The following is a 72,089-nucleotide window of genomic DNA, read 5'->3' as shown; positions in this document are numbered from 1 at the left end:
GTGTGCGGGGATCGCTGGTCGGCGCGGACTCATGTGGGCCGAAGGGCTTGTTTCCATGGTGTATCTCTAAACTAAACTAAACTAAACTAAACTAAATGATTTATGCTTGGAAACTGGGAATGTAGGTGAGGTACTAAACGAGTGCTTTGCATCTGTATTCACAATGGAAAAGGACATGAAGGCCAGTGAGATGGGTGTGGAGAATACTAATATGCACGGGTAGAGTGAGATCAAGAAGGAGGTCACGTTGGGGCTCTTGATGAGCATTAAGGTGGATAACTCCACAGGGCCTGATGAAAGCCAAGTCACGCTATTGAGAGAGACAAGAGAGGTGTTTGCAGGGGCCTTGATGAAGATCTTTGCATCTTCTCTTGCCACAGGCGAGGTCCCATACGACTGGAGAATAACTAATGGTATTCCTTTGTTTACGGTGGGAGGAAGAGAAAATCCGGGAATTATAGGCCAGTGAGCCTCTTGTCAGTGGTATGGAGGTTATTGGAACGGTTTCTTCAGGATTGGATTGGCGTCCACATGGAAGGGTATGGGCTAATTAGAAACAATCCACATGGCTTTGTACAGGGCAGTTCGTGTTTTACTCATTTGATCGAGTTTTTAGAGGAGACTAGACCAAGTAGGACCTGTTGGGTCCCGTCCCCTCAACGCACAGTTGCGGGAGGCCTATGGCATCACACACACACACTAACCACCCCCCACACACACAGGGAGGGTTGAGAGGGGGGTGAGGGGGGAGGGGGGGAGAGGAGGGGAGGGGGGAAGGGATGGGGAGGGAGGTGGAGGGAGAGGGGAGAGGGGGAAGGTGGAGGGGGGTAGGGGAGGAGGGCACACGGGGGAAGGGGAGAAGGGGGAGAGAGAGGAGGGGGAAGAGAGGGGAGAAAGGGAGGAGAGAGAGAAGGGGAGAGGGGGGAAATGGGGAAGAGAGAGGTGTAGAGGGGGGAGGGAGGGAGAGTAGAGAGGTTAGTGGAGGGGGTAGACGAGGGGGGAGAGAGGAATGGGGAGAGAGGGGGAGGGAGGAGAGGGGAGGAGGGGGAGGGGAGGGGGAGAGGGGTTATATGGAGGGGGAGGGAGGTGGAGGGGTGGAGAGAGAGGAGGGGGGGAGAGGGTGGAAGGGGGAGAGAGAGGAGGAGGGGAGAGGGAATTAGAGGGGGTAGAGAGGGAGGGGGGAGGAGAGGGGGGAGAGGAGGAGGGGGGGGGAGAGGAGGGGGAGAGAGAGGAGAGTGGGGGAGAGGAGGAGCGTGGGGAAAGGAGGAGGGGAGCCAGGCTGGCAAGCAGGCTGCAAGCGGGCTGCGAGCGAGTGGGCTGCGGGGCCCACGGTGAGTGGGCGGCGGAGACTCGCGGACGATCTGAGGACGGTCAAAAGCAGTGGAGGGCTGGCCGATCGTGGCTTCGGCGAGGGGAAGCCCACCCACCCACGTGACAGACGATCAGGCGGGGGATACGGAGAGGAGGTCATCCCCGTAACAGCCAGAGATCGCCAGGTGGGATCGGGATAACCAGCGAGGGAAAGGCGTCACGATTCCCCGAGTCCCTGCGATCGACGGAGGAATTGCAGGTCTCCATAGACGACCTCTCCCAGAGGGAGTAATGGCTGCCAGGGCCACATTCTCACCGTGCTGTCCGCACCCGCGCGGCGATAACCACCGCCACCGCCATGTTCTAGAACTTCAAGGAGCCCAGCAGAACGCGCAGCACGACCTGAGCAGCAGTTTAAAAACGCTTAGTGACAAATTTATAGAAGTGAAAGTTAAGAAGCCAAGAAGTACAGATGACAGAACAGGGGTGACATCACTCGCAGCGCAAGCAGAGGCAGGCAGTCAGATCCATTGTGTCATCATCAGCGAGACCATCTCGTTTATTTTCTAGGTTATTTGAGATTTGTGAACATTTTCATAAATAACTCGAGAAATATTACATGACATTTTCAGATAAGGCGATTTTTGACATCGTGGCGTAAATCTCTATCGGAATATATAAAAATGTCACAGTTAGCGCGTCGTGTTTTCGAGGAGATGTAAAATGCACACGAACATCACACAAATAAATACACATCCAAGATCAGAGGTTATTAAGTATAAAGATGAAGAAGGTGGTGGATGTTGTCTACATGGATTTTAGTAAGCCATTTGATAAGGACCCTTATGGTAGGCTTACAAAAGATAAAGTGCATGGGATTAACAGTGACTTGATCATATGGGTTCAGAACTGGCTTACTGATAGAAGTTGTGGTGGGATATTGTGCTTGGCGGTCTGTGATCCATGGAGTCCTGTTTGGATCTGTGCTGGGACCTTTGTTGTCTGTGTTATATATATAAATGGCCTGAACATAAATGTAGATGGGTTGATTAGTAAGTTTGCAGATGATACCAAGATCGTTGGAGATGGGGACTGTGAGGAAGGCTTTTAGAGTATACAGGGGGATATAGATAAACCACAGAAATGGGCAGAGAAATGGCAAATGGAGTTTAATCCCAGCAAGAGTGAGGGGTTGCACTTTGGGAGGTCGAATGTAAGGGGAAGTTATACAGTTATTGGCAAGATCCTGAACAGCAATGATGTGCAGAAGGAGGTTGAGGTCCAGATCCATAACTTCCTGAAAGTGGCAACACAAGTAGACAGAGTGGTAAAGAATTTTTAAGAAGGAACTGCAGATGCTGGAAAATCGAAGGTAGACAAAAATGCTGGAGAAACTCAGCAGGTGAGGCAGCATCTATGGAGCAAAGGAAATAGGCAACGTTTCAGGTCGAGACCCTTCTTCAGAGTGGTAAAGAAAGCTTGCTTTCATTGGTCGGGGTATTGAGTATAAGAGGCTGGACGTCGTGACGCAGCTCTATAGGACTTTCGGCCGCATATGGAGTATTGCATACAGTTCTGGTCGCCCCATTACAGCAAGGATGTGGAGCTTTGGAGAGGGTGCAGAAGAGATTTACCGGAATGAGGCCTGGACTAGAGGATATTAGCTACCTGGAGAGGTTGGACAAACCTGGATTGTTTTCTCTGGACTGCTGAAGAGTTTCCAAATGACGGATCCCAACCCAGGTGACTATTTGTGTGCTCGCCACAGAAGCAGATCTACAAACTCATATTACAATCGCTCCACACCCTTAAATCTCCAGTCCTACAGCAACATTTCTTACTTTGACTACGCACTAAATGTTATTCCCTTAACATGTATCTAGACACTGTAAATGGCTTGTTTGTAATCATGTATTGTCATTCTGTCTACTAGTTAGCAGGCAACAAAAGCTTTTTTACTGTACCTCAGTACACGTGACAATAAACTGAACTAACTATAGATTGAAGGGTGACCTGATTTATCAATGGCCCCAAACTAAGGCCATGCCCAGACAATGGAAAATATTGGGCGGTGAAGTTACTTACATGACCAGGATACTTAGACTCATTACATTTCACACTTTATGTCCTATTGATGTGTTTATGAAAGTCTTTCTCTGAGCACCAGCCGACTGATTTACATCGGTGAGACCAAGCGTAGGTTGGGCGATCGTTTCGCCGAACACCTCCGCTCAGTCCGCAATAACCTACCTGACCTCCCGGTGGCTCAGCACTTCAACTCCCCCTCCCATTCCCAATCCGACCTCTCTGTCCTGGGTCTCCTCCATTGCCAGAGTGAGCAACAGCGGAAATTGGAGGAACAGCACCTCATATTCCGTCTGGGGACCTTGCGTCCTTATGGCATTAACATTGAATTCTCCCAATTTGGCTAGCCCTTGCTGTCTCCTCCCCTTCCTTAACCCTCTAGCTGTCTCCTCCCACCCTCCCATCCGCCCGCCCTCGGGCTCTTCCTCCTCCTCCCCTTTTCCTTCTTTCTTTCCCCCCCCCACCCCCCATCAGTCTGAAGAAGGGTTTCGGCCCGAAACGTCGCCTATTTCCTTCGCTCCATAGATGCTGCTGCACCCGCTGAGTTTCCCCAGCAATTTTGTGTGCCTACCGACAACAGGTACATGTTGGCCACAGGAGGGCAGTAGATGCACACCATACACAGATTCCTCCGCGCAGATCTCAACAATGGAAAGATACAGTTGGGCATCGGCAGGCTGTATGTGTGTGTTCACCCTGTCCCAGTGCCTGCACATTGGCTGCTATAAGCAGTAACTGCAAAGCAACTGTCTTCAACATGTTACAGAACTTTGTTTTTTTTTAATTTTTTCGCGTCAATTTTAGAATAGAAAGGATCCTTTTGTTAAAAAGGTAACTTATTTCCGATTTTGATTTGTTTAAGAAAGAACTGCAGATGCTGGAAGAATCGAAGGTAGACAAAAACGCTGGAGAAACTCAGCGGGTGAGGCAGCATCTATGGTGCGAAGGAATAGGTGATGTTTCGGGTCGAGACCCTAAACGTCACCTATTCCTTCGCTCCATAGATGCTGCCTCACCCGCTGAGTTTCTCCAGCATTTTTGTCTACCTTTGATTTTGATTAGTTTACATTCATCTCCACCAGGGTGCCATGAAATTCCTTGTTTACATGTAGCTCAAACAGTATATATACAACAATAAATACACACGAGTGCTAAAACCACTGTGAGCGCGCAGTATACAGACAACACTCTGTTTTCTATTAGTTAGCTAGTTCTGAATCCACATGACCAGGTTAGTGTGCATGTTAGGCATTTCCCCCCCCCTGGTGAATGCTATGTACTTACTTCTCTGTTTCTATCCCAAGTACAGGCCTCGTGGCTGTGAGTCTGGAATCGAGGGGTTAAAGGCTCCTGTACCCGATTGGCCCAGCTGCATCAGGTGACGGGTGACTCATCTGGAGTATAAAGACCAGAGCTTCCCAGAATTCCCTCTCTTCGTCGTAGACTCTGACTGAAGCAGTCTGTTGGTGGGGGCCGAGGCAGCCTGACCACATGGCATAGAACTTTGTGTATTTTCACCATTCCTTGTTGATAGATATTGTATTGGGACGGATAAGGGCTGACCTTAGAGTTTACATGTATTTTGGTTTCAGGGTTGTATCTCTTTGGGCAAGTTTTGGAATCTCCGGTTCAACGGCCCATGGTGTGGTTGGCTGGAGCACTGTTAAATTGTTTGTCGGTTTATCCATATCCCTGACTGGGTTGTTTATATCAGGTTTGAGTTTTGTGTTCAAATGAATTATTAAAACTGTTTTTGAACCTGAACCTGGTTTTTGACTTGTGTTACGTGGCTCTGAAGTACTTGCATTCGGGAGTCGTAACAAAATGGGGGCTCGTCCGAAGTTTTGAGGACCCTAGACGTTTTTAGGGGGTATTTTTGGTAGGCTTCTGGACTGGGGAAGTCTGTGTGTTGAGAGGGAATTTTTTCTTCCCTGTTTGTGGTAGCATTAGTGCCCAGGTTTTAGCTGGTGTTTTGGGGCTACTTTAGAAATGGAATTTAAGGTGAAAGAATTTGTTGAGGCTCCTAGTCGGGAGTTGTTTGATAGATGTACGAAGGAGCATTTGATTTTGCTGGCTGAGAACTATGCCGTGACTATTGACAAGCATTCAAAGAAACACTCCATTAAATCGGAGTTGTGGGCTGCGTTGGTGGAGGCTGGGGTTTTGCCTGGTGGTGCAGACAGTCCCCCACCTTCTGTTCAGCCAGTTCAGAACATGGAGGCCATCATTAAACTGAAGGAGATGGAGCTTGAGTCACAGAGAATTGCCTCTTTGTTAAAAGAGAAAGAGCTCATGCATGTTCTTGAAATGAAACGGCTTGAGCTTGAGGAGGAAACCAAAAGGGCTGAATTTCAGCTGCGGGCAAAAGAGATAGATAATTCCCGGGTTTCTTCTAGGGAACGGGAGTTTGATATGAGCAAGAACATCCGCCTGGTTCCCCCATTTCGTGAGGAGGATGTGGACAAGTATTTCACAGTGTTTGAACGGGTGGCTTTGTCCTTGAAGTGGCCTAGGGACGTGTGGACCTTGCTATTGCAGTGTGTCTTTGTGGGTAAAGCACGGGAGGTGTACTCGTCTTTATCTGTTGAAAGCAGTCTGGACTATGAGTGTGTGAAGTCTACAGTACTAAGGGCTTATGAATTAGTTCCAGAGGCGTACCGGCAGAAGTTCCGGCGCTTTAGGAAGTTTGATAGTCAGACTTATGTGGAGTTTGCTAGGGAGAAGGAGGCACTTTTTGACTGGTGGTGCGCTTCTCAAGGAGTGAAGGATTTTGAGCTACTGCGGGCCTTGATAATTATGGAAGACTTTAAGAACTGTCTCCCTGAGAGGGTTACTACTTACCTTAATGAGCAGAAGGTGAATGAGGTGTCTAAGGCTGCGGTATTGGCAGATGAGTATGTATTGACTCATAAATCTGATTTTGTTGGGCGATCCTATAGTTTTGGTGCACGGCCGGTTGATCGTGGTGGTGTCGCCGGTGGCAGTGTCAAGGCTGTTTCTGTGCCTGCAAATGGCAGCACGTTGATACAGGGGGATGTCAGAGCTGATAGGGTTAACGGAAATGTAAGGACTGATGAAGGTCCTGTGTGCTACTATTGTAGAAGGAGAGGGCACATGTTAAAGTCGTGTCCCGTTCTGAAGCAGAAAAATGCAAAGCCTGTGGCTTTGGTGGGTGCACAGAAGGCACCTGTCGTACCTGAGGTGCCTGAGTCTGATGAGTGTAGGAATTATTCTGCGTTCATCATGAATGGTTTTGTTTCTCTAGAGGATGGGGGTGATAGAGTTCCAGTATCCATCTTGCGTGATACTGGTGCTACTCAGTCCTTTATATTGGATGATGTACTGCCGTTTTCTGGGGAATCATCGGTTGGGTCAAGTGTCCCAGTGGTAGGATTCGGGATGGATGACATGTTAGTGCCTTTGCATACCGTGCGTCTCGAGTCCGAGTTGGTTTCAGGCCGGGTAACTGTTGGGTTACGGCCGTGTTTTCCCGTTGGGGGAGTTTCTGTGATTTTGGGGAATGACTTGGCAGGAGGTAGAGTTTTAGTCACTCCTGAGGTGACGGCTGTTCCGATGGTGCAGAGTCCTGATAGATTGGCTATGCAGCATCCAAAGGTCTTCGCAGCTTGTGCTGTCACGAGGGCTATGGCTAAGAGCCAGGCGAAGTTTGAGGATGTGGTGGACCTGAGTGAGAGCATTTTTGGGGATCAGGATGATAGATCCTGTGTTGTGAAGGGTGTTTCTCCATCTCAGGATGGGATAGTGTCTGAAAATGTGCCGGTGTCACTGTCACGTGACCGGCTGGTTGAGGAGCAAAAGAGTGATCCAGGTTTATCTGATCTGTGCGACTGCGCGGTGCCTGAGGGGGATATGGATTCCACAACAAAGGGGTATTTTCTAAGGGATGGCTTACTGATGCGAAAGTGGTCTCCCTTGGATATATCTGGGCATGATCATTGGAGCGTGGTTGATCAGATTGTGATGCCTCGTCGGTATAGGGACGAGATACTCTGTTTGGCTCATGATGGTCCTCTGGGTGGACATTTGAGGGTCCTGAAGGAAAAATGGTTGCAGGAGGATACAAAACGTAGTGTTTTAGACCACGTTTGTACTTTTCGCTCTAGATTGAGGAGGGCATGCGAACTGGCAATGGGTAATCTTGCCTCTGCTCAGTCTAGGATGAAGGACTGGTTCGACAGGAAGGCTTCTAGTAGGAATTTTTCTCCGGGTGACAAGGTCCTGGTGTTGTTGCCTATTCCTGGTTCCAGTCTGCCGGCTCGGTATAGCGGTCCCTATCAGGTGGTTAAGAAGGTTGGTGAGAGGGATTACGTTATTGGTACCCCTGATCGGAGGCGTAAGACTCAGCTCTGTCATGTTAACATGATGAAAAAGTACCATGAGCAGGAGCCTGTGGAGGTTGATGGGTCGGAGCTAAGTCCTTCTAAGCATGTTTTGGCTGCAGTGGTGCTGCCCCCTGACACGGGTGGTGATGTGGGGGAGGCACGGTTGTCTGTGGCAGTAACGCAGGGAAAGCTGAGTAACTCTGAGGCTTTGGAGACGCTTCCCTTGCGGTTGTCTCATTTGACTGGCATATCCGTGGCTAGGATGATGTATTGGCTGATGCATTGTCGCGCCAGTGATGTCTGTTACTGAATAGTTGCTGAAATTTGGTGGTGTTTTTTTTAGTTCATTTTCAGAAACTTATTCAGTATCTTTGGGTGGGGGTGTTAGGCATTTCCCCCCCCCTGGTGAATGCTATGTACTTACTTCTCTGTTTCTATCCCAAGTACAGGCCTCGTGGCTGTGAGTCTGGAATCGAGGGGTTAAAGGCTCCTGTACCCGATTGGCCCAGCTGCGTCAGGTGACGGGTGACTCATCTGGAGTATAAAGACCAGAGCTTCCCAGAATTCCCTCTCTTCGTCGTAGACTCTGACTGAAGCAGTCTGTTGGTGGGGGCCGAGGCAGCCTGACCACATGGCATAGAACTTTGTGTATTTTCACCATTCCTTGTTGATAGATATTGTATTGGGACGGATAAGGGCTGACCTTAGAGTTTACATGTATTTTGGTTTCAGGGTTGTATCTCTTTGGGCAAGTTTTGGAATCTCCGGTTCGACGGCCCATGGTGTGGTTGGCTGGAGCACTGTTAAATTGTTTGTCGGTTTATCCATATCCCTGACTGGGTTGTTTATATCAGGTTTGAGTTTTGTGTTCAAATGAATTATTAAAACTGTTTTTGAACCTGAACCTGGTTTTTGACTTGTGTTACGTGGCTCTGAAGTACTTGCATTCGGGAGTCGTAACAGTGCATCATAATGTTCAACATCAGCCGACCATGGGGGACTTGATCAAATGTCTCGCTGAATCCATGTAAACACCATCCACCGCCCTACCCTCATTAATCACCTTCATCCTCTCCTCAAAATCTCCATCAGGTTAGTAAGAAACGCATTGAAATAGAAAGGTACTGTGACATCTGTGGAGAGAGAAAAGTGGTGCTCTATGAAATCGTTAAGCCCCTATCCCACTGTACGAGGTAATTCAAGAGTTCTCCCGAGTTTTCCTCTGATTCGAACCCGGAGAATGTCCGTAGCGGGTCCGTAGGAGCTCGTGGATGTCTCGTAGCGGCTCGTACGAGTAAAAAGTAACAATTTTTTTCATCCACGAATATTTTTTTGCTCATGGACATTTTTTTGTAGGGATGAAAAAACGTCACGAGTTAACGGATGTCCCAAGTACCTACCGTTAGCATTACGAGCCGCTACGGGACATCCGCGAACTCCTACGGACCCTCTACGGGCATTCTCCGAGTTCGGATCGGGGGAAAACTCGGGAGAACTCTTGAATTACCTCGTACAGTGGGACAGGGGCTTAAATTGCAATGTGGAGTCCAGAGAAGACAGAAGATCGTGTGTTTTCTCTTATTCTTATTCTGGGCATCGCTGGAGAATTGGAAGGTGGTGCCATGATCGGTGGTGAAGGCAGATATAATAGTGGCATTTAGGAGATGTGCAAAGCAATCAACTCATCCATGGAGGCACAAGACACTACATATGCTGGAATCCTCAGTAAAAAGCAAAGTTCTGGATAAACTCAGTGGGTCAGGCAGCATCTGAGCAGGAATGGGCGGACCACGTTTCGATCGGGACCCTTCTTCAGATTCCTAATCCATGTTCGGTCTCTTCAAAGTAACGGAGGCCACATGTTGAGCACCAAACACAGTGCAGGTGAATTGCCACTTACCTGGAAGGTGAGAACAGAAGTGCAGGAAATAGCAGAGAGATGAACAAAAGATGTGTCAGACGTAAGGGAGGAGAAGTCTCTGGTGTGGCAAGTCTCGACAGATCATTTAGACTCATCTGTTTTGCTTGAAGCTGTAAATAAACTGAGTTGTGAGTCACACTGTAACTTGTCTTGACTTTCTGAAATAAAGGGATGAATTTCAAAAGCCTATTGGTGGTTTTAGCATTTCAACAATTATTAAATCACTGTTAGTCCAATGGTAGAGGACGAGAGGGGGGAGGGGAGGGGGGGGGGGGGGGGGGGGGGCATGTTGTCTTCTTTCAGTATACATTTTACTATGAATGAGTTAAACCACTTGATTTATGTATGTTTCACAAAGGCACCAGATTTGATACAAAAACTATTTGGATACATATCCAGCACATTTCAAATGTAACTTGCACGTTTACAATTTCACTGCATTACAGGCCTGAAACTAGGCTGTCGCCACATGGTCGCGGGGTGACGCAGGGTGACGCCTGTATTGTTTAAGAATAAGGAGTAAGACATTTAGAACGGAGACGAGGAAACACTTTTTCTCACAGAGAGATGTGAGTCTGTGGAATTCTCTGCCTCAGAGTTGCGGTGGAGGCAGGGCTGGATTTAAAGATGAAGAGAGGCCCTAAGCTGTTCCACTTGTGAGGCCCCTACCAATCCCCCACCCCCACGACTAGAGGAAGATGGTCTACCAAATTGGCACCGATTTGCAGCCGAGGGTGGCCAATGAGATAAAGGGCTGGAAAGCTGTGCTTATTTATTTATTTATTTATTTATTTATTTAATGCCAGTGCTAGTGTCGAGTTATCGGCTTAAAACACTATTATTCTGAAATGGAGGGGAAGGAAAATTACTGGAGGGTTGTTTAGAGACTACAGTGCGTTGTGACAGCATATGTAAGAAAGGCCTATGACAGTGTCAAAAATATTATACACCTTGCAGGGCTCGCACAATTTGTTTTCTCTGTGACCAGCTGGGCAACTTTGGCAGCTTTCAAGTTGCCAAATGACAGATTAGGTAGTCATTTAAGACGGCTTGCATGACGCCTGCGATAATGTGCTCGGACGAAGTGCGTAGTTACCAGTCGGAATTATGCTCAATGAAGCATTCACATATTATTTCTGCCTCAAATAAAGTCACAACCTTAATATATTCACCAATCAAGACATGATATATACCACAATGACATGCAGCAAAATTATAATACAGTATCGAGGACCCAAGCAGTCTTTCCAGGTGTGGCAGAGGTTCACCTGCACCTCCTCCAACCTCATTTATTGCATCCGCTGCTATAGGTGTCAGCTGCTCTACATTGGTGAGACCAATTGTAGGCTTGGCGATCGCTTCGCCCAACACCTCCGCTCGGTCCGCAATAACCAACCTGATCTCCCGGTGGCTCAGCACTTCAACTCCCCCGCCCATTCCGAATCCGACCTTTCTGTCCTGGGCCTCTTCCATGGCCAGAGTGAGGCCCAACATAAATTGGAGGAGTAGCACCACTTATTTAGCTTGAGCAGTTTACACCACAATGGTATGAACATTGACTTCTTCAATTTCAGGTAGTCCCTGCTTTCTCCTCCCCTTCCCAGCTCTCCCTCAGCCCACTTTCTCTGCCTCTTCCTTTCTTCTTCCCCCCACCCCGCCCTCACATCAGTCTGAAGAAGGGTCTCAACCCGAAATGTCACCTATTTCATTCGCTCCATAGATGCTGCCTCACCCGCTGAGTTTCTGCAGCATTTTTGTCTACCCATTCACACAAGTTCTGTTATCCCACTTTCCTCACCCACTCCCTACACATTAGGGGCAATTTTACAGAGACAAGTTAACCTACAAAGCCAATGCGTCTTTGGGATGTGGGAGGAAACCCACACGCTTGCAGGGAGAATGTGCAAATTCAACACAGACAGTGCCCGAGGATAGTATCGAACACAGATCTCTGGCGTGTGAGGCAGCAAGTCTACCAGTTGTGCCACTATAATTTGTTTTCCAACACACAAAGAATTATAAGTTGATAACTTTGGTTACTAAAAAAATGAAAATATCCATTTTCAGTTTTAAATCTACAAGTGACGCTATGTTCCCCTTTACAGCTACTGTATGTTTTAATTAAGTTCAAGACTATGGGGCAGTACATTGGCCATAAAGTTGCTGCCTAAAGGTGCCTGAGACCCGGAATTGATCCTGAATATGGGTGCTGTCTGTATAGAGTTTGCTCCTTTTCCCTTTGATCGCATGGGTTTTCTCCGGGTGCTCTTGTTTCCTTCCACATTCCAAAGGTGTGCAGGAATCTATTTCAGACCCAACACAAAACATAATATTTTCCTTTTGTCCAGAGATTCTGTCTTACCTGTTGAGTTACTCCAGCTTTTTGTGTCTATCTTCAGTTTAAACCAGCATCTGCAGTTCCTCCCTACACACACGATACTATACGTTAGAACTTTTTTAATCCCAGGAGAGAAATTGTGTGTGTGGGTATATATATTCTGCACACACACGCACGCACGCACACACACACACACACAGAGTTATATATTCATATATAAATATACACTGTTTATAACATTGTTTACAGAGTACTATATTTACATATTCTGTTGTGCTACTGCAAGTAAGAATTTCATTGTTCTAACTGGGACGTGAGAGAATAAAACACTCTTGACTCTTGACTTACTCCGCTAATGTGTGGGATAGAACTAGTGTACGGGTGATAGGTGGTCGGCGTGGACTCGGTGGGCCGAAGGGCCTGTTTCCACGCTGTATCTTTAAATTAAACTAAAAACACTAAAACCAGAGGGAGTCTAAAGATGGGTCTCTACCCGAAACATCACCCAATTTCTTCTATCCAGAGTTGCTGGCTGCTCCATGGAGTTCCCCCGCACAATTAAAGCATGGAATAGTATTCACCCAACCATAGTTACCCAACCAGACGCAACTAAATTTAAGGTAGCTCTTTTTTCCCCAACGCGTTTCTTACTAACCTGGTGGAGATTTTTTTGCTTAAGTCCAAGTCAAGAGTCAAGAGAGTTTTATTGTCATTTGTCACAGATAGGACAATGAAATTCTTGCTTTCTGCAGCACAACAGAATATGTAAACATAACACAGAACAGGAGATAAAAGTTCAGTGTGTTTATATACCATATACCATAGACCATATATATATACAATAAATAAACAGATAAAATGCAATAGGCTGTTATTGTTCAGCCCTCCATCATCTCCAGTTTAAATTCCATTTAGAATATTTATGGAGGACCAGGAAACCAGAAGCAAGAGTTACTCCAGGGAGTTACTCCAGATCCAGGGTCAGGGAGTGATTCTGCGCTGGTTTTCAGCGGTTGTGACAAGGCAGTGTCCGGACAGCAATGGTGGCCAGATCTCCCACAATTCAAAGCGAGGGAGAAAGTGCCCAGCGCCGACCAGTTGCCATGGCAGTGCGCATGCGCTGGGCAGCCGATGATGTGCTGGCCATGGTTAAGCGCATGTGAAGGGAGAGGATGTGCTGGCCGTAGCAGTGCGCAATGTGCAGGGCAGAAGAGGAGCGAGCGGAGAGCGGAGACCCGGACACGGATACGGATGGCAGGCGGAGACGGAGAGTGACAGAGAGAGAGAGAGAGAGAGAGATAGAGAGGGGGGCTCGCCCAGAGTTGAACGGCAAGTGTTCTGCCTTGGCCGGAGGCCCCCTAGATTTCAAGGCCCTAGGCTTCAGCCTATGAAGCCTAGTGGTAAATCCGGCTCTGCGAGGCCCCCCTAGATCTCGAGGCCCTAAGCTTAAGCTTGTCAAGCTTATACGTAAATCCGGCCCTGTGTGCAGCCGAGCGTGGCCAATGAGATAAGGGCTGGAAAGCTATGCTTTTTATTTATTGCCAGTGCTAGTGTCAGGTTATCGGCTTAAAACACTATTATTCTGAAATGGAGGGTAAGGAAAATTACTGAAGTGTTGTTTAGAGACTACAGTGCATTGTGACAGCATATGTAAGAAAGGCCTATGACAGTGTCAAAAATATTATATACCAGGCCTGTACGAAGCTTTTCAAAAAGGGGGGTGGCATGGCAGGATTACAAAAAAATTATGTGAAATAAGTGCACACAGTGCATATCACAAGCTCGAAGCTCAAAGACCCTTGCAGCCGTGGTCCAGGGCCCAATTAAGGGCCCTGGAAGCTCTGGGGTTTTAGATGCTCTCTGGTGCATTCTGAACCTCATGGAGCATTTTTGCACCAAATTTATGACCAATATTTCAGAAATAATTTCGGTTGAGTCCAGAGTAATGAGTGGTTGGAATGGGATGATTGGGGTCATTGTTGTATACCTTTAAAAAAATCAAGAATTGAAGCTGTCCTTGTTTTAATAATCAGGTTGTACTGTAAAATGTTATGTAAAATGTTATAAAGGAGCATGCAAACACTGCAAATAAAATACTGCAAGTTTTTGCAGTAAATAAAATCTTTTTTTAGAAAATGTTTTGTGTATTGATTTGATTGCCTGTTACTGTTCGACTGTGTTAGTGTGTGCACATTAAAAATATGATGCAAAATGATAGTCGCAAACTATGGAATTCATATTTTTCAGTAATGTTATCAAGGACAAGAAACCAGTTCCAATTGTTTGATAATGTTCATATGGAGGAGAAAATATAATTGCTCTAAAACCTATCACTTACCTGGAGTAGACACGAGGCATCAAGGTGATTGTGTGGAGTGCAAATGGAGATCTGAACCCGCCCGGGCCCACTGCGCATGAGCGGAGAGACAGCGTCATTTTGCATCGCTACTGCGTTACCGGCGTCCCCCAACTGCGCAGGCGCGGATGGTCGCAATTTTTTCCCCCAAAATTTCCAGCGGCCGGAACCAGAATTTCGGGTAATTTCCGTCAAAGTGGAAACACTGATAGTGCTCCAATTTTTTTTCCTCGGGATTTTTTTGACTCTGGGCAAAACACACCTTGGCCAGAGGCCACCTAGATTTGAGGGTCTAGGATTCAGCCTATGAAGCCTATAGGTAAATCCAGCCCTGCCTAGGCCCCCCTAGATCTCGATGCCCTAAGCTTAAGCTTGTGAAGCTTATACGTAAATCTGGCCCTGTGCTGACCACACTACATTGCGCCGTTCTCTCTTACCCACACTCTGCCCACGATCCAGCACCTCGACCCGTATCTGAAACCCCATCCTCTCCTATCTCCTCATCACTGCGCAAATAGCTGATCCTACTCAGTACTCTGACCCTGTCACACACTCTGCGCTCTCTTCCCCGCAGTCCGACCGCACTGCAGACCCCTCTCCTCACACTCCAACACTCTCACACTATCCCCTCTCCCTCTGCCCGTCCTGCCACTCTAACCAATCAGTGACTTCAGTCCTGGTCCCCACATTCTGACCCCCTCACCCCGCTTCCCATGTTACCCCAGTCGGGAATTTAGTTTAGTTTAGTTTAGAGATACAGTGCGGAAACAGGCCCCTCGGCCCACTAAGTTTGCACCGACCAACGGTCCCTGCACATTAACACTATCCTACACTAGGGATAATTTTTTACATTTACACCAAGCCAATTAACCTGCAAACCTGTGTGTCTTTGGAGTGTGGGAGGAAACCAAAGTTCTCTGAGAAAACCCACGCAGGTCACGGGGAGAACGTACAAACTCCAGACAGACAGCACCCGTAGTCAGGATCCAACTTCAAAAGCCTCCAAAGCCTCTCTTCATCCCCACTCCCATCCACAGACCTGGAAATGATCAATAGCCATTCAATTGTACCTGAGGCACAAATAGGGTTTGCAACAAGGGGTCCATGACTGAAGGTAGACACAAAATGCTGGAGTAACTTAGTGGGTCAGGCAGCATTTCTGGATAGAAGGAATGGGTGATGTTTCAGGTCGAGTTAGGAGAGAGGGAGACACAAAGATAAGGAAGGTTAAGGTGAAAACGAAATATCAAAGGGGATGAAGCTCAAGAAAAAGTAATCATTGTCAACCAGAGGAAGTTGACAACGAAGCATCCAAAGATAAAAATGTAATTAAGAGGACAGTCAGACTGGTCGGAGAACTAGAATGGGGGAGGGATGGCGAGAGAGGGAAAGCAAGGGTTACTTGAAGTGGCTGTGGTAATGAGCCTGGGTTAAACGTGGTGATAGAGGTGGAGGGAAGGAAGAATCACAGATGGAGAGCTGCGTGAGGGATGTTGCAGAACTTGCATCAGAGAGAGGAGTCAAGAGTCAAGAGTTTAGACAAGGGCCTGTCCCACTATACGAGTTTACCCAAGAGCTCTCGCGAGTTTAAAAAAAATCAAACTCGTGGTAAGTACGTAGAATGTACGTAGCGGGTACGTCGGAGCACGGGGACTTCTCTTAGCGGCTCGTAACGCTAACGGCAGGTACTCGAGAAACGCGGTAAGCTCGTGAAGTTTTTCAACATGTTGAAAAATGTCCACGAGAGCCCCGAGTACCAACGAGCGGCTATTACCGTTAATTCTACGAGCTCGTATCGGGGAAACGCGGGAGAACTCTTGAATTACCTCGTACAGTGGGACAGGCCCTTTGTTGTCATATGTCCTCGACAGAACAATAAAATTCTTACTTGCTGCAGCACAACAGAATATGTAAATATAGTACACTGTAAACAATATAATAAATGAGAAACAAAACACATACACATGTACAAATAAATAACAAACAAACAACAATAGTGCAATAATAGTCTTATTTACTTCTCCGTGGATTGTCACCTTGTCGTGGTGGAGAAGCTTGTGTAGACCTGAGATCCTGAGAGCGATGCCGTCTGGAGCTACGCTCCATGGCGGTGAGGTCGAGGGGGAGGTCCCTGACAAAGAGCAATCCAACAAAGACCTCAATGGTGGAACAGGCGGAGGACGATGGCTGACCTTAATGGAGCGTCACAACGGCTGGGAAGGCGGATGAAGGCTGCAGCAGAAAAGGGTCTCCGGTCGTCTTGGACTCCACGCCACTGGATCCTGACCCAGATCAGTCAAGGACCGTGGGGTGGGTGTCTGTGCACCAGTCTCCCCACGTTAAACAAAGTCACGCACAGGCGTCCTCCATATAGGGAATAGCACCCTGGAGACACCCATGGTCAATCATGACCGAGGGGGGCCTAAAAAAATGTCTTATTTGAGATTGTGGTGTTTAATAGCCTGATGGCTGTGGGGAAGAAGCTGTTCCTGAACCTGGACGTTACAGTTTTCAGGCTCCTGTATCTTCTTCCCGATGGCAGGGGTGAAATGAGAGCGTGGCCAGGGTGGTGTGGGTCTGTGATGATGCTGGCTGCCTTTTTGAGGCAGTGACTCCAGTAAATCCCTTCGATGGCGGGGAGGTCAGAAGCCGTGAGAACTGAGAACCCGTGAGATCAGGGTGTTCGCACCCTGCTGTGATGTCCACCTGTTTCTCTCGTTTGCGTGCGTTAGAAGTTGTAGGGGCATCATCTTCACAGACATGGATTCATGTTTTAGAATTGAATGAGCTATTAATCAGTGATTATTTGCTGATAACTATTGAAACTTAACACATCTCCTCTTATACACAAGTGGCCAGCGTCTCGTGTGCAAGAGCATGAGATATTGTTAAGAGGTGGTATGAAATTAATAATGTTCGCACAAAGTGTTGGATCTGACTCGCAGTCTGTTTAAATTGCCTCCTGCTGTCATTAAATTTATACATACCTTCCTCATAAAGTGTATCTTTAGCCAAGTTAATGAAATTCTCTGCTATTTTCCCGGTATAATGAGGAGAGAGAATCTCTCAACTCCCTGCAGCATGCCGACTGTGGAGAGGGGCAGTGGGGAATCTATTTCTGGCTCTTAATTTACTTCTTGATTCCCTGATAATGTTTGTCCTGTAGGTGAAATATTGAAATTAACCTTCATTTCCCTCCTCTATCCGCAGATGACAGTCACAGCACCTTCCACCAACACAAAGGCCACTTTATTTCACACAAAATATATTCAGAAATGGTGAACAGCTTTCAGCAGAAATGTTCTTGTTTCATTGCTCACAGACGGCAGAGCTTGCTCCTCTTTGACTCTTGCTCCAAATGATGTGATTCTCCTTTCTTTCATCTGTTCAAAATGACTTGCAAGCACTTGTCTGTCTGCCTCCTCCCCAGCGTTAGAGCTGAGAGGACAAGTACTGGTCTCGCACCCAAAGCCCTTTGCAGGCAGCTGATTTCCTTAATGTGCCATCTTCAGACCCCCCACCCCCTGCATTGAGAAATAGTTAGAGGACAAGGTTAGACAAATCGTGAACTACAAAATCAGTCCATCATGTCAGGAAACTCAGAGTGAAATTAAGGTTCATTTTAATGTTTCCCCTGTAGGACAAACATTCGGTGTTGGACAATGCACCCATTGAGCAGGGAGTAACAGCAACAGTACTCCCACGGAGTAGGGAGTAACAGCAATAGTACTCCCAAGGAGTTGTGAGTAACAGCAACAGTACTCTAATGGACTCTTGCTCCAATGGAGTTGTGAGTAAGAGCAACAGGACTAATGGAGTTGTGAGTAAGAGCAACAGTACTAATGGAGTTGTGCGTAACAGCAATAGTAATCCCATGGAGTTGTGAGTAACAGCAACAGTACTCCCATGGAGTAGGGAGTAACAGCAATAGTATATTCATGGAATAGGAATAGGGAGTAACAGCACCAGATCAACAGTACTCCCATGGAGTGGAGAGTAACAGCAACAGTACCCCCATTGAGTAGGGAGTGACAGCAACAATACTCCCATGGAGTAGTGAGTAACAGGTCACAACATTAGATGAAAACCCCTGAGGGAGGGGTCCAGCACACTGCATCTTCTTGTGTTAATCACATTTAGCTGATGGCCTCTCACTGCTGGATCATGATGTAAAGGCTTCACAAAATGCATCACGTGAAGGTGACATTCCCTCCTCAACAATGGCTGTGCAGGTCATTAGGTCAAAAGGAATAGTAGAATTAGGCCATTCGGCCCATCAAGTCTATGCCATTCAATCATGGCTGATCTATCTCTCTCTCCTAACCCCATTCTCCTGCCTTCTCCCGTTAACCTCTGACACATCAATGTCTCTTTGTGTTTTCTTTGAGTGCCAGATGCAGCCTTTACTCTCTTGTGGTCTGAGACATCAAGTAGCCAACTCTTTGTTCCTTAATGCCTCCAGTCTGGCTGTACATTCCTTGGCAGCCTATCCAGTAATCAATGTTCTTTCTCATTACCACCCACAGGTTGTTGTGCTGCACAACCTGGCCTTGTCTTGTTTAACCCTTAACATTGCTGTAGAATTAGTAATGATCAGTAATAAATGCTCATGTTGCCATTCCTGTGCTACCCACATTGACAATTGGACAATTGGAAGATCCTCAGAAGTTACTTTCTATCCTGAGTCAGGATAGAAAGCCAATGCATTCTTTATATTCGTTCCATATTTGCACAATTACAGGTGTCAGGCCCGGCATAATTTCTCCTCAGTTGCAAGCCTTCTTGACAAAGTAGCCAAGTATTTGCACCTTACACCAAGCCACATTCCTAGTAGCTTTCCAAATTTTTAGTGGCTTATCCCATATAAAACGTGGAATCCAATGTTGCTCTGTATCATTGGATCCAGATTGAGCATAAAATATTGACTCAGCATTGAAATGTGCCTGGAAGTTGTTGAAAGCATTTACCTCGGAGCTACCTTAAAGCCTTGAGTATTATGACCTTGTCTAATATGGAGTTAGTTATTGTCCTTTGCATAAGTTGGTATAATCAGTTTAGATAGTACTTTGGCTTAGGGCTTGTGTTTCTTGGTTGAGCGCCTATACCACAAGCACTTTGTATTTAGATTGTAATTTAATGCTTCTGTAAACTTTTTTAATCTAAACCAGTGAATCTTCTTTCTCCAACAAAATATCTTCCTCCCCTTTGCTCCGAAATTCCTTTCAGTTGCTCATGTATTCTTACCTGTCGTCACTCCAGCGAGCCCATTCCGTGTGAACCCCTGATGTTATCCATTCTACCTATTCTCTCTAAGTAAATGAACTCGGATTCCTCTCCTGATCCAACACCACAGCTTCAATTCACACTGCACTTGGTTAAAAGTGTGCACTATTTATTCATGGTCACAAATTTCTTTATCCAGAGTTTTTTATTATGTGAAACCAATTACCTCGGGAGGGTTTGGTAAGGAGAGTACGGATTTAACAGGAACGTAGATAAGTATGTGAGGTTAGAATTAACAGCAAGATCTGCAAATAGGCCAAAATGAAGTAGTGTGTGAGGGGGGACTTGTAGTAAATAACAGCAGGTCTGAGTTGTGCTGAAGAGCCTATTCTCAGTGCTGCCAGTTCTGGGTGGCTCTGAAAGTCTTCATGGTGCATAAACTCTTCAAGAAAGTGAAGGTTTCAAACCTGCTATAGACACAGAATGCTGGAGTAACTCAGCGGGACAGGCAGCATCTCTGAAGAGAAGGAATGGGTGACATTTCGGGTCGAGACCCTTTATTCAGACTACAGATCTAGTTACCACTTTCTTATCTTCCTGGCTATTTGCACAATTTTGTCAAGTCAATATAGGCTGTTGTGTAGGAAGGAACTGCAGATGTTTAAGAAGGAACTGCAGATGCTGGTTTAAACCGAAGATAGACACAAAAAGCTGGAGTAACACAACGGGACTGGCAGCATCTCTGGAGAGAAGGAATGGGTGACGTTTCGGGTCGAGAAACCTTCTTCAGACTGAGAGTCAGGGGAGCCTGGTTGTTCTCTAGTTATGGCAAGGTTCTCTTTTTACTGATGCTGTAAGTTGCAAAATACATAAAATGCCTCAATATGGTAACCGTACGTACCTCTATAGAATTGGAGCCAATGGTGTTGATGAGGGGTGTTAATGTGAATATATATTCATGTCTTCCCCTGCCTGTTTATGATGGTACAGAATTGGGACTGGGCCATTACCAATGGATGGATTTGATGGGGTTGAGCTATCAGTGGCTGTTCCGTTGTTTAACATAATATCTTAATAACACAGTTATCAAGAGAAGCAATTGCTTGTCAATTTACAACGCAACTCTCGTAACTGAGAGAGAACATAGAACAGCACAGGAATGTTTGTGCCCAACATGATGCCAAGTTAAAGTGATCTCATCTGCCTGCACATGATCCATATCGTTATTCCTTACATTTCCCTCTCTAAAAGCCTCATTACCATCTGTTGACCTTCCGTTGTGAAACTGGAAGCCTTGTTCTTATGGGACAATGATGTCTGATGACTGTGGGGATAACACATGTTAACAGGACACACAATCCTGGAGTAACTTGGCGTGACAGGCAGCATCTCTGCACAGAAGGAATGGGTCGAGACATTTCTTCCGACTGAAGAACCAACAGAGAGGGCTAGAGGGAACGAGAAGCCCCGACATTGTCACAGTCACAGTCTTACAGTACGGAAACAGGCCACTCCACCCAACTCATCCATATTGAGCATGATGCCCCATCTAAGCTGGCTCATATCTCTCTAAACCTTCCCATCCATTCTCTACCTTACAGACACCAGTGCCTGAAGTGGGAACTAAATTGTTTCCTGCTCCATGGAGATAGTCGTATAAAAATGGACAAAACTGCTCATATTTGATGATTAGCCTTAACTTCCTAGAGTCATTCAATTATTTTCAATGTTACCATGTGGATGAACTTAGTGCAGGAGCGATGGCAGCAAGTGTTTGATCACTAATACCGCCCGCTAATGTGTTTGCTCCTGTGGGACACTGCATCCTTCCACCGCCATTGTGGACATTGGAAAACTTGTCCCTTTCAACATCCCTTCACAAAGACCAGAGGGAGTGTGCTTTGGAAATGTATTTCTTTGACTGTGAAGTACTTTGGGTGCCTTGAAAAGGCGGTGGAAGACCGTTTCTTTCTCACAGCACCCAACTACACCCCTCCACCAGCTCCCCATGGCCCACCAGCTGCCCACTCATGTGTCCAACACCTAGTCTTGGGTAAATTGGCAGCAGGTTCTAACAGTTGAACCAACAGCCCGGTGCGGATTCGATATGTTGGGATAAAACTGCGAGCTGGGAACTTTGGTGCTCAGATCCAACCTGCGTCCATGACACGACAGCTCCCCTCCCACCCCAGACGCACAACGGGATGTCTTTAAGAGATCAATGCAGAGGTTTTCTTCCCACTTTGGCACACCAGGCCTATGATTGGCCTTCCCATTTGTTGATGTGCTGTTGCCTGGGGAGGAACAATGGGTAAAATAGCTACTGTTATGACACAAAACAGGCAGGGCCATTGAGGTATCAACAGGAGATGGGTTTGGGTGTTTCTTTCATCCATTTTTTATGATAATGGCTGTATTGTATTACAAAGCGCGATGATAATCAGCAGTCTCGAATGTATAATCACCCCTGTCACTTCCCAGCCAGAGGTGTCATGCTATCCTGGCACCCTGCAGAGCTTTTCATTCCCTGCTATGAGCGGAGACTTGAAGAAAAAACAACAACATAAATACAATGAACGCGTCGCGGATGAGAAAGTATTTACACACTCCGCTTCCAGTCACTTAACTAACTCCTGACTCTGAATCTGGCTATGTTGCATGGCAGCCATTGGATGGGAGTGGGTATGAACTGCCCTTCCTTAAGCCTGGTCACCCCTCAATGCCCCACATGGACCAAGCAATGCTGACCACCAATGCTGGGGGCCAACGGATATCAGCTCACCCGTCCTTTGGTCCGTCACTCCTCAGCGCCCTGCATGGGCCAAGCGACACATCACCAGCACTGGGGCCAATGCTCGAACACACACTTAGCATGGCCGGGTGCTGAGAGGACCTCCTCCAGATTGTCCAAACAACTGCCTGGAAAAGAACAGTGTGAAGAAGGGTTCCGACCTGAAACGTCACCTATTGCTTTTCTCCAGCGATGCTGCCTGACTCGCTGAGTTACTCCAGTCTTTTGTGTCTATCTTTTGTTCTATAACACATCTGGCATTATTTAAACTCAGTAAACCTGTCTCTGCACCATCCAAATCTCAAGGAAATGTTCTGTTTCCATTTTCTGCGATTTTGCAATGGAAAAGTTCACGTTTCAAATTGAAGAATGTCGTGTGGCTGCTGGAAGGTCACGGTCGGCTTGCTCTTGTTTCCAGACTCCTGAAGAGTATGAAGACTAACTCTTCATTGCAGCCGTGTTGAAGGTTTGGTGACATCAACATGTGGAGCCAACTCACACATGGAGAGTCATTCAGCCTGGGTCCCCACCTTTGTCCTGCCCCTTTCTTCACTCATTCCTAGAGATCTGTGGCACAGAGACAGGCCGCTCAATACCTGTGCTGGCTTCTTGCTGGACTCATCCAAGGGTGGCCATTCTTCTGCTCGCTCTCCGTAAACCTGTGTCACTGCTGCAAATGTTGATCCATTTTCCCTCTGTAAGGTCGAGTGGCCATCTCCATAACCAGAGCTAACACATTGTGAGATTCAATGACCTGCTGAGGACCTCTGTGGACCCCATTGGGATTGGTTTATTATTATCACGTATTATCACGTATGCCAAGATACAGTGAAGCACTTGGTTTGCGTGCCATCCAGTCACATCATATGTACATGAGTACCATCAAGCCATACACAAGTACAACTGGGAGTGCAAGGAGAAAATACTAGAGTGCAGAATGTAGTGTTATGAGGTCCACAATGAGGTAGGTTGGAAGATCGATACCATGCCTGAGCTTAAGGGTGGACTGTTCCTGATAACAGCAGGGAAGAAGCTGCTTACACTGGGTGGTGACTTCAAACGGCTGGTAGCCACAGATCTCGTTGGTCATGATGATAGACACACAAAGATGGAGCAACTCAGCGGGACAGGCAGCATCTCTGGAGAAAAGGAATAGGTGACATTTCGGGTCGAGACCCTTCTTCAGACTCATTGCAGAACTCTCGTCAGAGAGAGGAGAACTTCTTCAAAGTAGGCATACCTTGAGGAGATTTCGCAGTGGAGCAGACAAAATGTGTAGGAAGGAACTGCAGACGCTGGTTTAAACCGAAGATAGACACAAAAAGCTGGAATAACGCAACGGGTCAGACAGCATCTCTGGACAAAAGGAATAGGTGACGTTTCAGGGGTTGAGACCCTTCTTCAGACTGAGTTTGTGTATCATTGGTCACGATAGATCCAGATAGATCCGGTCCATTGGGGTCTGGAAGATCGATTGATCCAGGAGACTGGAAAATCTCCAGACCTGAAAGAGGATTAAAGAGTGGCAATGTTAAAATGTTGTCCTTCATATTCAATGCAGCTTTGTGTTTCCAGCCCCAGAGATGTTGGAAGTTGCAAACAGGGGCAAGAATAGAGGGGATAAGGATAAAGAAAAGGATAAATAAACCATGTACACAATAACCCTCTGTCTGACAGAAAACCCTTCAATCCAGAACTGCTCGAAGTGAACTAGGAATAGACATTTCCAATGAAGATCATACACGTTAAATCATCAATGAGCTGGCATCACTGAGATCTACAAAGGGTTAATTTCAACATGCATTAAATGCAAGACTGAAATTGATTTTAATATATAGATGATTTTAATTGTTTTCCTTAATATCTATATTTGTGATTGTTGTATATTACCATATATCCACATTAAACTTTCAGAATGACATAATAATATACATAGGTATGTAGTAATAGATTTATGAAGTTACAATAGCAAATGGTATTGTGTAGAGAGATTGTGTACAAAGGTGAGTGAGTAGATGCTGTTTACCTAGATTTTCAGAAAGCCTTTGATAAGGTGCCACATGGGAGGCTGTTAATGGAAGATGAGATCCCATGGCATCAAAGGGCAGATACTAGCATGGATAGCAGGTTGGCTGGATGGCAGAAGGCAAAGAGTGGCAATAAAGGGGGCTTTTTCTGGTTGGCTGCCAGTGACTAGCGGAGTTCCACAGCGCTCGGTGCTGGGGCCGCTACTCTTTACGTTGATTATTAATGATTTCGATGAGGGGATTGAAGGCTTTGTGGCCAAGTTTGTGAATGATACAGAATTAGGTGGAGGGGGCAGGTAGAGAAAGCAGGGACTCTGCAGAAAGACTTTGATAGATTGGGAGAGTGGGCAGAGAAGTGGCAGATGGAATATAATGTAGCAAAGTGTGGAGTCGTGCATTTTGGTAGTAGGAATAAAGGCATAGACTATTTTCCAAATGGGGAGATAATCCAGAAATCGGAGGTGCAAAGAGACTTGGGAGTGCTGGAGGTTCCCAAAAGGTTAATCTGCAAGTCGAATCGGTAATAATGAAACAAACGCAATTCTAGCATTTATTTGATGATAGTGATCTTATGATCTTTGCGAGGAACTGCAGATGCTGGTTTCAATCAAAGACAGACACAAGTAAATTAGCGGATCAGGCAGCATCTCTAGAAAAAAGGATTAGGTGTCATTCTGGGTCGAGACCCTTCTCCAGACATTAGGGTTAGGGTTAGGGTGACCTATTGACTGTTTCCAGCATTTTCTGTTGCATTTCAGATTTCCAGCATCTGCAGTTCTTTACTCTACATTCAAACCTGTAAACTTTACATTCATCTTTTGTTTGTTGTCCCCTCATCTAAACGGGGGTCACAGGGTTTTGATTCAGCGCTTGGATTGTTCCAAGGAAAGAAACAAAGTGCTGGAGTAACTCAACGGGTCTGGCAGCATCACTGGAGAACATGGATATGTGACGTTTTGGGTTGGGACCCTTCTTCAGATCCAAGTTGAATTATTTCAACTATTTGCATAGGTCCATATTTAGAAAATGGGAAAATCAGAAGCCCTGCCCGTCGGAAACCAGCACCATTGCAGCACTGGTAAACACGTTCATCTTCTGGATTATCAACTTTTTAAATTCTTAACTCATTTTAAAATTCAGACATACATTCTCCTTTATTCAAACATGCAAACTATATCAGTAGTTTGTGAAAGTGTAAAATGTACAATTTCCTGGGCATGCATATATCAAAAGATCTTTCCTGGACCCAGCACACCGATGCAATTATAAAGAAGACACATCAGCGGCTCTATTTCCTGAGAAGATTACGGAGATTCGGCATGTCGAAGAGGATTCTCCTAAACTTCTACAGGTGCACGGTAGAGAGCATTCTGACTGGTTGCATCGTGGCCTGGATCGGCAACTTGAACGTCCAGGAGCGAAAAAGACTACAAAAAGTTGTGACCACTGCCCAGTCCATCACCTACTTTGACCTCCCCACCGTCGAAGGGATCTATCGTAGTCACTGCCTCAAAAAGGCAGCCAAAATCATCAAGGACCCACACAATCCTGGCCACACACTTATCTCACCACTGCCATCAGGAAGAAGGCACAGGAGCCTGAAAACTGTACAGGTTCAGGAACAGCATCTACCCCACAGCCACCAGGCTATTAAACACAACAAATAGGCTATGAGCTCTGAACTGCAAAAGACTATTTTATCATTTGTTATTTGCACTATATTTGTTATTTATTGAACTTTTTCTTTCCCCCCCCCCCGATATATTCAATGTTTACATAGTCACATATTCTGTTGTGCTGCAGCAAGTAAGAATTTCATTCTGGGACATATGACAATAAAACACTCTTGACTCTTCACTTGACTTGAACTCGACCCTGATCATTGTCCACTTTGCCTTAGAGTTGTGAAAATAACTCAGGATTTCTCCAACAAAAAAAAAAGGCCTCCAAGCGTGAGAAATGCTCTGTTTCTATTCCCACAGATCAGCAGTCATTTTTGTTTCATTTTCGATTTCCAGCATCAGCACTTTATTCAATTTTCACCCACATTATGTGAACTGGTAGTAAAGCAGTCTATTTCCCCCAGTAACACTGGAGCCATTAGAACTACTGCCTCAGAGCTACAGTGACCTGTGCATTTCATCCTGACCACAGGTGCTTCTGCGTTGAGTTTACACGTTCTACTTGTGATCGCATGGTTTTCTCCCAAATCCCAAAGATATGCAAGTTGCGAGATTAAATGGCCACTGTAAATTGCTCCGAGTGTGTAGATGGGTGGTGGTCTTTGGGGAGCTGGGGTAGAGTTTAATGGGAATGTTAGGAAAATTAAATGGGTTAAGGTAGTTCAGGTAGTATGATAGATGATTGGTAAAGGCTCAGTGGGCAATGTGCCTACTTCTGTGCAGGGGCGGAAAACCCGGGGGGGGGGGGGCAGAGGGGACACGTCCCCCCCCATGTTTTGAGAGGTGGGGAGACATCCCCCCCAAGTTTTTGTCATCCGGATTTTAATATCTCCGCTTTCCGCGAGACAGAGGAGGTGGGACTGCTGACCGAGGGCGCCGATTCGACGAGAGAGACGTCGGTCAGCAGGCAATGGGGGCAGGACATGATGATTCAGACTTGCTCCTCATCTGCAGCCAGGATCGATCCCGGCCGGCTCTCCGGCACTGTCCTGTCCCCACCCGAGTGCCACCCCCCACGGATGGCCAGAGAAGTCGGGAGTCAGACGCGAGTTGTACCCCAGGCCCACAGCCAGCGCAGAGAAGCAGCGTTAAACCCAGCTCACTCTGCCTGTCCCGCCAGGTTAACCTGCCTGGGCTTGCGGGAAATATGGCCAGCGTGGAGAAGCAGCGCTGGTGTCCCGTCAGCCCAGACAGGGCTGTAGGTAAACCCGGCGAGACAGGCAGAGTTGAGCTGCATTTAGCGCTGGATTGAGCCTCCGAAGTCTCGCGCATGTGTGTGTGAGTGTGCGCATGCGGGCGCCAAGAAATGGTGTCCACCCTGTCTCCCGGTCCCCTCCATATTTTGATAGCGAGTTCCGTGCCTGCTTCTGTGTGGTGTCTCTCTATGACTATGTCTATGTCCCACAGACATGGATTAGAATGTTTCCGGGGATTAAGTGCTTTACTGTGGAAAGACCGGGGAAGTTGACATGTTTCCCTTGCGACAGAGGATGGGAGGGGACCTGATAGACGTATATAACGTCATGATGGATTTAGGCAGTGCACAGAGGGGGATAGTTCGTCTTGGTGAAAGCTTCATACGACTGACAAAAGAACAAAATGTGGCACAGGGAGAAACGTCGTCAATACACAAAGTATTCAATCAGTGAACAGTGGGAACCGATTCAATTGGAACTTTCCAAAGGAGCCAGATATCGATCGATACAGGAGAATAGTTGGCTCATGTGGAGGGGAGGGAGTGGGGTGTTTGGGATGTGATCAGCTGGACTAGTTTTCATAGTATGACCATGGACACAGAGGGTTATTTACAGCTTAATCCTGTGCTCTGACCACTGTGTGGTTCTGCATGAGATCAAATAAGGGCACAGCTGGAAACTGGGCTGCTCATGGCTGGTGGTGCATTGCCATTGGAGTGATTGACATCAACCAACGCGATGACCTCTGGCCTGCAGTGCAAGGTCCACGTTAAACTGGAATCCGTCGCAACCTGGCCCCACCTCATTTGACCCCAGTTGCCAACACCTTCCAAATATGCAGGCCATGGAACGTTGCAGAATGGGACAACCTCAATAGTTGTGACTTTAGATTTTCAGCGCCTTTTATGAGCCAATGTTATAGCGGGCTTAATACATAAATTTATGTTTTTGGATACTTGGAAAAGCTGAAGATTGGTCTTAACCCGTAACGTCACCAATTCCTTCTCTCGAGAGATGCTGCCTGACCCGTTGTGTTACTCCAGCATTTTGTGTCTACGTCAAATCTTTCATGACCTCAAACATCTCCAAGTGTACAATTGGCAATGTGACACAGAGTACTGGAGTAACTCAGCGGGTCAGAACATGGATAGGTGACATTTCCGGTCGGGACCCAGCTTTAATGAGTCCACCTTTGCAACCTAGCCACTTTTGCAACATAGCAAGAGGCATACATTTGCATACACGAAGCTGAACCGTGCATAAAAGAGATTTCCGTGATATTGCTAGTGGTGTAAACATTGGCCAGAACAGTCAAGGTAACTCCCATCTTCAGTTTCAAAGCAGGATTTTCCTTGTTAGCCCAGGACCCGTTTAACCTTTCGTGCACCTCAGTGAGTGAAGTGCACCCTTTGTGCCACAGCAAAGTGTCAACCAAGAAGTCTGGGTTACTGGAGCGGAGTTCAGAAACAAAGAGCGCTCGTAGCTGAGGTGCAGGAAATAAACCACCGTCGCTGCGAGACTACTGTTCATTAATGAATTGACAGAACCCCCTGTGATCTGTCCAAAACTACAACACAGAACAAAGGCAGGATGACAAAAGAGGCAGCAGAGGAGGAAGCAGGGACCAGCTGGCAGCAAGGATGAGCTTTGAAATCCTGCGATCCCAGGATTACCATCGGAATTGTGGGGCACTGGGAGAGAATAAATTGTAATCAGGAAGAGTTCAGATTTCAGTTAAAAAAACCCCAAAGTTAACATAGGAAGGAATTAAGGAGCGAAAGGGGAGACAGAGTGTGGAAGTTTGTGATGAAACAAAGCTCATTGTCAATAGTAGCATACATATTGCTGCCAAACCACTAATGGGTTAACCTGATTTAGTTAGGCAAACTGCAATTATGTCCTTAAGGCAGATATATTAGCATACACAAAACTTCTATTATCTGACAAATCGTCTCATCAGCTCTATTTCCTCTCGTCGTCACTGCCATCCACTGCATGTCCATTCATTATCAGGAGAAAGCTGCAGGCTGCTTTGATTGGCATTGTGCATCTGCAGCTTCACTGCAGCCTCTGTGGGGAGAGATGAGCACAAGATGTTGCCATTTCCTTCCTTCCCTCTGCAAGATTATCATCAATTTTACATGCCATGTTCCCCAGCACCAGGCTTGCCTGTCTATCAACCAGAACCAAATATGACACATGTCTGCAAGTGACATCAATCAATTACTGACAGAGAGAGTTTAAAGACTCCGTTCCTGTTGACCTGTCACTCAAATGCCAAGCTGGTGTGTGATGTTAACCCTTTCATGGGTTCACTCCATCCATCTTCAAGTGAAACAAGTTTGCTTTTTATCCAGAAACGGTTAGTATTTTCTGCTGAATCTGTAACTCCGATCTAAGTGTAGGAAGGAGCCGCAGATGCTGGTTTAAACCGAAGACAGACGCAAAAAGCTGGAGTAACTCAGCTGGACGGACAGCATTCATCAAGAAACAGAATAGAAGACGTTTTGGGTCTCGACCCTTCCTCAGGCCCTGAACAAAGCTTCAGAAACGTCTCGACCCGAAACGTCACCAATTCCTTTTCTCGAGAGATGCTGCCTGACCCTGCTGAGTTACTCCAGCTTTTTGTGTCTAAATGTGATGTACGTTCTTGAAGGAACTAAGTGTTCCCTTCTTTAACTGTAGCTGCTCTTCACAGGTGGCGGTCTACCTGCTGTTGGCTTTCTAGATCAATGAATGGAGACAATGAGCATCCACAAGCTAATGGTGCATCTTGCTGCAACAGGACTCAATGAATGGTCAGGTCAAGACATCTTTCTCCATCCCTAACCTCTTTGATCTTGCCAAAAGCCTGCCAATTGATGGCAAGGAGGTTGAAACATAGAAACATAGAAACATAGAAATTAGGTGCAGGAGTAGTCCATTCGGCCCTTCGAGCCTGCACCGCCATTCAATATGATCATGGCTGATCATCCAACTCAGTATCCCGTACCTGCCTTATCTCCATACCCTCTGATCCCCTTAGCCATAAGGGCCACATCTAACTCCCTCTTAAATATAGCCAATGAACTGGCCTCAACTACCCTCTGTGGCAGAGAGTTCCAGAGATTTACCACTCTCTGTGTGAAAAAAGTTCTTCTCATCTCGGTTTTAAAGGATTTCCCCCTAGTGACCCCTTGTCCTGGACTTCCCCAACATCGGGAACAATCTTCCTGCATCTAGCCTGTCCCACCCCTTAAGAATTTTGTAAGTTTCTATAAGATCCCCTCTCAATCTCCTAAATTCTAGAGAGTATAAACCAAGTCTATCCAGTCTTTCTTCATAAGACAGTCCTGACATCCCAGGAATCAGTCTGGTGAACCTTCTCTGCACTCCCTCTATGGCAATAATGTCCTTCCTCAGATTTGGAGACCAAAACTGTACGCAATACTCCAGGTGTGGTCTCACCAAGACCCTGTACAACTGCAGTAGAACCTCCCTGCTCCTATACTCAAATCCTTTTGCTATGAAAGCTAACATACCATTCGCTTTCTTCACTGCCTGCTGCACCTGCATGCCTACTTTCAATGACTGGTGTACCATGACACCCAGGTCTCGCTGCATCTCCCCTTTTCCTAATTGGCCACCATTTAGATAATAGTCTGCTTTCCTGTCTTTGCCACCAAAATGGATAACCTCACATTTATCCACATTATACTGCATCTGCCAAACATTTGCCCACTCACCCAGCCTATCCAAGTCACCTTGCAGTCTCCTAGCATCCTCCTCACAGCTAACACTGCCCCCCAGCTTAGTGTCATCCCCAAACTTGGAGATATTGCCTTCAATTCCCTCATCCAGATCATTAATATATATTGTAAATAGCTGGGGTCCCAGCACTGAGCCTTGCTGGTACCCCACTAGTCACTGCCCTGCCATTGTGAAAAGGACCCGTTTACTCCTACTCTTTGCTTCCTGTTTGCCAGCCAGTTCTCTATCCACATCAATACTGAACCCCCAATGCTGTGTGCTTTAAGTTTGTATACTAATCTCTTATGTGGGACCTTGTCGAAAGCCTTCTGGAAGTCCAGATACACCACATCCACTGGTTCTCCCCTATCCACGCTACTAGTTACATCCTCGAAAAATTCTATAAGATTCGTCAGACATGATTTACCTTTCGTAAATCCATGCTGACTTTGTCCAATGATTTCACCACTTTCCAAATGTGCTGCTATCCCATCTTTAATAACTGACTCTAGCAGTTTCCCCACTACCGATGTTAGACTAACTGGTCTGTAATTCCCCGTTTTCTCTCTCCCTCCCTTCTTAAGTATCCTGAGAGCCGGCCTCCACCGCCCTCTGAGGCAGAGAATTCCACACTCACGACTCTCTGTGTGAAAAAGTGTTTCCTCATCTCCATTCTAAAAGGCTTACTCCTTATTCTTAAACGGAGGTGTTTCGGGCCGCGACCCTTCTTCAGACTGAGAGTCAGGGGAAAGGGAAACGAGAGAAATAGAACAGATGGATGAAAGATATGCAAAAAAGTAAGAATGATTAAGGAAACGGGCCATTGTTAGCTGTGTGCCAGGTGAAAACCAGTTACAGACAATGAGACTCAACAAGACAACTGTGAAGCTAGTACGACATGGATGGGGGAGGGATGGAGAGAGGGGAGATGCAAAGGTTACTTGAGGTTGGAGAAATTAATATTTATACCGTTGGGTTGTAATCTGCCCAAGCATCTTATTGCTGTGGGTCTCCTTGCGTGAAAGTGAAATCCTCTGCTCAAGAGTCAAGAGAGTTTTATTGTCATGTGTCCCAGATAGAACAATGACATTCTTACTTGCTGCAGCACAACGGAATATGTAAACGTAGTACACTGTAAACAATGTAATAAACGAGAAAAAAAGTTCAGTGTGTGTACATACACACACGTACACATACACACATGCACACATACACACACGCACACATACACACATGCACACATACACACACGCACACATACACACACGCACACATACACACACATACACACATGCACACATACACATACACACACACATACACACACACATACATACACATACATACACATACACACACGCACACATACACACACGCACACATACACACACACGCATACACATACACACTTATACATACACACATACACACACGCATACACACACACACATATACACACACACATACACATACACACACACATACACACACGCACACACAGACACACGCACATATACACACACGCACACATACACGTAAAAAACAATCAAACAATAATAGTGCAATAATAACAATAATAGTTTAATGTAGTTCAGAGCTTATTTGAGGTTGTAGTGTTTAATAGCCTAATGGCTGTAGGGAAGAAGCTGTTCCTGAACCTGGACGCTACAGTTTTCAGATTCCTGCACCTTTTCCCGATGGCAGGGGTGAAATGAATGTGTGGCCAGGGTGGTGTGGGTCTCTGATGATGCTGGCTGCCTTTTTGAGGCAGCGACTCCGGTAAATCCCTTCGATGGTGAGAATGTCAGAGCCAGTGATGGACTGGCCAGTGTTCACCACTTTTTGCAGTCTTCTTCACTCCTGGATGTTCAAGTTGCCGAACCAGGCCGTGATGCAATCAGTCAATATGCTCTCTACTGTACACCTGTAGATGTTCAAGAGAATCCTTTCTGACATACCAAATCTCCGTAATCTTCTCAGGAAGTCGAGCCTTGCACTTCTTCGCAATCAGCTCTGTGTACATCTCTCAGGACTAGGTTTTTGATACCAGTAATGTTAGCCCGGGGCTTCCTTACTGTGAAATGTGAACTGCAACATCCTCCTTGTTTTCTGGGATTGCCATTGGCATTGTCAATGTGATACAAAGAGAATCATCCTTCCTTTGGCCTCGCTGTTGCAAGACCAGAGGCACTACCTTTTGACAGTTCCATCGAGACTGAAAGGCTAATAAATTTCAGCTAGGTCTTTCACTGAACAACAGCGGAGTTCAGTACTCAACAGGTCAGAAAACATCTCTGGAGAAAAGGTAGACAAAAGTGCTGGAGAAACTCAGCGAGTGAGGCAGCATCTATGGAGCGAAGGAAATAGGCGACGTTTTGGGTCAAAACCCTTCTTCAGAACTTTGTGAGGGTGGGGGGAGCGGGAAGAAGAAAGGAAGAGGCGGGGACAGTGAGCTGAGGGAGAGCTGGGAAGGGGAGGAGTAAGCAGGGACTACCTAAAATTGGGGAAGTCAATGTTCATACCGCTGGGGTGTAAACTACCCAAGCAAAATATGAGGTGTTGCTCCTCCAATTTACGGTGGGCCTCACTCTGGCCATGGAAGAGGATAGAAAGGTCGGATTTGGAATGGGAGGGGGAGTTGAAGTGCTGAGCCTCTGGGAGATCAGGTTGGTTATTGCAAACTGAGCGGAGGTGTTGGGCGAAACGATCGCCAAGCCTACGCTTGGAATCACCGATGTAGAGCAGCTGACACTTGGAGCAGCGGATGCAATAGATGAGGTTGGAGGAATTGCAAGTGAGCCTCTGCCGCACCTGGAAAGACTGTTTGGGTCCTTGGATGGAATCAAGGGGGGAGGTAAAGGACAAGTATAGCATTCTGGAGAAAAAGAATAGGCGATGATTCGGGTTGAGTCCCTTCTTCAGACGGGGACTATGCGGATCATTTCTGTGCACCGAGACCACACTGCTGATTAGGATCTGGAATGATGGAGGTTTCCTTCAAGCAGGTGGGGACAATAGATTGTTGAAATGAAAGGGTTAAAGATGTTGGCAAGGACTGTGGTCAACTGATTTGGTGTGTACTTTCAGAAACTGTCCAGGTACTGCATCTGTGCTGACTGTTTTCCAAGGCTTTTCTTTCGTGAAAGCAGATCTGACTTCTGCCACTGAATGTTAGTGACAGAGCCAGCAGGGGATGTGCCTTGGTCAATGGTGTTTGTCTGTTCATAACAGGCATAAAAGGTATTGAGCCTATCAGATAGAGAGATGTTGTTGCCAGAGATTGTCCCTGATTTCAGCTTATAGCCTGTGATTTCAGATTGTAGCCCCTGATTTCAGATTGTATCCTCTGATTTCAGATTGTAGCCCATGAATTCAGATCATAGCCCCTGATTTCAGATTGCAACCCATGATTTCAGATTGTAGTCCATGATTTCAGATTGCAGCCCATGATCTCAAAACTCAACATTCAGCAGTATGATCAGAACACGATTACTCTTCACACCACTGCTAATATAATAACCCCCTCAAACATTGAAAAGGACATCTGTCTTTCGGACAACGGGGAAAGCTGAGGAATAAGGAATAAAGTTGGTGAAATAAAGTTAAAGGAAGCCAAAGGCAAATGATTGGAGTTTGACTTTTCAAATCAGTTTAACTGGGGAAATGGAGATCAAGGCATTATGAGGAGCTCATAAAAGGTCTCTCGGTGTAATAATGAAAGAAATTATTCAAACGCTTTTGAATTAAGCAGAATTATTGGTTTCAGTTTCCCATTTGTCAAAGCCTTAGATCTTCAAATTCACCTCAGACGAGGTCCGCCTCGATCCCTGTCACTCTATTCACAATCTGCTCCATGGAAACTCATTACCATCTTCTCCCAGCTGTGTGAATGAGCCTTGCTTTATTATGCAGGAATATTAATCTTGAGTTGTCTTATCGACTCCCAAATCACACAGCTGTCGTGACTGGCGGCATAGGACCCAGAGGCTGATGGTATTCACTTTGTCTGAAAGATTTGCTTTCAGCCGAACATGAACATCAAGGAAGTGTTTTGTTTTGTGCTGATGTTACTCTGCATATCTCGGATCTCCTATTAAGAGGTGCCTGTCAAGCTTTGGTTGAACTGCCGTGACTGCTTGGGGAATGGAGGCAGCAGACAGCCCTTCTCCACAGCTCTCCCTCCGTCTCCTCTCCTTCTGCTCTGCACGGTGCTGGCTCTTTGTGCAATGGGGCCGGGCTAACAACACTGGCACACAACCCACAACAAGTCCTGGACCATGGTGTCTGCTTCCTTCCACTGCCTCACAACTCATTCTTGTCTCAAATCCCTCAACCCACACTCTTCCTCCTCTACTGACCTCTCAAACATTCTCTCTCTCACCTTTGATCTCTAGGCTTTAGTTCAATTCCTTTTTTGGAAGCGGAGCCCCCAGTCCTCACTCTGTCTTGAGAAATGACAATCTGTCTTAACAGGATAGGTCCAGGGGTGTTCGACTGGATGGAACAATGACTGTATTTCCATAGGAAACATGGGGAAACATTTTCACCCAGTGGGTGGTGCATGTCTGGAACCGACTGCCAGAGGAGGGAGCCGAGGCAGTTACAATAACAACTTTTAAGAGATACTTGGATGGGTAAAGTGATAGGAAAGGGGTAGAAGGATATGATTCAGGTGCAGGCAACTGGGACAAGCTCAGTGAGGCAACTGTCGGCATGGATGTGTTGGGCTGAGAGGTCTGTTTCTTTGCTGTATGGCTCAATGGTATGGTATACTGCGCTCTATGGAAAGGGTTCCCAACCTGGGGTAAATTTACCGCCTGTAAATTTCGCCGACCCAGGGGGTAAATTTGTTGATTCTAGATTTGTACATATTTTTTCTCATTGACTGACTGTGTTTGGTTCTGGTATACCCGGTACCTGTTCCTCATAAATAAGTGAAATAGCATTGTTATGTGCTACTAATTTCATATTTCATTTCATATGAAGGAAGACTGGATAGACTAGGCTTGTGCTCGCTAGAATTTAGAAGATTGAGGGGGGATCTTATAGAAACTTACAACATTCTTAAGGGGTTGGACAGTCTAGATGCAGGAAGATTGTTCCCGATGTTGGGGAAGTCCAGAACAAGGGGTCACAGTTTAAGGATAAGGGGGAAGTCTTTTAGGACCGGGATGAGAAAAGAAAAAATTCACACAGAGAGTGGTGAGTCTGTGGAATTCTCTGCCACAGAAGGTAGTTGAGGCCAGTTCATTGGCTATATTTAAGAGGGAGTTAGATGTGGCCCTTGTGGCTAAAAGGATCAGGGGGTATGGAGAGAAGGCAGGTACAGGATACTGAGTTGGATGATCAGCCATAATCATATTGAATGGCGGTGCAGGCTCGAAGGGCCGAATGGCCTACTCCTGCACCTATTTTCTATGTTTCTATATTAAAGTTGCCTGGGGTAAACGGGATGAAAAAGGTTGGGAACCTCGGCTCTATGGTATGGTATATTGTATAGCTCCAAGGTATACTGTATGCTCTATGGCATGGTATACCATATGGCTCTGGTTTGCTGTATGGTTCAATATGACTATGGTTCTGTGACTCTATAACATGCCCCTTCACTCCCTCTTCAAATGATAGATTGTCTTCATCCATCTTGTCCTACTTCATGAAACTCTCACAGAAGTTCTGGTCGGAATTCAACAGAACAGCAGCAAATATTCCAGGTCTCCCTCTCATCTATTTCTTGAAACTTACCTTTAAGTTAATCTATGGACAGTGCAGAGAGCTGGGCTTTACAATTGCACATCACAGAACAAGGCCATTTGGCTCTTTATGCCTCTGCTGGCTCTTTGCAAAGTTAGTCCCTTGCTCTTGCCATTCTCCTACGTATTACGATCCATCTCCATTTTCTCAGTGTTTAAGAAGGAACTGCAGATGCTGGAAAATCGAAGGTACACAAAAATGCTGGAGAAACTCAGCGGGTGCAGCAGCAGCATCTATGGAGCGAAGGAAATAGGTAACGTTTCGGGCCGAAACCCTTCCGGGTTTCGTCCCGAAACGTTGCCTATTTCCTTCAGGGTTTCGTCCCGAAACATTGCCTATTTCCTTCAGGGTTTCGGCCTGAAAACGTCGCCTATTTCCTTCGCTCCATAGATGCTGCTGCTGCACCCGCTGAGTTTCTCCAGCATTTTTGTCTACCTTCCATTTTCTCAGTCTCGTCTCACCCAGAACTGTTTGCTCAACGGCTAAAGTTACATTCTATATGATACTGTGTGATGTTTACAGTGCAGAAATAGACATCTGAGCAAATTAATGCAAAGTAGTTGTTTTATTTTGGATAATCCTTTGTCGAATTTTCTAATGTTATTTCTCCATATCCGGCTTCCCCTTAAATGCATCTATACTGATCCATCAACTACTCCAGCGTTAGCCTATCAAATCTTTTCATAATCTTGAGCTGCTGCCTATCCATTTTTTCTTGATAGTTATAGCATTCAAGTTCTTAGCTCTCCCAGGTTTTTATATCCCCTAATAAAATGGAGATCAGAACTATTCAAAGTAATCCAGCTGTGATCTGACTCAGGGACCCATGCCGGTTTGGCATAACTCTTGATGTTTTCAAGAGAGAGTTAGATAATGCTCTTCGGGCTAACGGAATCAAGGGGTAAGGGGAGAACGCAGGAACAGGGTACTGATTGGGGATGATCGGCCATGATCATATTGAATGGCGGTGCTGCCTCGACTCCCTATTCCTGCACCTATTTTCTATGCTTCTACGTTTCTAACTTGCTATTAACCGTGTTCTGTCCATGTGGTCCCAGGGATGATCGCCAGCCTCTGGTACGTTACTTGAGTACCATTTATAGGGGTGGAGTACTTGACGGAAAGGAGTGAAAGAAAAATTCCAGTTGTGTCTTCTAGTTGCAGTTATTTGTGGACCGATGGTTTGAGAAGAGCTACCACCACAGAGAACAGCTCCGTGGGATCTCTCTAATTCACTGGAGGCCAGAAATGTAGCAATTTGTGTGGTACGATAGCAGGACCTCTGTAGGCTGAGCCCCACCAGGCAACAGCATGGAATTACGTTGTGGAGCCACAGGGGTGAAAACCCATCTGCCACCATACTTGTAAGTGCAGATCAGGGGGGCATTCGCAAACTGAACTCTGATCCAAAGATTCAGTTCCATCGACGTTAGTGGTACACAGGCCACATTGCAAAAAATGTGACGCAGGAGTTTCTCGACGAATAGGGACCCCATTTCAGCAAACCTACCATTTAAAATTAATTACACGCTTTGAAATCATGGAAGGAAACATCAAAATGAAAATCAAGATTCCATCTTTTTTCATTAACTGCAGTAGCTATGAGGGCTGAGGTGACCTTTAAATGTTTTAGAGTGTGGCAATGATTCAATTAATATTTTGGGCTGTGACTCATCAGTGAACAGATATAATTAATTAAGGGGTGAGGCAAGAACCAGCGAAGCAAAGCATCGGAAGAAAGAAGAATTAAGTCTGAAGAAGGGTCTCGAGCTGAAACGTCGCCCATTCCTTCTCTCCAGTCGCTGCTTGCCCTGCTGATTCACTCCAGCATTTTGTGTCTATCATCAGAAGAAAGAGCCAGGCATGGTCAAGATTCCAATAGTTGTTGCTTGGAACGATGATCAAAGTCTTTGTGGGCTCAATAATTATTGGCTAGAGTAAACAATAAAGTTTTTAAAAGAAGGAACTGCAGATGCTGGAAAATCGAAGGTACACAAAAAAGCTGGAGAAACTCAGTGGGTGCAGCAGCATCTATGGAGCGAAGGAAATAGGCAACGTTTCGGGCCGAAACCCTTCTTCAGAGTCTTCAAGAGTTCTCCCGAGTTTGCCCTGATTCGAACTCGGAGATTTACAGTAATGGCCGCTCGTCGGTACTCGGGGCTCTCGTTGACATTTTTCAACATGTTGAAAAATCTTCACGAGCCTTCCCGAGTTTACCGCATTTACCGAGTGCCTGCCGTTAGCGTTATGAGCCGTTAAGAGACGTCCCCGAGCTCCGACGTACCCGCTATGTTCATTCCACGTGCTTACCACGAGTTTGATTTTTTTTTAAACTCGGGAGAGCTCTTGAATGAACCCTAGTACAGTGTGACAGGGCCAATAGATAGGTTCTTGATTAGCGTGGGTGTCAGAGGTTATGGGGAGAAGGCAGGGGAATGGGGTTAGGAGGGAGAGATAGATCAGCCATGATTGAATGGCAGACTTGATGGGCCGAATGGCCTAATTCTGCTTCTATTACTTGTGGACATGGCACACATTGTGACACACACATGAACACACACATTATGACAGTGTGACACACATATGGACACACAATGTGACACATACACGCAGACACACATGCACAACACTGGGGCACACACTCTCTGGAATATACACACACTGCATAGAGCTCATCCACAAATGCAACAAGGACCAAATAATCTGATTGAGTGATCATTAATGGAGTAATAAATATTAACGAAGAAACAGGGATAAACGTCAAAATTCTTCAAAACTGTGCCCAGCGAAATTTAACATCCACCTGTCTGAGCCGAAAGGGCCTTAATTTAATATTTTATTCAAGACTCCATTTCTAATAGTGCAATGCACAATATATTCTGCAGTGGACTGAACTCTGCCGGACTGAGGGTCTGAAAGAAGAGTCTCGACCCGAAATGTTCTTCTCTCCAGAGATCCTGCCTGTCCCGCTGAGTTACTCCACCATTTTGTGTCTATATTGAGCACCGTGGAAAGTACACTCATTGATGACAGGAACCTTGGGCAGCAGCCACTGTGTCTGAGAGTCCCACTCCATGTCAGTAGAACAAGCACTGGTTGGTGTAGGAAGGAACTGCATATGTTGTTTTACACTGAAGGTAGACACAAAACACTGGAGTAAGTCAACGGGACAGGCAACATCTCTGGAGAGAAGGAATGGATGACGTTTTGGGTCGAGACCCTTCTTCAGACTGAGTCAGGGGAGAGGAAGACATAGAGATATGGAAGATTAAGGTGTGAAAATGAGACATCAAAGGGGACGATCTTAAGGAAAATGTAGCATTGATCATTGTTAGCTAGGGGAAGATGCCAATGAACCACTCAAATTGGAGGAACAGCACCTCATATTTCACTTGGGCAGCTTACATCCCAGCGGTATGAATATTGATTACTCTAACTTCAAGTAACGCTTGCTTTCCCTCTCTCTCCATCCTTCCCCCACCCTAGTTCTCCAACCAGTCAGACTGTCTTGCTAATTAAATTTTATCTTTGAATGCTTGGACCCGAAAACATCACCCACTCCTTCTCTCCAGAGATGCTGTATACGCTGATGTTACTCCAGCTTTTTGTGTCTATCTTCAAGCTGTGGTTTGCCCAGGTGTCAGTGAAGAGCTAATGGCCATGAAGTCTACTTCAGAAGCTCAGATGAATGGAGCAGGACATCATAATTTGAGTCCAACAAAGCAGTTTTGTTTTGTGGTTCTGATTATCTTCTTTCACTGAAGATGGGTCTCGACCGAAAACGTCACCCATTCCTTCCCTCCAGAGATGCTGCCTGTCCCGCTGAGTTACTCCAGCATTTTGTGCCTATCTTCGGTTTAAACCAGCATCTGCAGTTCTTTCTCACACAGATCTTCAAGTTCAAGTTCAAGTGAGTTTATTGTCATGTGTCCCTGATAGGACAATGAAATTCTTGCTTTGCTTCAGCACATAGAACATAGTAGGCATTTACTACAAAACAGATCAATGTGTCCATATACTATAATATAAATATATACACACAGGAATAAATAAAATGATAAAGTGCAAATAACAGATGATTGGTTATTAATAATCAAGGTTTTGTCCGAGCCAGGATTAATAGCCTGATGGCTGTGGGGAAGTAGCTATTCCTGAACCTGGTTGTTGCAGTCTTCAGGCTCCTGTACCTTCTACCTGAAGGTAGCAGGGAGATGAGTGTGTGGCCAGGATGGTGTGGGTCTTTGATGATACTGCCAGCCTTTTTGAGGCAGCGATCTTCTTTGACTCTTTGGTAAACTGTGCCATGTGTTGAGTAAATGGAATTCACTCTGACTTGCTCTAAATGCAGCATATGGCAGTCAGTGCGGGGGCAAGTGGGGACACGGCATGACAAGACTCTGCCGTCTGCCCTGTTTGGCATGTCATGGAGCACACTGAGGCAGTCATTTGCCTGTGTTTGATACCTGCTCCTCTGGCAGTGTTGAAGTGACAGCAGATTAAATCTCTAATCAGTCAATGTCAGATTTGTTTGAGGAGACATGGGGTGTGGATGGATTTTTTTTCTCTCTCTTTGCATTCCTCTGTCAAAAACTTAGAACAAAGATTTCCCCAGGGGGTGGGGAGGTAATTATTCACTGTGAAGTCTTCACAGCCTCAGGATGAGTCATGTGTTCAATTTTGCTAAGCTCGTTTTATTGACAGTGACACATGCAAATTGTTCCCTCTGTTTATTTAGATGTGTATATCCTTTAACCTACTGAAGGCTGGCACATTGCCACATATAATTGTCAAACATGGTGTAATCGCCACACATGACAATAGTGACATGTAGTAATTGTCATGCATGGCAAATATTGCACATGTAATTGTCACACATGGCAATGGTGACACCGGCCCATCTCACACATATCAATTGTCACACATGGTAACTGGGACATATGGCAGTTGTCACATGCAATGAAGTAATTGTCATACATGGTTATTTTCACATGTGGCAAATATCACACAGAGGCCATTGCAATGCATTTGTCACACATGGTAAAGCCTCTGCAGGAAGGACTGGTTTACACTGAGGATTGACGCAGAATGCTGGAGTAACTCAGCGGGACAGGCAGCATCTCTGGATAGAAGGAATGGGTGACGTTTCAGGTTGAGACCCTTCTTCCGACTGAGTGTCAGGGGAGAGGGAGACAGAGATATGGAAGGGTAAGGTGTGAAAACGAGACATCAAAGGGGACAAAGCTCATTTAGAATAGATCAATGTTAGCTACGAGAAGGTAACAACGAAGCATATAAAGATAACATTTAATCAGGAAGATAGTCAGACTGGTCGGAGAACTAGGATGGGGGAGGGGTGGAGAGAGGGAAAGCAAGGGTTACGAAGTTAGAGAAGTCGATATGCATAGCGAAGATAGACACAAAGTGCTGGAGTAACAGCGGGACAGGCAGCATCTCTGGAGAAAAAGAATGGGTGACATTTTAGGTCGAGACTCTTCTTCAGACCGAGAATCGGGGGAAAGGGAAACGAGAGATATAGACGGTGATGTTGAGAGATGTAGAGCAAATGAATGAAAGATATACAAAACAGTAACGATGATAAATGAAACAGTCCATTGTTAGCTATTTGCTAGGTGTGAACGAGAAGCTGGTGTGAGTTCAGTGGGAGAGGGATGGAGAGAGACGGAATGCAGGGGCTACTTGTAGCTAGAGAAATTAATATTCACACCACTGGGTTGTAAGCTGCCCAAGCGAAATATGAGATGCTGTTCCTCCAATTTGCACTTAACCTCACTCTGACAATGGAGGAGGCCCAGGACTGCTGGGTTGTACTAGTTGATGTTAGAAAAGTTGATATTTACTTAGTTAGAGAAGTCAATATTTCATGGTTATTGTCATATATGATTATTGCTATATGCAACAGTGCCTTATAAGTTTCAAACGCTGTTGACATGCATAGTAATTGCCAGACATGGCAGTAACATATCTAGAAGGTAGACAAAAGTGCTGGAGAAACTCAGCGGGTGCAGCAGCATCTATGGAGCGAAGGAAATAGGCAACGTTTCGGGCCGAAATCCTTCTTCAGACTGATGTAGGGTGGGGGGGGGGGGGGAGAAGAAAGGAGAAAGGGAGAGGAGGAGCCAGAGGGCTGAGGGAGAGCTGAGAAGGGGAGGAGGCAGCAAGGGCTACCGGAAATTGGAGAAGTTAATGTTTATGCCGCTAGGGTGCAAACTGTCCAAGCGGAATATGAACACATATCTAGGAGGAGTTACCCATGTGACCGTTGCTGATTATCACCAGAGATTGCCCCGTGAGGACAATAACTTCATGCATGTCTGGAGTGGTCGCTTATTGTTGTTGCAGCAGCATTTATGCTTTGACTAAAATTTGTTTTGGCATGATGGATTGCAATGGTGGATCGTGTGTCGGCAGAGACAGGTAAAGTTTGTTGGTGGGAGAAGGAGTTATGGTACAGACACGGCCACCACATTAAAATACAAAAAACAAACAGAATGAGGAATGTCCTCTTCTGTGTCTCCGACCTGATGTAAACGTATTGCTATTGCAACTCTCCCATCGTCCCCTCTCTGCCAAACATGCCAGGAATTCTCACCTGCATGAGATTGGTCTCAAGGGGATTTCCCTTCACAGTGCAGGGTTTCAAACGGAACCCTCGACAATTCTGCTGCTTCTCCCCAGAGTATGTGGAAAACATGCTGTTATCCTAAAATACATTTGGACAGGTACATGGGTAGGAACAGTTAGGAGGAATATGAGCCAAATTTGGGCAAAGATAGACACAAAATGCTGGGGTAACACCAGGACATGCAACATCTCTGAAGAGAAGGATTGGGTGAGGTTTCTGGTCGAGACCCTTCTTCAGACTCGCTGTTACTCCAGCATGTTGTGTCTATCTTTGGTGTGAACCAGCATCTGCAGTTCCTTTTTGCACAAATGTGGGAAATGTTTCTCTGCCAGCGTTCAAGTAGCAGCAGATTAAATTTCTAATCAATCAGTGCCAACAATCTGTCCTGGGCCAACCACATTGACACGATGGCCAAGAATCCACATCAACGTCTGTACTTCCTCACAGGGTTAAAGAAAGTTGGCAAGTCTCCAACAACTCTTACAAACATCTACAGATGTATCGTAGAAAGCATCCTGTCAGATTGCAGCACAGCTTGGTTTGGGAACAGACCACAAAAACATTGCAGATGTGGATGTTGCCCTGAACATCACACAGACCAGACTCCCCACCATTGACTCCATCTACACTTCACACTACCTTGGGAAAGCAGCCAAAATGGCTAAGGACCTTTTTGACCCTGGCCACTTCCTCTTCTCTCAGCTCCCATCGGGCAGTAGATACAGAAGCTTGAGAGCATGTACCGACATATTCAGGAACAGCTTTCTGCCCTCTGTTATCAGACATCTGAAAGGTCCTTCTGTGTTCTTGCTATTGAAGGAGTACAGCCTAGGTTTACAAGATTAATTCCTGGGATGGCGGGACTGTCATATGCTGAGAAAATGGAGTGACTGGGCTTGTACACTCTGGAATTTAGAAAGATGCGAGGGGATCTTATTGAAACATATAAGACTATTAAGGGTTTGGACACACTAGAGGCAGGTAACATGTTGGGGGAGTCCAGAACCAGGGGCCACAGTCTAAGATTAAGGGGTAAGCCATTCAAAACGGAGATGAGGAAACACTTTTTCACACAGAGAGTTGTGAGTCTGTGGAATTCTCTGCCTCAGAGGGCGGTGGAGGCTGGTTCTCTGGATGCTTTCAAGAGAGAGCTAAATAGGGCTCTTAAAGAAAGCGGAGTCAGGGAATATGGGGAGAAGGCAGGAACGGGGTACTGATTGGGGATGATCAGCCATGATCACATTGAATGGCGGTGCTGGCTCGAAGAGCCGAATGGCCTACTCCTGCACCTATTGTCTATTGTCTATTATTGTTAGTTACAGTCCCGATCTCCCAAACTAGCTCATTGTGTAGGTTGGACTTTTGTCTGGAACTGTAACGCTATAATGTTGAGGAACACTCTGGCACATTTCTCCACATTCTAGCTGTTGTACTTGTGTATGGCATGGTGGTACTCAGGTACAGCATTATCGGATGTGATTCAGAAATACACTGCTACACATGACAATAATAAACCAATACCAATACCGAATGGGTCGCGCTACGATGGAGAGCTTGGTTAGTAAAGACAAGTCAGTCTGAAAGCTTGTGTCTGTCCTCTATGATTCTATGACTCTAATTCTTTTTCCCCCACAGATGCTACTCGGCCCAATTAGTTCCTCCAGCAGACCATTTATTGATCTCTTCCATTGTGTTTACTTTTGCTGTTATCTCTTTCCCTTCTCGTGTTTAGCTTCTAATCCTCATGCCTTCCCCTTCATGGTGAATGTTCCCATTTATTCCCTCCGACCCCAGCAATGCCCTGCCTCTGTGTGTGTGCTTTAGAGAGGGTTTCATGTGGGAGATACCAGGGTGATATTTCTTCAGGTGACTGAATCGTGAACTGAGATGTACATCTCAGGAGCAAGGGCCTCCTATTCATGACTGGTATGTGGAGAAACACACCGTCCCAGAGAGCTATGGATACTGAGATCTCCGGTGTATTCGCTTTTCTCACCATTCGCCTGGGGTGTGCAGTAGCAAGGTTCGTTTGATTTAACGGACGTGAGCACACAGTTAGCTGCAGACTCCGCCCAGGACAGGAAGGCTCTGCAGGAACGGAAGGGACGTCACGACCGCGGTGCCACAGGTGCTGTCGCCGAGGGAGGACGGACGGAGCCGCGGCTTGAGAGACTAACAGAGACTAACAGAGGCAAAGAGGTTTGCCTCGCACTGCAAGGGAGCAGTGGACCAGACAGGAAGAGCGGACGGAATTACCACTAGACAGCCAAACCAGTAGGTAATTTACGGCTGGGGTGAGTACTTTCCCATTTATAGGAGGTAGGATTATATAAATAAGGGGTGTATCAATACAGTAGGGGATTCTTAAACAGGACCAGTTAATTACCTATATAAGATGGGCGGTCAGGAGATGTGCCAATACTGCGAGATGTGGGAATTTGTCGACACCATTGATGTAGAAGATCCCTACAGCTGCAGTAAGTGTTTGAGGCTAGAGGAACTCCAGCTCCGCATTGATGAGCTGGAGACCCAACTTCATACGCTGCGGTACATCAGGGAGGGGGAGTATTACCTGGATGTTTTGTGCCAGGGGATGGTCACACCGACCAGTTTAACTAATTCAGTAGGCAGTGAGCAAGGAAAGGAAGGTGTGGCCATAAGCGAGGCAGGTAGGGGGAACCAGGAGGAGATGCGGCAGGAGCCACAGCCCTTGTCCCTGACGAGCATGACCGAGGCTCTTACTCAATGTAAGGACGGGATCAGGGGCTGTGGGAGGGATGAGCAACCTGGCTGCAGCACCGTGGATCAGGAGGCCATTCAAGAGGGGGGAGTTAGAAGAAATGCCGTAGTGATAGGGGATAGTATTATTCGGGGGGTAGATAAGGTTCTCTGCGGCCAGCAGAACATGTCCCGAAGGCTGTGTTGCCTACCCGGTGCTAGGGTTAAGGATATCTCTGCGATGCTGGAGAGAAATTTGCAGAGGGAGGGGGAGGATCCAGTGGTCGTGGTCCATGTGGGGACCAATGACATAGGAAGGACGAGGAAGGAGGATCTGCTGAAGGAGTTTGAGCAGTTAGGGAATAAATTAAAAAGCAGAACCTCGAGGGTACTGATCTCCGGATTGCTACCTGAGCCACGGGCCAAATCGGCGAGGGTACGTAAAATTAAAAAGCTAAATGCGTGGCTCAAAGACTGGTGTGGGAATAATGGGTTTGGTTTCTTGGGCCACTGGCACCAGTACTGGGACAGGGGGGATCTGTTCTGTAAGGACGGACTTCACCTGAACGGTGCTGGGACTGGGGTCCTGGCAAATCATATAACTAGGGCAGTAGAGAGGTCTTTAAACTAAGTAGCGGGGGGGAGGTATCAAGGGGGGTAATAACGGCAGGGGTAGAGGAAATAGAGCAGGGTATCAGTGGGGAAGCGGAAATTCAAAATGTGACAGGAGACAGAATTTGTGAAGATAAAGATCTAGATGTAAAAGGGGCAAAAACGGAAAGGAAGGGTAGTAAAAATCATCTGAAAGTGCTTTATCTAAATGCACGGAGTATTCGTAATAAGATAAATGAATTAACGGTGCAATTAAGTATATATAGTTATGATATCGTGGCCATTACGGAGACATGGCTGCAAGGAGATCAGGACTGGGAGTTAAATATAGAGGGGTACTCGACAATTAGGAAAGATAGACAGGAAAGAAAGGGAGGAGGGGTGGCCCTTTTAATAAGGGAGGGAATAACGGCAATAGAGAGGAAGGATATTGCGTTAAAGGATCAGGATAGTGAAACAGCTTGGGTACAGATAGAGAATAATAAGGGGAAAAAAACACTAGTGGGTGTAATTTATAGACCTCCAAATAGCTGTGACGCTGTTAGTCAGAACATAAATCTGCAAATAGTTGACGCATGTAAAAAGGGAACTGCTGTAATCATGGGGGACTTCAATTTTCATATTAATTGGGCAAACCAAACTGGGCAGGGTAGACTAGAGGAAGAGTTTATAGAATGTATTAGAGACGGGTTCCTAGAACAGTATGTCACCGAACCGACAAGGGGGGAGGCAATCTTGGATCTGGTCCTGTGTAATGAAGCAGGATTAATTAAAAATGTCATAGTTAGGGACTCGTTGGGAACAAGTGACCACAATATGGTCGAATTCCATATTCAAATAGAAGGGGAGCAGGTTGAAACTCAGGCTAGGGTGCTTAGTCTAAATAAGGGGGATTATGAAGGTATGAGGACTGAGCTGATCAAAGTTGACTGGGATAGCAGACTCAAGAATAAGACGGTACATGAGCAGTGGTGTACGTTTAAGGGTATACTGTATAACCTTCAAGAAAAATTTATTCCTATGAAGAAAAAAAGGGGTAAGGGTAAGAACAGTCAGCCATGGCTCAGTAAAACTATAAAGGATAGTATTCGGCTGAAGGCAAGGGCATATAAGGTAGCCAGAGATAGTGGGAGGGTAGAGGATTGGGAAGCATTTAAAGGTCAGCAAAAAATAACTAAGAGATTAATTAAGACGGGGAAAATAGACTATGAAAGGAATTTAGCGAACAACATAAAAACTAATAGTAAGAGTTTTTATAGCTATATAAAAAGAAAAAGGGTGGCTAAGGTGAACGTTGGTCCATTGGAGGGTGAGACTGGAGAGTTGTTGGTGGGGAACATGGAAATGGCAAAGGCATTAAACGAGTATTTTGTATCAGTCTTCACCATAGAAGACACAAAAAATATTCCAACGCTGGATAAACAGGGGGCGGTAGGAATGGAGGAGCTAAATACTATTAAGATCACCAAGGAGGTGGTATTAGGGAAATTAATGAGACTGAAGGAGGATAAATCCCCTGGGCCTGATGGATTACATCCAAGGGTCTTGAGGGAGATAGCGGTGGGGATTGTGGATGCATTGGTGATAATTTTCCAAAACTCCCTGGAGGCAGGAACGGTCCCAGTGGATTGGAAAATGGCCAATGTAACACCTATATTTAAAAAAGGAAGTAAACAGAAGGCGGGTAACTATAGACCGGTTAGTCTAACATCGGTGGTGGGTAAAATGTTAGAGACAATTATTAAAGAAACACTAACGGGGCACTTGGATAAACATGACTTCATCGGACAGAACCAGCATGGTTTTGTGAAGGGGAAGTCCTGTTTAACGAATCTGCTCGAATTCTTTGAGGAAGTAACAACCCGGGTGGATAAAGGGGAACCGGTGGATGTGGTATACTTGGACTTCCAAAAGGCTTTTGACAAGGTGCCACATAAGAGACTATTGCTAAAAATAAAAAATTATGGGATTGGGGGTAATATATTAGCATGGGTAGAGGATTGGCTAACAAATAGGAAGCAGAGAGTGGGGATAAATGGTTCATACTCGGGATGGCAACCGGTAACTAGCGGGGTTCCGCAAGGGTCGGTGCTGGGACCCCAGTTGTTCACAATTTATATAAATGATTTGGAGGAGGGAACCAAGTGTAATATATCAAAATTTGCGGACGATACAAAAATGGGAGGAAAAGTAGGGGATGAGGAGGATAGGAAGAGTCTGCAAAAGGATATAGATAAGCTAGGTGAGTGGGCAACAACTTGGCAGATGAAATTTAATACTAATAAATGTGAAGTCATTCACTTTGGGAAAAAAAATGATAGGGCAAGTTATTTTCTAAATGAGGAGGAGCTGCGTTGTAATGCAACGCAAAGGGATCTAGGGGTATTAGTACATGAATCACTAAAAGTTAGTATGCAGGTGCAGCAAGCAATCAGGAAGGCCAATGGAGTTTTGGCCTTTATTGCTAGGGGGATTGAGTATAAAAACACGGAGGTCTTGCTGCAGCTGTACACAGTATTAGTGAGACCACATTTGGAATACTGTGTACAGTTCTGGGGTCCATACTTAAGAAAGGATGTACTAGCCCTGGAGGCAGTGCAGCGAAGGTTTACAAGATTAATTCCTGCAATGAGGGGATTGACATATGAGGAAAGGTTAAGTAGGCTGGAACTCTACTCTTTGGAGTTTAGAAGAATGAGAGGCGATCTCATTGAAACATATAAGATCGTGAGGGGCCTTGATCGGGTGGATGCACCGAGGATGTTCCCAATGATCGGGGAAACTAGAACTAGGGGACATAGTTGCAGAATAAGGGGGGGCTCTTTTAAAACTGAGATGAGGAAGAACTTCTTCACCCAGAGGGTGGTTAATTTATGGAATTCACTGCCCCAGGGAGCAGTGGAAGCAGAAACTTTAAATATATTTAAGACTAAAATAGATGGTTTTTTAGCTGCCAAGGGGATAAGGGGCTACGGGGAGAGGGCAGGGATATGGACCTAGGTATGGTTAGTATAGTAAGACCTGAGTGATCTCCTGGACAAGTGTCGATCGCCTGGATTGGGGTCGGAGAGGAATTTCCCGGATTTTTTTCCCGAATTGGACCTGGGTTTTTATCCGGTTTTTTGCCTCCCCCAGGAGATCGCGAGGTTCTTGGGGTGGAGAGGGGTGATAGCGGTATAAAGGGGAGGGTAGTGTCTTGTGTTCTGTGTCTTGTGTCTACTGTTTGTGGGTAAGTGTGTCTGTTTAGTGTTCAGCCATGAGCGAATGGCGGTGCGGGCTCGACGGGCCTGGTGGTCTACTCTCGCACCTACTTTCTATGTTTCTATGTTTCTATGTTTCTATTTAGAACTGAGTTGTATTAATGTCCGGGCTTAAGGGTTCAAGGTACGCAAAAGGATGTTTAGCCTGGATATTGACACAAGGAAGATAGACACAAAAAGCCGTTGTAACTCAGGGGGCCAGACAGCATCTCTGGAGATAAGGAATAGGTGAGGTTTCGGGTCAACACTCTTCTTCAGACTTACCTGCTCCTGCTATTATTTTTCTTTACTTTTAAGTTAATATGTTTAAAATCTATTGTTTGTCACGAGATTGGCGCCATCTGCCTAAAATGTCCCTGGGCTTCTCTCTCCACGGCTCCTGCCGGAACATTCCAGAACCTTGCACTATTTTACTTATCCAGCATCGTTATATTCCTCTCGTTACAAAATCTCGTCTGGTTTCATCTGACGACACTACAAGAGTAGGATTTGTTTTGATTGGTATAAAGAAAGCCAGGCCCCTGACTTTGTCCCCGACTGAATCCGATTCTCTCATCAGAGCAGTAGGGATATTCCTAAAACCGTTGGAAACTGAGAATTGTGAATCTGTACTGGTGGCTGTTCTTGATCTTGCACCAGGAGGTATCTCCCACGACTGAGCCGAAACAAATACATTTGAACAATGGGTAGGAAGGAACTGCAGGCGTTGATTAAAACCAACGATAGACACAAAAAGCTGGAGTAACTCAGCGGGACAGGCAGCATCTCTGGAGAGAAGGAAGAGGTGATGTTCCAGGTCGAGACCCTTCTACAGTTAGGTGGTGGGAAGGACGATGGTGATAGGAACTGGGCTCAGTGTGGGACGCAGGCTTTCAAAACCTCTGCTTTACTGGCCCACTCTGTGACAACTGCCTGGGATGGTGATTCTATCGCAAGGACATCAAACGGAACCCACTAGAGAAAAGAAATGACTCCGAAACTTTAATGAGACATTCGGCACGGAGCCAGGTTGAGGAGAGGCTGACAGGTAAACACAGAGCGCAGGGGAATGAGAGCGTCTCCAATTCCCACAGCAATCTCTGCTTCAGCTTTGCAATGAGCTAATTAACACTCACTGAATATGGAGCAGGACATGGCACCTCAATGGCCCAGAGAGGAACCTCTCACACTCTGCTCCATCCGTGTCAGGAAATCCAAGACTCATTTTGCCAGAATCTTCCTCTGGTTGCAGCCCAGGAATGTTCGGATGTTTGGGTCGAGGCCCTTCTACAGACTGAGAGTCTACGATGAAAACCAGCAATTGCAGATCATTCCTACACATCCCTTCCTATTCTCAGTCCACTCATAACTTCACCCATCACGCCTCAACTCATCATTCATTCACTGGTTGTTCCGAAGCTGCCTAACCCATTGAATCCTGGTTAGTCTCTCTCATCCTCGCCTACCCCATCTCAACTGTATGCAGAGTTCTGGTACCTGTGCCCAGCAGAATCCTGGATCATTCTCACCAAGTCCTGGTAATCTCTTGCTCTGGTGTTCACTGGTTACATCGTCATCATCATCATCATCATCATTGTTGAAAACGTCAACGGGCACGGTGCCTTACAATGCTGTGTACGACAGTGATCGCAACTTCTACTGAAGTGTGGATGGCCGTTGGCTCGCTAGGAGTTCATCCGCCCTTTGGCAGGTCTTGTTTTTGGTCCTGCTGGGGGTCCACAGCCCCCACCTCACCTGGCAAACCAGGCGGGGGAGATGGTTTAGTCACCGACTATCCGACCATGGATCAGGTAGCAGGGGATGACATGGTACCCGTGGCAGGGGGAACTCCCCCCCACTCCCCACTAATAATGACGATTTAAAAATATTAATTCTTGTTTTAAATCCTTCTGTGCCTTTGACCACTACCTCTTGACACCCCCCCCCCCCCCCCGTACCACTAGTGGTGTAATCCACCTGCACTACATTCCTCTAATATCTTTGCCCTTCTTCAATTCAAACTTCCTGATCATTCCTAAGATAAATCACTCGCCCATTGGTGAAGGAGCTTCCAGTTACAGAAGCTAAAAGCCATAAAATTCTCTCAAAAACTTCACTCTCTCCACCTTCCTACATTCATAAGTGATAGGAGCAAAATTAGGCCATTCAGCCCATCAAGTCTACTCAGCCATTCAATCCTGGCTGATCTATCTCTCCCTCCTAACCCCATTCTCTTGCCTTCTCCCCATAACCCCTGCTACCCGTACGAATCAAGAATCTATATATGTCTGAAGCAGGGTTTCGGCTCGAAACATTGCCTATTTCCTTCGCTCCATAGATGCTGCCGCTCCCACTGAGTTTCTCCAGCACTTTTGTCTACCTTCTATATATCTCTATCTATCTCTGCCTCAAAAATATCCATTCCTCTCTTTCTCCTTCGTGATGCTACACAAACTAATCCTTTTGACCAAGCATTGGTCACCTGCCATAATCACAGACTAATTTGCCATTTGGCCCATCACCCATGCACGTTTTCTCCAGACCCATTTGCAGGTTCCACCCCCTCCCTTTATCTGCAGCCTTACGATTCTTTTGGCACCAATATATTATCCTTCTGAAGATCAAGTGAATCCTGCCTCCACACAAGTGCAGGCAGGACATTTCCCAGCCCATGCAGCCTGTGGAAGGATCCCGACCCAAAACGTCATCTGCTCGACCCGTGGAGTTACTCCAGCACTTTGTGTTGTACATGAAGAATGCTTGCCCATATGACATTCTTCATTCCCTCTCCCTTTGTTTTATACCTGTGACCTCTAGGCTTTGACCTCTCCTCCAGAGACAAGAGTCTTTCCACCATCCACTCTGCCCAGACCTCTCATTTTGTACAGGATCAAATCTTCATTTTTTTCTTCTCCAAGGTAAACAGAAGCTGGAATCAGTTTTTGTAACTGGAGCCTCTCTTCCCACGAACCATTCCTGTCAAAAAAAATTCTGTCTAACACCTTCACACCTTTCCGATTATGAGGTGACCAGAATTGAACACAATGCTCCATTTAAGGTGAACAAGCACAAGATTCAGCTTTACGTCCCTGTTTTTAAACTCTGCACCTCTATTGATGAAGCCCAGATATATGTAAGCACTATAGAGACTGCTTTCTGATCCCACCCTGCCACTTTCAATGACTTCTGTGATGTTCCCTGAAGTGTCAAAGTTTGCATCATAATGCAAAATACTTGGAACATTTCCTGACACAATATAAATAGTTGAATTTCTCCCGAGGCTGCACTGATTTAAAGCTCAGTGTTTGTGTTACATGTTCGTTTTCTAGGTCCGCATGAAACTTGAGAGTCTTTAATTTACAACAGAAGTCATTAATGCTTAAAGGGCCTGTCCCAGTTACGTCCTTGGCAAGCAGATTATGCGACCTCGTGGTTGCGTTGAGGCACACGGGCATCATGTGGTCGCGCGGGGCCGGTCCCACTGAGAAGCGCGGATGGGTATGTAGTTGTGTGCGACATCGCGCGGGGCTCCAAAATTTTTGTTGTGAACGAAATCTTCGCGCGCCAACGGCCTGTCACGTAACTGACGGCCAAAGTGGGACAGGCCCAAGACCCTGGCGCGTCGCAACGTCTCACCTCCAACAGCAGCAGAAGCAGGCAAACGATCGCCGAGCTCGGCCTGCGGTCCGGATCCGCCCCCACTTCTACTCCCAGAGCGGGGCCAAGAAAATTGAAGACGGACACAAAATGCAGGAGTAACTTTCAGACTGAAGAAGAGTCTCAACACGAAACATCACCCATTGCTTCTCTCCGGAGATGCTGCTGGTCCCGCTGAGTTACTCCAGCTTTATGTCCATCTTCAAATGACGTCACGCGCTCCAGACGGCTGTGCAGACGCATGAAATCGCACGCGACCTTCGGGGGACCGTCGCGCCTGAACGTGACCACGAGGTCGCGTAATTAGCGTGCCAAGGACACGTAAGTGGGACAGGGCTTTACTCAATGCTGGCAGCAAGACAAGTCAAAATGCCTGCTCACTCACACTGCCTACAGCCAGGTTAACTATATATACAAAACATCTCCCTTTGTCCTGTACCGTGCCACCTGCTACATGGGAGGAACAACGGGTCCTCCCACCCCATATTCTCCACCAAACATTACAGTGTGTGTGTGTGTGTGTGTGTGTGCGTGTGCGTGCGTGCGTGCGCGCGTGTGTGTGTGCGTGCGTGCGTGTGTGCATGTGTGTGTGTGTGTGTGTGTGTGTGTGTGTGTGTGTGTGTGTGTGTGGTGGAGGGGGGGGGGTCATTCTCAGGCTCTTGAGTGTGACTGAGTGCAGGTGAGGTTAAACCAGCCATAACTCTAACCCCTGATGAATTAGCAAGATTACTTGTGCATAAACACAACATGCTGGAGTTAATCAGCAGACAGACAGACAGACAGCTTCTCTGGAGAGAAGGCATGGATGATGTTTCGGATCGAGACCCATCTTGAGGCTAAAAGCCAGTTCCTTCCTGAACATTATTTGTGTTCTATTTGCCCGATCTGTACCAATACACAGATGTCGGAATAGACATGCCACAGAGCCACTGATCTATGCAGGTTGTTTAACAGTTCTGCTTTTTGTTCTAGTAATCACAGCTAATTCAATGGTGATGTTCTCTCTCTCAGCACAATTTATTCTGCTTTTAAGTATCTATGCGTTTTCTCTAAAGAGCACAATGGGCTCTCTCTAACCAGTCTCTGTGGGAAAGCATTCATGGCCCAACAACTCACTGTGCAATAATATTTATTTTAAACTTTTTATTGACAAGTGCCAGTAAAGATTTCACACTGAGGCTGACTCAATCTCTCCTCCTTTATTCAGTCAAAGTTTCTTCACTTTTCAAAAGCTATTTTAAATATTTTCTTCGTTGTTTCTATTGCAATTAAAATAAACATAATTAAGATCTGTTTATTGCATTGCTGCCCTAGATCCTGCCAACTAATATCTTGCATCTCCCACTGATGCTGGCTCAGAGATTGCATGGCTGGGGTTCCCAAACTTTTTCCTCCCATTTACACCCTGGCAACTTTAATAGCACATAACAATGTTATTTCACTTATTTATGAACAACTAAAGGGCCTGTCCCACTGTACGAGGTAATTCAAGAGCTCTCCCGAGTTTAAAAAAAAATCAAACCCGTGGTAAGTACGTAGAATGTACGTAGCGGGTACGTCGGAGCACGGGACGTCTCTTAGCGGCTCATAACGCTAACGGCAGGTACTTGGGAAACGCGCTAAGGTCGTGAAGACTCGTGAAGATTTTTCAACATGTTGAAAAATGTCCACGAGAGCCCCGAGTACCTACGAGCGGCTATTACCGTAATTCTCCGAGTTTGAATCAGGGGAAACACGGGAGAACTCTTGAATTAGCTCGTACAGTGGGACAGGCCCTTAATGATGAGCAGATACTGGTATACCAGAACCAAACACAGTCAGTCAATGAGAAAAATATGTACAAATCCAGAATCAACAAATTTTCCCCCTGGGTAGGCGAAATTTATCTCCTGGGGGTAAAGTTACCCCAGGTTGGGAGCCCTTGTTCCATGGTGTGTTCCACTTTACTGCAACATCCGATCAATAGATGGACCCAGTGTGAGGGGGGAGGGGGGTGGGGGGGGGGGGGTGGGGGGGGGAAGCCCAGAACAAAGAGGGACCCGGCATGGGAGGGCCACTGAGAGAACAAAGAGAGACTATTGAGAACTACTTTATAACTGTGACGACACCTTATACATGACGACTCTTTGAATACTTTGTACATGGTGTGCAAAACAAAACAATTTACTGCGGCATGTCACATGTGATAATAAAGTACCAACAAATCAATCAATAAAATCTAGATGTTGCTTACACACTTCTGGAGTTTTGTTTTGGATATATTTTTGGTTATATCGTGAGTCTCCATGAGTTGTAGTGTGTACATATATGAGCTCTGTGATGCCATGAGATGTGTGCACTGTGTGTAAGACTGTTTGAGAGCAATAATCATTTCTTTAGGAATTGTGTCAAGTGACTGACTGCTCTCTGGGCTGCAGCAGTGTTTATGGGAATTCAAGAGAAGTAGTCTACCAGGGGCGAACGGATAAAGAGGTAAGGCCTTGTTACGTGTTCCTTGGGCTTCACACGCAAATGTGTGCAAATTCTGTTCACGGACTTTATTGAGTTTTAAGAATCCAGAGGAGGCACACCTTCCAGAAGGTGCAATATTCACTTGTTCAGAAGCGCTCTGTAATTTGGAGAGCTCAAACCCCGGGGGCCTTAGTGACCAAAGCAGGCCCTGTCCAGATGGTTGAGTCATTCATTAAAGAGGGCCTGACCTTACCTAAGGTATTGCTGAGGATTCTCACACTTCCTTCAGAGAAACCCCAGGATGAAAATGGCTCTATGCGGACGGCGCAGGTGAATGCAAGGGTTAATTCGCAAAGTTCTCGGATGCAGGGCCACGCAGATTCAATACTTCACGATGAGACGTTATATCTGATTGTGGCTTGAAGGCTGCAGGTGTAGTGATGAATTGGGATCCACTCTGAATATGGGCTAATTACTTCATTTGTCTTCTTCTATTACTTTATATAGCTCTGAATTTATGGAGCCATTAAGGTACTGATGACTGTGATAATGATTATAAAAGGATGGACAGAAAAGGAAGAAATATTATAATGTTTCCCTGTGGCATTGCTGACAGCTGAACTCATGGCATTGATCATGGGGGGGGGGGGGGAGATGATGGTAAGATCAATACAGGAGGGAGGTCTAGTGATGGTGTCCATGGGCTGTGGCTCAGTGCGCAGTCAGATGTGGGGGGGGGGGGGGTTCACTGGCCAACCCCAACCCTTGGGCAAGCAGTGCAGGCTGACATCCCCATGTACTGTTGGAGTTCTGCCCTGTCTTAGTTTAGTTTATTGCCACGTGTACCGAGCTACAGTGAAATGCTTTTTGTTGCGTGCTAACCAGTCAGCAGAAAGACAAAACATGATTACAATCGACCCATTTACAGTGTATAGATAAATGGTAATGAAATGACGTTTAGTGCAAGGTAAGGCCAGCAAAGTCCGATCAAGGATAGACCGAGGATCATCAAAGAGGTAGATAGTAGTTCAGCACTGCTCTCTGCTTGTGGTAGGATGATTCAGTTGCCTGATAACAGCTGGGAAGAAACTGTCCCTGAATCTGGAATTTGTGTTTTCACACTTCTATTCATTTTGCCTGATGGGGAGAAGAGGGAGAGGCCAGGGTGTGACTCATCCTTGATTATGCTCTTGGACTTGCCGAGGCAGCGTGAGGTATAAATTGAATCAATAGAAGGGAGGTTGGCTTGTGTGATGGTCTGGGCTGCGTCCACAATTCGCTGCAATTTATTGCGCTCTTGGAAGGAGCTGTTCCCAAACCATGCTATGATGCGTCCTGATATAATTGCTTTCTATGGTGCATCTGTGGAACGATGAAGGTGGGGAACTGCAGAGAGAAATAAAATAATTTCAGGTTGATGAACCACCATTTAATTAAAAATTACACTCACAGAACATTTAATTTTATTGTTCTTGAGATCTTATTGTCAGCAAACTGACTGTGTCACTCGCTCCCACTGGGATCCCACTGGATAGAAGAGGCAGTGGAAGAAGGGAGAGAAGGAGAGACCAGAGGGGAAGGTCCATGGTGATGGTAGGGTCGAGGACAGGAATGGCTAAATAGAAAATGCAGAGAAGGCCTAAGCAAATGGAGGCGATAAAGAACAGGTTACAGGTCAGTGGAGAAAAGGTGACAGGTTAAAGGTCAGTGGAGAAAAGGTGACAGGTTAAATGTCAATGGGAAAAAAGGTGACAGGTTAAAGGTCAAAGGTGACAGGTTAACGGTCAGAGAGAAGGTGACAGGTTAAAGGTCAGAGGTGACAGGTTAAAGTTCAGTGGTGAGAATGTGATAGGTTGAAGGTCAGAGGTGACGGGTTAAAGGTTAAAGGTCAGAGAGAAGGTGACAGGTTAAAGGTCAATGGAGAGAAGGTGACAGGCTAAAGATCAGAGAGGTGACAGGTTAAAAGTCAGAGAAGGTGACATGTTAACGGTCAGAGGAGTGAAGGTGATGGGTTAAAGGTCAGTGTAGAGAAGGTGATAGGTTAAAGGTCAGTATAGAGAAGGTGATAGGTTAAAGGTCAGTGTAGAGAAGGTGACAGGTTAGAGGTCAGTGTAGAGAAGGTGAATGGCAATATCGGAAATATTGTTAAGAGCTGCTTGATAAGGCAGTGGTGGTCATGACTTGAAATTGTTGAACCCACGGAAAGTTAGACGTCAGTCGGGTCATTAATTAAAGATGAGATCTAGTTTCCTCAGCTGCAAATGCAACTTTGTAGGAGGCCGTGAATTTGACAGGTTTAAGCAGGATCATGGTAGACAAGTAATTAATTAATTAATTGATTAATAATTGATTATTAATTAGTGATAGGAGCAGAATTAAGCCAATTGGCCCTTCGGGTCTACTCCGCCAATCGATCAAGGCTGATCTATCTTTCCCTCTCAACCCCATTCAACTGTCTGACACCCGTACCACACTAATCAAGCCAATTACGCTGAAAGGTGCCTGAAGGTCATGTTTACGACTGGACAAAGGTGTTCAGATAAACAACGATATGTTGTGTGTTTGGACTTTGATATAGGGGAGACCCTAATCTAAATGGCAAATACGCTAATCTAAATTGAAAGAAGTTAAATTGAAGAAATTGAAATAACTGATCTTGTGTGTGTTACATTTTGCATAACTCTTGCCTCTATTGTTCCACTCTATATATCAATCTCCCATCAGTGTAACACTCTGTGTAATTGTTCCTTCCTTCTAAATCCTTGGATGCAATTATTATTTTGTATATATGTGCCACCAGTACATATTATTACAAGAAATGAGTTGCTGCTACAACTCGATTCATTTGTCCCGATCAAAATGAAATATCTGGTAATGTGCAGCCAATCTCATTATTCCCGAGTGTGGAGCAGCCTTACATCAAGCATTGCCACTAATTAATCCTTCAGCACAATTAGACATTGTTGGAATCACAGCTGTGCACCATTAGTGTCTGCAAGTTTACACACAGCCAGCCAATAACACCCATTACACACATAATTGGATGTTGAGATTTTTAACCTGGGGCGGCTGGTTTTGGCCTTCACTAATTAGGCCTCAAATGTTTGCAAATGGATTAATCATCAATTGTGTCGGTGTAAGTGAGCAGCCTGCTGCAGTTAAATTGTCGTGGGTATCAGGGTCAAGGTATGGGAACAAGTCCCTGAAATGAGATCAGGCACAGGAGATGCTGGATCACATCAAGTCCAATTCATCCCAAAAGGCCCTTGTGTACTAACTGTTTACAACAGCTATTTGTACAGATGATCTCTCCGCATGGTTCCCTTGGTGTCTGTTTCTGGCTTCCTCATCCCGTTTGTTTGGAACAGGATGTGCCTGTACCCTGCTCATCCCTTGCCTGCGAGACAACAGACTCAGCACTTGCAGCCTGTAGTTTTGAACTATTCACACACGATATGGACTTTGTTGTCGATGCTGGTGTCCATTGTTGTGCAGGAAAGAACTGCAGATGATGGTTTAAAAACCGAAGATAGACTCAAAAAGCTGGAGTGACTCAGCAGGTCAGACAGCATCTCTGGGGGGAAAGGAATAGGTGAAGAAGGGTCTCGACCTGAAACGTCACCTGTTCCTCTTTCTAGAGATGCTGCCTGACCTGTTGAGTTACTCCAGCTTTTTGTGTCTACCTTCCTAAAAGTGTCATTGGCAGCACTACATGCACTTTACATGGTAGCTAACTTACATCCACACTGGCATTGCACCCCAGTGTTACACAGGACCAGATTTGCCTCATGAGCTCTGAACTCCACTGAGTTATTCCAGCTTTTTGTGTCTATCTTGCAACATTCACGTGGTCTGCCCTGTTTCGACTAATGCAATCAACTCGACGTGCGCAAACGGAAGATTAAATAGAACAAGTTGTCCAACAACCTTAGGCTGTGCACGCCACACGAAAGAAGAAGGGTCTATCTTCTGGTGTCCGGTGTCCGTTGTCCATCTCTAGTTGCTGCAGAGCTGAAGAAGTTCAGAGTGAGCTACAGAGTGGGGAATGTATCACCTGTTGATCAGACGGAGCACTTGGCAGGGTTCCTTGCCGAGGGATGTTGGGGAACCAGGTGGCTTTTTACAACCGGTAATCTGGTAATTTTGTGGTTATCATTGTTGTCGTTAGCTTTCTTTATAACGAAAAAGTACAGTTTTAATTGCTTGTGTTTAAATGTCCTATTTGGCAGAGTTACTGTCTCGTGGACCGGCAGTCTAGCCAGCTGGAGTATTGCCCAATAATCTACCCGCAAACGTCCTCAGCAGAGATGGCCCTGACAGTCCATCCTGGCTCTATTTTTGCTCCTATGTACTATACATGAGTTTAGAAGAATGAGGGGGGGAAAACATACAGAATAGTGAAAGGATGGATAGAGTAGATGTTGAGAGGATGTTCCACTAGTGGGAGAGTCCAGGACTAGAGGTCATTGAGGTTATGAATTAAAGGACATTCTTTTAGGAAGGAGATGAGGAGAAATGTATTTATTCAGATGGTGATGGTGGAATTATTTGCCACGAAAGGCTGTGGACACCATGTCAGAGGATATTTTTAAGGTAGAGATAGATAGATTCTTGATTAGTACGGGTGTCAGCGGTTATGGGGAGAAGGCAGGAGAATGGAGTTAGGAGGGAGAGATAGATCAGCCATGGTTAAATGGCGGAGTAGACTTGATGGGCCTATTGGCCTAATTTTACTCCTATTCCTTATCACCTTATGAACTTAAATGATGGAAGATAGACATATAAAGCTGGAGTCAGCGGGTCAGACAGCATCTCTGAAGTAAATTAATAGGTGACATTTTGAGTTGAGTGCCTTCTTCAGACTGAGGGTCAGGGGAAAGGGAAATGAGAGATATAGACGGTGATGTAAAGAGATATAGAACTAATGAATCAAAGATATGCAAAAAAGTAACAATGATAAAGGCAACTGGCCATTGTTAGCTGTGGGCCAGGTGAAAATGAGTTACAGACAATGAGACTCAACAAAACGACTTTGAAACTAATAACAACTTGGCTTGGGGAAGGATGGAGAGAGGGGGCGATGAAATGGTTACTTGAAGTTAGAGAAATCAATGTTCATACCCCTGGGTTGTAAGCTGCCGAAGCGAAATATGAGGTGCTGTTCCTCCAATTTGCGTTTGGCCCCACTCACTCGCATATACTATATATGGAAGATAGACACAAAAAGCTGGAGTAGCTCAGCGGGACAGGCAGCATCTCTGGAGAGAAGGAATAGGTGACGTTTCGGGTCGAGATCCTTATTCCGACCTTCTTCAGTCCTTCAGGTCTGAAGAAGGGTCTCGACCTGAAACGTCACCCATTCCTTCTCTCCAGAGATGTTGCCTGTCCCGCTGAGTTACTCCAGCATTTTGTGTCTATCTTCGGTTTAAACCAGCATCTGCAGTTCCTTCCTACACATATACTCTATACATGTTTCTTCATATACTTCATTATGCAGGGATCCAGCACAGGGAGCTGAGCTGAATTGTTCAGCCCTAAAAGGGGAGAAAATGGTGGCAAATGATTGGGGAGCTTTTTACTTAATTTGTTAAATTAGCGCTGAACCTTGAACATGTAGCTGCTGAGAATCCTGGTAACGCATGGCTTAAAATGCCCATGATTTTTGTTCAGACGCCTACATTGCTTCACCCACCCATTGCTCTGGATCCATCCCTGTAGCCCTCTGTAATTCCAGCCTCTTGCAGCTTCTTGTCTCCATCAGTCCACCATGGCTGCCCAGGCTCTCAACCCCTTTGATACAAAAAACGCCTCCTACTGTTTCTTTAAGGTGTTCCTTAAAATCTATACCTTGTTTGCTCAAATAACTCCCTTTGCAACTTGATGTCAACCTGAGTTCAATTACCGTTTAATAAAGTAATGTCGATGACATTAAAATATATAAATTAAAAGATAAAAATAGCGGAGTCAGGGGATATGGGGAGAAGGCAGGAATGGGGTACTGATTGGGGATGATCACATTGAATGGCGGTGCTGGAAAATGAGCCCTTATTACTCATAGCAGTTGGAACCAATATTTTTAGGCAAGCTTTTTAATCCCGATTTAAAATTAACATCCAGGTTACCATGCCTACTGCAAGATGGATAATCTGAAATTTTGGTCATCAGATTCAAATAGGTCACCAGGGTGAGAGATGGAAATACAAAGTGGGAGCTCATTAAAATCCTCTTGCTTCAAGGAACTATATTAAAAAAAAAAAAGGCTTGTAACACAGATTGTTGCGGGAGGGTCTACGTGTTAATTTGCTAAAGTTATAATGATTTTAATTCTGCTGTAGAGCTCATTCAGCCACTCCACTTGCGCAGTGGAAAGGCTGATTCACCAGCACAATGGCTGGCAAATTATAATCAGCGTGTGGCTATTGTTCTTCAGTCACTGGGCTGTACAAACAGCCAGTCGCTCAGCTGACCCACCTTTCGAAAGGGGTTGAAGAGTGAGAGTAGGTATGTGCTTTAGGCAGCGTCTCAACACATTTTGATTCCAGCAGACTGTTGTTTTCACCTCCACCTTGAGTTCGGTGGAAACGTTCCTGCCTGGGGCTTTCGGAGACTTACTCAAACCCTCCACCGATTCTATAAATTGCCTTGTCAGGGGTTATGGGGAGAAGGCAGGAGAATGGGGTTAAGAGGGGAAGATAGATCAGCCGTGATTGAATGGTGGAGTATGGGCCGATGGGCCGAATGGCCTATTTCTGCTCCTATCACTTTCCAGCTTTTTGAGTAGGAGCAGAATTAGGCCATTCACCTCATCAAGTGAGCTTTCTGAATGTAACAATCGGATACTTTGTCAGTTAACTGGCTGCATAATGCATGATGTGATTGAGGAAAGAATTGAGTTTGTCCCAAAGGAGACTTCCCTTATCCAAGCAGACAATGGGATGCCCTGCATGTCTTTGATGCAAGAGTCCAGTTTCCCTGACCAGTCACGAGAGGACCTCTGGTGAGGGTGCTACAATCCTGGGCCCCATCTCAATGCTAACTGCATGGTGAGCAGTGAAGTGGTCACCAGTTGAAGATGGAGTTTCCTCGTGGCTATCCTGTCCATAGATACCCTAGTGTTTCTATGATTTCTCTAACCACATAACATTTGCATGCCCTCTCTCTCCGTCCCTACCCCATCCTAGTCATTGTACTAGTTTCACTGGCATCCTGATGAGTTTCATTGTCAGCACAACTTGTTATCACCTAGCTCACAGCTAACAATGGCCCTTCGGCCCACCGAGTCCGCACCGACCAACGATCCCCACACACTAACGCTATCCCACACTCTGGGGAAAATTTGACATTTATACCAAGCCAATTAACCTACAAACCTCTACGTCTTTGGAGTGTGTTAGGAAACTGAAGATCTCGGAAAAAACCCACGCAGGCCATGGGGAGAACGTACAAACTCGAACAGACCCATAGTCAGGATCGAACCTGGTTCTCTGGCACTGTAAGACAATAGCTCTACCGATACACCACCATGCTGCCCTGTTCTATATCTCTCCATATCACTGTCCATAACTCTTGTTTCTCTTTCCCCTGACTCCCAGTCTGAAGAAGGGTCTCATCCTGAAACGTCACCCATTCCTTTTCACCAGAGATGTTTGCCTGACCCGCTGAGTTACTCCAGCTTTTTGTGTCTATTATCAGAACAGTGGATTCCTATTTAAGCCCCTCGGCCTAGTTCTGCTGATCAATTAAATCACAGCTGACATGTATTTTGTTTCTGGTTACCTGTGTTTGAGCAATATGTCTGAATCCCCTCGACTAAAACAAAATAGTAAGATTAAACGAGAACTTACCAGTTTGAAGTTTGATCTGTATTTTATGAGGAGTTACGATGAGGGATTACGTGAAGAGCTCGCTCAGCACGCATGCGCGGCATACTTCAAAGCAGCGGTGTGGAATCACAGATAGACACAGTTATTGATAGACACAGTTATTGAAATAAACATAGTAAAGAAAAGGAGAAATCAATCATTTTGACCCATATTATTGAGGGTGGGAGTGGAGGGCACGTAATCCCTCATCGTAACTCCTCATAAAATACAGATCAAACTTCAAACTGGTAAGTTCTCGTTTAATCTTACTATTTTACTTCGGAGTCACGTGAGTGACTACGTGAAGATTTTAAAGCTCTGTGATTTCAAACCGTGTAACAGTTATTACTTCACTCACTGCCGAAGTCCTTGAGGGAGGAAGTGTGTTATCGTAATCAACCAATGAATCTGTTTGTAGAAAAACACAACGGTATTTTTTAACAAAAACAACAAAGAAATTAAATTGCTCCCATGGGCTTAAATTAAATATTTGCAGTCTGTAAAAAATTTTCTGCAAATAAAGCAGATTTTGCCAACGGCTTATTATAAAAAGTTCTGAACGTTCTTTCCCCCGACCATCCTGCTGTAGCCAGGATGTGGTCTATAGGCACGTCCATTCTTTTGGCCGTTGACGTGGATGCTGCCCTGGTGGAGTGAGATTTGTACATGTTAGTGTTTATCCCAGCAGCTTTTAGCACCTGCTTGAGCCATCTCGAAATGGTTTGGCTCGTCACCCGACCATAAGGTTTTTTATGACTGACCCATAATGCTTTTTCACTCTCTCGAATATTTTTGGTTGTGTCTATGTAGGACAGTAGGTGGGTCATGGCACATAACCGTGGTTCTGGCAGGTAAGCCCGGAATTCCACGACTGGATTAGGTGTTACTGGTCTGCACTGTTTGATCAGTCCCTGGATAATGAAAGAGATCTGGTCTGGAGCTGTGATCATGTTGTCCAGTCGCAATAGGCGTAGTGACTGGACCCTCTGTGCAGATACAAGTGCCATCAACATGAGTGTTTTGAGCGTAGATTGTTCCAGGTTGAGGGATCTGGCTGGTGGCCATCCCCTGAGGTATGTCAGGACCACACTGACATCCCATGTATGGGTGTACCTTGGTCTAGGGGGTTAAAGTTGTAAATACCCTTCATTAGTTTGACCACCAGCGGGTGGGACCCCATGGCCTGTTGTCCTGGAGCTTGTTTTAAATAGACAGACAGGGCACTTCTAGCTGTGTTGATGGCACTGTAGCTGAGTCCTTCATCATGGTGAAGGTTCGCCAGGAATTCCAGTACGTTGGTAACTGTAGCGGTTGAGTAGGTGGTCCCTGTATCCAAGCAGTACTTCTCCCACTTTTTGATGCTGGACAAGTACTGTTTTCTTCTGGATGTACGGAGGGATGTCGTGGAGTAATGGGAACCATGGCTGTGTAAATACCTGTCCATTTGTATTTTGCGTAGTACACGGCTGATGAGGCAGAAAAATGGGAGTGGCTGCGCTGCCTTGCAGCTGCGGCTCGCCTGCAGTCCGTTTGATTTACATCGGTGAGACCAAGCGTAGGTTGGGCGATCGTTTCGCCGAACACCTCCGCTCAGTCCGCAATAACCTACCTGACCTCCCGGTGGCTCAGCACTTCAACTCCCCCTCCCATTCCCAATCCGACCTCTCTGTCCTGGGTCTCCTCCATTGCCAGAGTGAGCAACAGCGGAAATTGGAGGAACAGCACCTCATATTCCGTCTGGGGACCTTGCGTCCTTATGGCATTAACATTGAATTCTCCCAATTTGGCTAGCCCGTGCTGTCTCCTCCCCTTCCTTAACCCTCTAGCTGTCTCCTCCCACCCTCCCATCCGCCCGCCCTCGGGCTCCTCCTCCTCCTCCCCCTTTCCTTCTTTCTTTCCCCACCCCCCATCAGTCTGAACAAGGGTTTTGGCCTGAAACGTCGCCTATTTCCTTCGCTCCATAGATGCTGCTGCACCCGCTGAGTTTCCCCAGCAATTCTGTGTACCGTCCGTTTGTCTTTTCTGTTTTTTGTTTTCTTTTGTCCTGTTTTTGAGGTTTGTTTCGGTTTGTTTGGCTGTGTGTGTGGGGGGGGTGGGTGTGGTGTGTTTTTTGGCTCTTCCTTCGGGGTGATGCGACTTTTCCTGCCGTATCCCCGTCTCCGTGTTCGTCTGCGCTGAGGCCTATCGCGGAGCTGGCGGCCTCCAACTGCGACCGACCTCGAGGCTGTGGAGGCTGTGGAGCAGATCCAGGACTTACCAACGCGAGCCTGGCCGACTTCGGGGCTGTGGGTGCGGTGCGGCACAACTTCCGACCCGACTTTGGAGCCTCGGAGGCTCGGCCGTGGGCCAGTGGGCCAGTGGACGACATCATCGGGAGCTCGAGTTCTGTTTTCCGGAGCTCCCGCAACTACAGCTGCGTTTGCTGGACTGGAGGACGGCAGCTTTGGCAGCTTCGACCGCCCCGGGCCGCGGAGTTTGAACCGGCCCATTTGCGGAGCTCGGATTCAGCCGCGGGACTTACCTACCATCACCCGGCGGGGTCACAACATCGGAGGCTTGGATTGCCTCAGCGCAGAGGGAGAGCAAGGAGGGAAGAGACAATGACTTTGGGACTTTAAACTGTGTTGAGTGTTTGTTATTTATTCTATGTTATGACTGCAGGCTAAACCATATTGTTTGTTTTGTTTTTGTCTTTTGTTTTTACCTTGTTTGGGATGTGTTTACCTTGTGTGGGACTAAAGATGGAAATTAGCTACTGGCTACAATCTTGCATATTACATGCAAATGTTTATTAATATGCACTGTCCCTAATAAAATCAATTCAATTCAAGGGAGGAAATGCATAGAAGAAGAAATTTCCCCAATCCAGCGCGAACGCATCTACATCTGCTGCCTCAGGGTCTGGTTCCCAAGCGACATACATAGGTACCTGGTGATTTAGCCTTGATGCAAATAAGTTGATATCTGGCGTGCCATATTGCTTAATAATCTTTGCAAACACTTTGGGGTTTAACATTCATTCGGTGTTGTCATTAAATTTGCGTGACCTGGTGTCTGCCACTGTATTTAGCTTACCTGGCAGGTAAGTTGCTGATAGCCAAATATGTCTTTCGACACACCATTGCCAAATTGTGTTGACCAATTTGTTGCATGATATCGATTTTATGCCACCCATATGGTTAATGTAGGCCACCACCGTAGTATTGTCTATTTGTAACCGTACATGCAAGTGATGCATATTGGATGCATATGCTTTTAAACCATAAAAGGCACCCAACATCTCTAGATAGTTAATGCCCAGTGTAAGTAGTAATGATGACTCTAGGTTAGTCCATCTACCACCTGCGTTGGATATGGAGTTAGTCGCTACCCAGCCTTGAGCACTGGCATCTGTTTGGATAACTAAAGTAGGGTTAATGATGATGATAGGGCTGAAACTATGCCAAATGTTTTCTGCCCACCACTGTAGTTCTGATATTGCTTCAGTGGGTAATTTCATGATACGATCATAATGACCTGCATGTCGTTTTAGTGCCTGTACCTTTGCTCTTTGTAAGTTTTGATAGTGCAAAGGTCCAAATTGTGTAGCTGGAAATGCTGCTACCATTTCCCCAATTACTCTTGCTACTTGTCGAATAGTTGGTCGCTCGTTGACCATTAAATTGTTGCATGATTGTGCCAATTCAGTTGTTTTGTCTTTTGGCAAAGTTACAGACATGTGGGCTGAGTTAAATGTGAAGCCCAAGTAGTCCATGGCTGTGGATGGCTTCAACTTAGATTTATCTGGATGTAAGACAAATCCCAAGGTTTTGAACAACTGTTTGGTAGCTGACACAGCTGATATGCCAATTCCATGGTCTTGCCTACTATTAAGATATCATCAAGATATGCCATGACCATATGTTTTTGTCTTCTTAATATTGCCAGGGCTGGTTTTAGTATCTTGGTGAATAATCTTGGGGCTGATGTTAATCCATTGGGTAATGCTTTAAACTGCCATGGCTGCCCCATCCAGGTAAATTTCAGGTATCTGCGATGATCCTTGTGAATGGGTACTGAATAGTAAGCATCTTTGAGGTCAATGCTTGCCATGAAGTATCCTTTGGAAATCAGTTGTTTGGCAGTAACAAACGTTTCCATTTTGAAATGTACATACTTAACAAACATATTTAGTGAAGTTAAGTCAATGATGATGCGACACCCACCATCTTTTTTAGTTTTAGCGAATATATTTGACACAAATTCCAAGGGTTCATGTTTTGTTTTTTCCCATGATACCCTTAGTGATTAGTCTCACCAGTTCAGCTTGTCCCTCTCGTTTCTCTTTAACTGAGAGGGAAAAGACCCTCTGGGTGAATGTTGAACTGGTGGCAATTTTTCTAGTATAAATTGTATTTTGTATCCACTAATGCTATTGAGTATATACTTGTCACTCGTGATAGACTCCCATGCTTCCTTAAACAGGTGTAATCTCCCCCCTGTTAGTATTGCGCCGCTACTTTCTATATGCTGGTAGGAACCAGACCCACCTACCTCCATGGTTATGGGTGTTTCTTCTTTCTCTTCCCAGACCAGCGAGTCTTGCGCGTTGTCTGAAGTGGCGGTGATGTTTGGGGGTGGCGCATTTTCCATGGGGTCCGCTCTGGGCCTTGGTCTAAAAAAGACTTCAGGTGATGATATGCGGACCCCGAGCTTTCACCAGTCCCATAGGGTAGACGTCGACTGGTGGACGCGATAGGGTGCTGCCGCTTGGGTATTGTTGTTTTGGGTTTGCTCGTCCCGGGGCCTGACCTCATGAGACCGAAAGTTTTTTAGAGGCCTCTTCCATATCCTTTACTTTTTTCGTGAGGTCTTTGCCAAAGAGCAGTGTGTCTGGCTCAGTGGCTGGGGTTTTGCACAACCCCGCGAATTTTGGATTTAGGGCAGGTCTTATAATTTCTTTACGGAGGTTATTTATCTCGAACTGCGTGTTGCACAACAGCGCGAGAGTTGGTTTGTGGTCATCTCCGTATTGTCCACAGAACGAGCAAATGATGTGATGGCTGACGTCAGGAGCCTGAGGATCCGCTGCAGTTTCAGCTCCTGGTTCCGAATATTTGTCCCGACGTGTCCCCAGATTTGGCTGTTGTCAGCCGGCACTTTGAGAGACTCACAATTTTCTGGAGCTGTGTACAATTCTAAGGCCTCATTAACCACCTGCTCCTGTAGGGGCCTGTTGGAGAGGTGGTTTATGCTGGCCGCTAGTTTAGGCTCTAATGGCCTTCCTGCACGTGGGGCTGCCACGTAGCGGTCCACCACACCCAGCAGCTCTTCCTGGTCCTGCACCCCTTGCATACTCCCGACTTCTTCAGCCAGCGTCCCCTCTTCCTGACCAGCCCAGTCCTGGTCACCAAAGCTGCCCTCGGGTGAGGAGGAAGCGATGGCTAGTGCACAAGGCATTGTGGAGAGAGTGCCTGAACTCCCCCTGCGAGACTGCCCCTCACGCAGCGAGTCTCGCTGGAGCACCTACTCCAGGAGCCGCTCCAAGTGGCTCAGGCGGCTGTCTCTCCCCCGTGCGGGTGGAGAGACGTCCCCGTCCGACGAGTCGGAAACCACCGGCCGGATGCTCTTCCTAGTGGCTATACAACCAGTCCGCTGCTCAGGTGCTAGCGGGACTGGGCTCGGCCCGGTGTCGGGGATGGCGGAGCGCCGGGTAAGCGGTCCTACCGCCTGCTGCCCCCCACAGATGGAACGCTCCTCCGTCGGAGTCGAGCGGGGGACAGATTTCTTCGAGAGCCTTTTCTTCATGTCTGAAAAACAAATCAGAAGGCTCTCCTTGCAAAAGAAAAGCCGACCTCAGAGTAACTTACCTGACGGTCCGACTTTTAAACTGCAGCTGGAGCGCCTGACCCCCGCTGCGGCCGCTGTTGCACTGCTGAACGCTCTGAGCGGGCTCTTCACGTAGTCACTCACGTGACTCCGAAGTAAAATCTATCCATCACAGCATTCAGCTTCTGCAGGCGTAATGGGGCTGTCCCACTGTACGAGCTAATTCAGGAGCTCTCCCGAGTTTCTCCTGATTCGAACTTGGAGAATTACGGTAATGGCCGCTCGTAGGTACTCGGGGCTCTCGTGGACATTTTTCAACATGTTGAAAAATCTTCACGAGTCTTCCCTAGCTTATCACGTTTTTACCGAGTACCTGCCGTTAGCGTTACGAGCCGCTAAGAGACGTCCCGAGCTCCGACGTGCCCGCTACGTACATTCTACGTACTTACCACGAGTTTGATTTTTTTTTAAACTCGGGAGAGCTCTTGAATTAGCTCGTATAGTGGGACAGGCCCTTTAGGCAGAAGATGGCTTCACATTCCCAGCACTTTGTGTGAAGAAGTCCTTCCTGGTTTTCTTGATTGTCTTTGGTTGAAGGTTCTGTAATAGAAACCCAAAAATGTATTCAGTTACATTTCCTCGTAGTACATTGGCAGAAACTGCTCCTCCTGTAATTTAAAAAATCAGGCTTCAGAAATTGTATAAAATCTTATATTGAAAGCATTTTTGCAGGAATCCAGAATTTCATTTCCTTTGGCTTGGTGTCGGTCTCTGGCCCAGATTATTGCATCAAGGTCAGAAAGAATGTTTTTTATTTCTGATTCGATGTGTGGGGCTGGCTGGCTGGTGCGTGCTTGCCTGCCAACAGAGACGGACTTCTCAGCCCAAACCCCAGCTGTGCTTGGCCACGACCTCTGCTGATCCACCGTTAACCCCGGCAGCACCAAGGAAGGGTCCAACTTGCTGCAAACTCTGCCTGCAGTTTCAATGGGTGAATGTCACAAAATGGAGTTTGAGCCTCAGACAGTCAAGAGTGTTTTATTGTCATGTGTCCCAGATAGAACAATGACATTCTTACTTGCTGCAGCACAACAGAAAGTGTAAACAGAGTACACTGTAAACAATATTATAAATGAGAAAAAAGTTCAGTGTGTGTATACATGCACATGCTCACATACACGCACGCACGCACACACACACACACGCACGCGCGCACACACACATGCACGCACGCACATACACACACACACACACACTATATAAATATATAAATTTTATATAAATATAAAAAAAGTTCAGTGTGTGTATATAAATACACAGAAACACTCATACAAAAGCACAAATGTTGGAGTAACTCAGTGGGACAGGCAGCATCTCTGCAGAGAAGGAATGGGTGGTGGGTCAAAACCCTTCTTCAAACCATTCATTTTGTGTCTTTCCTTGGGGTGTCAAACACATACAGAGGGATAAAAATCAAACAGACAATTCCGGAAGTGGTGGCGCTGTTAACAGCTGCGGCTCGCCTGCAGTCCTTCTGTCTTTACTTTTTGTTGTTGTTTTTTTTGTCTTGTTTTGGCTAAGTTTTAGTTTGTTGGGTTGTGTTATGGGGGGGGGGGGGGGTGAAACATGTTTTTTTGTCTCTTCCTTCGGGGGAATGCGACTTTTTCTTGTCGTATCCCCCTTCTCTGCCTCCGTCTGCGCTGAGGCCTAATGGCAGAGCTGGCGGTCTCCAACCTGCGACCGACCTCGATGCTCCGGAGGCAGAGCCAGCCAGGACTTACCAACGCAAGGCTGGCCGTCTTCGGGGCCGAGGCAGCGGTGGCCCGACTCGCTGATCCAGCTGAAAGCGGCGTTCCAGCTTTCGGCAGCGGCCCGGAGCTGAGACTGCGGGACTCGGAGCTAATGCAGCGGCCCGGGGCTGGGGCTGCGGGACTCGGAGCTGATGCAGCGGGACTCGGAGCTGAGGCTGTGGCGGGCCGACTCGGAGCGGAGAAGGCGTTCCGGCTTTCGGCAGCGGCGACATCACCACGGAGGTCCGCTGGACTGGAGCGCGGCATCTTCGGCCTGGATCGATCGCCTCAGCGCAGAGGGAGAACAAGGAGGGAAGAGACAGAGACTAAGACTTTTGCCTCCATCACAGTGAGGAGGTGCCTGGTGAACTCACTGTGGTGGATGTTAATTTGTGTTTATTGTATGTTTTGTTATTTATTGTTACTGTGTATGACTGCAGGCAACGTAATTTCGTTCAGACCGAAAGGTCTGAATGACAATAAAGGAATCAAATCAAATCAAATCGAAGGTGCAAAAAGACAAAACTAATGCTCAGTCTCTGTAGTTCAGAGCTTA

General features: G+C 46.1%; 1 long non-coding RNA gene across 1 annotated transcript; it reads left to right on the top strand.

Moving 5' to 3' along the window:
• Window positions 1-14,347: 14,347 nt before the first annotated feature.
• On the top strand, window positions 14,348-42,126 carry LOC116986590. Its single transcript, XR_004415519.1, has 4 exons — window positions 14,348-14,360; window positions 15,607-15,626; window positions 28,713-28,717; window positions 42,004-42,126. It is a non-coding gene; the product is annotated as an uncharacterized LOC116986590 (long non-coding RNA).
• Window positions 42,127-72,089: the final 29,963 nt, after the last annotated feature.

Source organism: Amblyraja radiata, chromosome 24, assembly GCF_010909765.2.
Source record: "Amblyraja radiata isolate CabotCenter1 chromosome 24, sAmbRad1.1.pri, whole genome shotgun sequence".
Lineage (NCBI taxonomy): Eukaryota > Metazoa > Chordata > Chondrichthyes > Rajiformes > Rajidae > Amblyraja > Amblyraja radiata.
The sequence above is the reverse complement of the archived record's forward strand: the minus strand, read 5'-3'. Positions and strand labels throughout refer to the sequence as shown.